The sequence below is a fragment of the Cervus elaphus genome, chromosome 31, assembly GCF_910594005.1.
Source record: "Cervus elaphus chromosome 31, mCerEla1.1, whole genome shotgun sequence".
In the NCBI taxonomy this organism is placed as follows: Eukaryota; Metazoa; Chordata; class Mammalia; order Artiodactyla; family Cervidae; genus Cervus; species Cervus elaphus.
The window spans coordinates 53,344,439-53,416,527 of NC_057845.1; positions in this window are offsets into that span (position 1 = coordinate 53,344,439).

Consider the following 72,089-nt stretch of genomic DNA (forward strand, 5'->3'; position numbering starts at 1 on the left):
GGTTGATAAGTTTTACATCACACAGTGTATTTTGAAAAAGAAAAACGAAATGCTGGGGTGGACTGGTAGTATCTAATGAATAATAATTGTAGGTATTGTAAGTAAAATATGTTTTATTATTCTAAATATGTAAATGTTTTCTGAAATTTCTTAGAATGCCTGTAAAACTTCAAATAGCTAAGTGAGCAAACTAAGATGAAAGAGACTACAATACAGGCAATATCAATAAATATGTGGGGCACTATTCACATGTTAGTTCATGAAACTTAAACTTTAAAATAATTTTGAAATGTTAGAAAACTGTTTATATATATTTATATATGTGTATATACACAAACATGTATGTGTGAGGATATACACACATACACATGTGTGTGTGAGTTTCAAATGTTAGGAATTGCACATTTGTATTGGTGGTGGCATTGTAACCATCCTGCCAGCTCTACTTTGAAAATAAATATGGAACCTGCTCACTTTCTGTAAACATCCCAGCTACCACCATGGTCCAAGTCACCTCCTAACTGATCTCCCTGCTTTTGCTACTGCCCCCTAAGAGTCAACACAGTCCAAGAGTGATTCTGTTAGCAAGTCAATGCATATGGTTTCTCTGCTTGAAGATCTCCCATAGTTCTCTATCTCATCTAGAGTGAAAGGCAAGACGTTACAGACCTCCTCAAGACTATCTAAGATCTAGACTGCATTACTTATCTGACCTCCTCTTCCCTGTTCCAGTCATTGGACTTCCTGATCTTCCAAGGACCAGAATCCATGGACATGTTCTGTCTCCAGGCCAGCTATTCCGTGAGTCTTTCCTCACTTCTTTGAGTCTGCTCAAATGTCACCTTCTCCACAGGTCTCCTAGACCACCCTAGTAAATGACATCCTCCTCCATCTACATTCCCCAGCCCCTTCCTGCTTTATTTTTATCAAATGCATTTATCATCTTCAGAGCTACTATATAATTTGCTCATTTAATTTGTTCCCTATCTTCTTTCCCAGTGGATATAAGGTCCATGAAGGCAGGAATTTTCATTTGTTAACTCCTATGTTTTATTGCTTAGAATGGCATATGGGACATGGTAGGTACTCAATGAATATTTATTCAATGATAAGCTATTTATCTTAGTATTATTTAAAATAGCAAATTACTGGAAAAAAACGTATGTTTAAGGAATGGCTAACTGAATAAGGATGCTTTTCAGCAGAATATTATAAACCTATTAAATTATTAATTATATTTACTGCATCCACTCTATGAAAGTTTAAAATGAAATAACTTTACTTGGTGGAATTAAAAAAAAACTAACATTTTCTGATGACTAAAACTAACAGCTTCATTCTTTGAGATTTGTTCTAGATACATTGATGAAATAAAACTTCTTGTCCTGCAAGAAGTTAAACTACTACAAAATTTAATTTTATTCTGAAACATAAAGTTTCCCAGTTGATACCAAAGTAGAGATAGAGAGGTATCACTATGTTGACAACATATTCCTTGACTTTAGATTGGCTTAGAGAAAGTCTCCCGCATTGCAGGCAGATTCTCTCAGCTGAGCCACTAGGGAAGCCCAAGAATACTGGAGTGGACAGTCTATCCCTTCTCCAGCGGATCTTCCCAACCCAGGAACTGAACTGAGGGTCTCCTGCATTGCAGGTGGATTTTTTACCAGCTGAACTACCAAGGAAGTCCTTAGAGAAATTTAGGATTTTCAAATAACTTGAAGTAGAACCATATGTAGTAAAACTTGAGTATCAACAGGGGAGACCAGGGCTTTAGAAGAAACACTGTTCATGAGAAAAAAAGATCCCTCTGATGGAGAAATGCTGATACAACTTTAGGAAAATTTATGCCTAACAAGACTTAGGTGAAGTTATTGTAGTTTCTGCCATATCCTCAACCTTTTCTAAAAGCCCGTGACACCCAACAGTGCTGTATTTATGGTGCTCTGTAGAACTTGGCGCGTTCTGAGAGGGATACAGGGTGGAAAGCAGATGACAGCCACAGGACTTTGGAGGAAAGCTGGAGCTGGTGCACCCTGCACACTGGAGGAGGGTGAGCCCTGGAAGGGAAGAAGCAGGGGGACATCGGCCCTTCGTGCTTGAGACGACGCAAGTAGGAAGCACTTAGGTCATATGTGGTTCCTTTCTTATCCTCAAGATTGCATCTAATGTTTGACGAAAATCAGTGGAACAGTATACACTGCAGTTAAATTTTACACAAACACAAAATAAGTAAAAAACAAATAAATGAGTGAAAGAATTAATGATAAAGGAAAAGAAAGAGAAAGGAGTGAAAAGAAAGGAAAGGAAGAAATATCATCCTTGAGTATGAAAATCAGGAGAAAGGAAAGCAAAATATATAAATGACTGGAAAATGCTGAAATAAAATAGTTAGATAAAACAATCAGAAAAAGGGAAGAAATTGAACTATGATAGACATCTGAGAAAGGAGACAGAAGGGGACAAAAGAAAAAAACCCAATTGTTGGAAAATACCTAGTTCCCCAAGTAGCAAGTCTAAGCTTCCTTAGAATTCTGTAGGAGTCACTCATATGGAGGGAAGCACGAGGTTGTCTTGGAGGAGACTGAGGAGATGTCAGGGGGGAAATATAATATAAAACATTGGTTTTAAGTTACCTAGTGATACTTGCTCTTTCATCGCTTTGCATGTTTAGAATCAATCATGCTGAAAGTATATCTCACTAATATTATATTGATTCTCACCTTGCAACAAAACTACATATTCCAAAAAGCACATTATATCCCGAGGCAGATATCAAAGAATTCATTAACCCTTTGATGAAAGGCATTACTATTACTGCATTGAAAAGCTAATTAATATTTACGATGACTCATTTTAAATATGTTACATTGCTGATGGAAGTTAAAAGTCCTTAAAAAAAAAAAGTCCTAAGGATTGGTTGCACAGAATTGTGAATGCACTAAACACTACTGAACTGTACACTTGAAAATATCTGAGATGGTAAATTCTATGTTGAGTATATTTTACCACAATTTTTTAAACTCTAAAAAGCAAATGTCTTGCCTTATATCATACAGCAACAATGGTTGGGGAGCAATATGGTTATATTACACTAAGTCTGATATAAATTTAAATTGCAAAATCTAAACACTTATCCTAAAGCAATGTTATTTTTTATAATTTGTAAATACCTTAAAATCAGGCAATGGGGGGAATTATGATTGTAATAAGATAGTCACCTAGGAGATCATATTCTGTAGACTACAACAAAGTCTGCATCTAGAAGCTACCTATTTCTACCAGTTTGATACATAAATGTCCACAAGATTTCAAATCTTAAAAATTCTTGATTTTTGCTTTTTATCTCTCAGCCCCAATACTAGAAATTACATGCATGCATATTTTATATTCCACTATCTAACCATATCCAGATCCTTCTACTTCCTCTTTGTTAAAAGTCAATAACCTCAGATATGCAGATGGCACCACGTTTATGGCAGAAAGCGAAGAAGGACTAAAGAGCCTCTTGATGAAAGTGAAAGAGGAGACTGAAAAAGTTGGCTTAAAACTCAACATTCAGAAAACTAAGATCATGGCATCCGGTCCCATCACTTCATAGTAATAGATAGGGAAACAATGGAAACAGTGACAGACTTTATTTTGGGGGGGGGGGGGGCGGCTCCAAAATCACTGCAGATGGTGACTGCAGCCATGAAATTAAAAGACGCTTACTCCTTGGAGGAAAAGCTATGACTAACCTAGACAGCATACTGAAAAGCAGACACATTACTTTGCCGACAAAGGTCCATCTACTCAAGGCTATGGTTTTTCCAGTGGTCATATATGGATGTGAGAGTTGGACTGTAAAGAAAGCTGAGCACCGAAGAATTGATGCTTTTGAACTGTGGTGTTGGAGAAGACTCTTGAGAGTCCCTTGGACTGCAAGAAGATCCAACCAGTCCATTCTAAAGGAGATCAGTCCTAGGTGTTCATTGGAAGGACTGATGCTGAAGCTGAATCTCCAGTACTTTGGCCACCTGATGTGAAGAGCTGACTCATTGGAAAAGACCCTGATGCTGGGAGGGATTGGGGGCAGGAGGAGAAGGGGATGACAGAGGATGAGATGGTTGGATGGCATCACTGACTCAATGGACATGGGTTTGAGGAAGCTCCGGGAGTTGGTGATGGCCAGGGAGGCCTGGCGTGCTGCGGTCCATGGGGTCGCAAAGAGTTGGACACGACTGAGCGACTGAACTGAACTGACCCTGTACACATTCCTTACTTCTTTTATCAAGGGCCCAGGCAAGTGCCCATAGCTCTTCCATTGTATTTCTGCCTTCACCACCAATAGTTGGTTTTCAGTTAAACTTCTCTGCTGTTTAAGAAAATGTCACCATTCAAACACTTACTTTGGCAAAATGCCTCAGAAGCTTGCCTGTGGAGAAAAAATTACAGGCTGAACTTCAGAGCAAATCAGTATATCATGTGTGGTGAAAAAAAAAGGAATAAAAATTCTTCTTTATGGAGACTCTGTGGGGAAATTGAGATTTCCACGTGACTGATACACACGAGTGTGAGGAAGCTCTGCACCGGTGAGGCAGGCATGAGAGTGGATGTTTGACAGATTTAGACAGGAAGCAGCCAAATGTCAACCGTGCCCCTCTCCCTTTCAAAGATTCCTGCCCGAAACAGGTCAAAGAATACTAATAGGTGTTCACAGCCTCCCCAGACTCAGTGACACCTCACAGCTTCACTACAATAGACACTTTTAAGGGAGGGAGAGATAAGAAAGACAGAGATATAAGTAGCCCTCCTGGGGAGTAGAAATTTGAAGAGAAAGAGATTCTTAAGGGAAAATTTCAGAGATGCGTGCAATATGATGAGTGGTATATCTGAATTTGACCCACTTTACTACAATGGTTACCAATTTGAGTATCCAAGACGCGACTAAAGTGGGGCTGCTAACTGCCTTGAAGCACAGAAAAAAGCATGGGGTCACCAGATCTTCTGGTTTGCACAGGGAAGCCCAAGTAACTGGATTTTAACATGAAATGTTCTAACTTCCAAAGGTTGGCAACTAACTCAAAATTTTCAACACTCTGTAAAGGCCAAACTCCAAATACCCACCGGCTATATTCAGACCGCAGATTGACCTGTGGTGACCCCAGCTTTACATACCAAAGACAGAGCAGCCTGAGGGGGAGCTGGGAGAAAGAGATAAGAAAGACAGAGCTTTAGGTAGCTCTTCTGGGGAGTTGAGATTTGGAGAGAAAGATTCTTAAGGGAAAATTTCAGAGATTGTTCAATATGATGAGTGGTGTAACTGAATTTGTAAATCAAAACACCTTCAGATCTTTCAAAATTGTATTTGTATCATCTTCTTTTGGATGCGGTAACATGCAGTGATTGATTTTATTTTCTTAGGCTCCAAAATCACTGCAGAAAGTGACTACAGCAATGCAATTAAAAGACACTTGCTCCTTGGAAGAAAAGCTATGACAAACCTAGACAATATATTACAAAGCAGACATCACTTTGCCAACAAAGGTCGATATAGTCAAAGCTATGTTTTTTTCAGTAGTCATGTACTGATGTGAGAGGTGGACCTTAAAGACGGCTGAGTGCCAAAGAATTGATGATTTTGAATTGTGATGCTGGAGACTTTTGAGAGTCTCTTGGACTGCAAGGAGATCAAACCAGTCCATCCTAAAGGACATCAACCCTGAATATTCATTGCAAGGACTGATGCTGAAGTTGAAACTCCAATACTTTGGCCACCTGATGCGGAGAGTCCACTCATTGGAAAAGACCCTGATTCTGGGAAAGACCGAGAGCAAAAGAAGAAGAGGGTGACAGAAGACGAGATGGTTAGACAGCATCATGGACTGAGTGGACACGAATGTGAGCAAACTTTGGGAGATAATGAAGAACAGGGAAGCATGGTGTGCTGCAGTCCATGGCGTCTCAAGAATTAGACACGACTTAGTGAGTGAACAACACAATAACAATAACAACATGCTAATACTGGCTTTAAAATAAGAGAGAAACAGTCTGCTATATGTACTTACCCTCACATTTATAAATGATACATACCATCCAGCCAAGTTTTTATTAAAAGCTCATACTGGATTTGAGCTTTTTTTTTTTTTAACATAAACATGTCAGAGTTTATGTTAAAACCATAGCTCTCAGAGATTTAGTAAGTCCTTCAAAGCCATTCAAATACAGAGTAACAGTGTAATGCACTGCCAGGTTATCACCATTTCCAGCCAACAAATCAATTCAATACAGAGGAAAAGTGCTAAAAGATGGACTGAAATGATTCCAAGACACCTGCTTGTTTTCTGGTCTCCATCAGACACACATGCCCACATACATTTGCTTAACCATCTAACAGATACTCTGCATTTTCAGTTCAGTTCAGTTCAGTTCAGTTCCGTCGCTCAGTCGTGTCCAACTCTTTGCGACCCCATGAGCTGCAGCACGCCAGGCCTCCCTGCCTATCTTTTTGCCTTTTCATACTGTTCATGGGGTTCTCAAGGCAAGAAGTGGCTTGCCATTCCTTTCTCCAGTGGACCGCATTCTGTCAGACCTCTCCACCATGACCCATCTGTCTTGGGTGGCCCCACACGACATGGCCTAGTTTCACTGAGTTAGACAAGGCTGATACTCTGTATTTGCAACATACTACTAAAAAAAAAAGTAAAATATTCTTTCACTGAGTCTTCCCTTATACAAGGGCAGAAAGCTCCATCATCCATTCAACCAACTAGAATAAATTTGAACTCATTCCTTAAACAGAGTATCATCATGGAAGGCCTCTTTTAGCAGTTAGCCATTTTACTCATTTAGACGCAGTGTTAAAATTTAGTTCTTGCAGTCTCCATAACACTATGAGTATTACTTGCAAAATCTGCAATCCACATTATGTTAAATGTAAGAATATAGTTTTATTTAAAGAAGACAGGCTTTGAAGTTAGCAAGACCAAGGTTAGGTGACTACCACTTACTGTCTGATATTGCCTACAGTTTTTAACTTATCTGAGAACGTGATTCCAGCTTTCTAAGATGGAGCTATTATTCCCTACCTGACAGGATTGTTAAAAATGTTAAAATAAGATTTGTAAAAAAATAAATAAATAAATAAATTAAAAAAAAAAAGATTTGTAAGGCATCTAAAACTATGGAAACCATGAAATTTACTTTACCATTTCCTCTTAAAAATGAAGCTATTGCTTAAATCCAACTATAGTGATTTTTAGAATTATCCTTGGTTAGTTGTGAGGGGCCAAATTTCCCCTTGAAGCAATTGCCAATTCAGAGAGGGGTAGCTAAAATGTCTTAAAATCTGATCAGAAATAATGGGACCAAAGGGACAAAAATAACATGAAAGATTAGACTCCCAGGTCTACCCGGGTCAAGATCTCTTACAAATGCAAGTTTCAGGTTGGAACCATGAAGGAGTACAACCAGAAACAAGATTGAACCACAAGTAGATCAGGGCTTGGTGTGGTGGTGTTTAGTTGCTAAGTCTTGTCTGACTGCCGCCTCATGGATGATAGCCTCCCAGGCTTTTCTGTGCCTGGGATTTCCCAAGCATGAATACTGGAGTGGGTTGCCATTTCCTTCTCCAGGTGACCTTCCTGACCCAGGCATGGAGCCTGTGTCTCCTGTTTGGCAGGGAGATTCTTTACTACTGTGCCACCTGGTAAGCCCCTTGGTGGAACTAAAGCCCAAAACCAAATAACTCAAACTCTGAAAATAGATCAAGGAAATTTTTGTTTTCCATTATCCCTGAATATGTATCCATTATTTATTTAGATTGTCTATTATTTATCTATTATTCCTGGCAAGGAAAGAAAAAGAAAATATCTACTCCAAGACAGATATTATCATTCTAGCTTGTAAATGATTTGTATAGTTTTTCACATACATCATCCAGCACTCAATGAAAAATAATAATGTCTGTGAAGAATCAAAATAACATGAAAGAAATACAAAAGGAGGCAAGAGCAATAGGTCTACAGATGCTTGAGAGACAAAGTTAGGTTACATGGGAAAAGTTTGACCTTTTCCAGTCTTGCTTTTCAGCAGGGCTGCTTCTTGGGCATGTGGCCTGTTCTCTCACGCAGGGCCCAGTGCTTAGAGAGGTCCTAAGCTTGGCTTTGGAGAAGGCAATGGCACCCCACTCCAGTACTCTTGCCTGGAAAATCCCATGGATGGAGGAGCCTGGTAGGCTGCAGTCCATGGGGTCGTGAAGAGTCGGACACGACTGAGCAACTTCACTTTCACTTTCATGCATTGGAGAAGGAAATGGCAACCCACTCCAGTGTTCTTGCCTGGAGAATCCCAGGGACGGGGGAGCCTGGTGGGCTGCCGTCTGTGGGGTCGCACAGAGTTGGACACAAATGACGTGACTTAGCAACTTAGCGGCAAGCTTGCTTTAGCACTCTTCTCTTGGCAATTTGAACATCTTAATGATTTTGAACAAGGGGCCTGGCAGTTCCATTTTTCATTGTGTTCCACAAATTATGTACTTGTTCTTGCCCTTAAAATCTGTTAAGTGGGACCAGCATCGTACCCCACCCCAGCACCCTGGGAATAATCAGATTTTCCAGTCACACTGCAGGGAATCAGGTACTACTCCCATCCCATCTTGTGTGAGTACTAGTTGTTCCCTCTAAGATTCCCACGGTTCTTTCCCTGCTTCGGGTAGTTTGCTTGCTTGTTTGGGCTGATTTGCTAGCATTCTTTGGATCATAGAGAAAGCAAGGGAATTCCAGGAAAAACGTCTATTTCTCTTCCAGTAACTAGGCAAAAGTCTTTGGCTGTGTGGATCACAGCAAACTGTGGAAAATTCCTAGAGAGATGGGAATACCAGGCCATCCTACCTGTCTCCTAAGAAGCCTCTATGCAGGTCAAGAAGCAATAATTAGAACCAGACATGAAACAACAGACTGGTTCAAAATTAGGAAAAGAGTGCATCAAGGCCGTATATTGTCACCTTGCTTATTAACTTCTATGCAAAGTACATCATGCAAAATGTTGGACTGGATGAATCACAAGCTAGAATCAAGATTGCTGGGGGAAATGCCAGCAACCTCAGATATGCAGATGATACCACTCTAACAGCAGAAAGCGAAGAAGAACTAAAGAGTCTCTTGATAAGGGTGAAAGAGAAGAGTGAAAAAGCTGGCTTGAAATTCTACATTCAGAAAACTAAGATTATGGCATTTGATCCCATCACTTCATGGCAAATAGAAGGGGAAAACGTCAAAACAGTGACAAACTTTTTTTTTCCCTGGGCTCCAAAATAACTGCGGACAGTGACGGCAACCATGAAATTGAAAGACACTGGCTCTTTGGATAAAAGCTATGACAAACGCACGTGCTCAGTCGCTCAGTCGTGTCCAACTCTTAGTGACCCAATGAACTGTAGCCCGCCTGGCTCCTCTGTCCGTGGGATTCTCCAGCAAGAGTACTGGAGTGGGCAGCCATCCCCTTCTTCCGGGGATCTTCCTGACCCAGAAATCCAACCCAGGTCTCCTGAATTGCAGGAATTCTTGACTGTCTAAGCCATCAGGGAAGCCCTGACAAACTTAGTGAATTAAAAACCAAAGACATCGCTTTGCCAAAGGTCTATATAATTAAAGTTGTGGCTTTTCTGGTAGTCATGTACTGTTGTGAAAGTTGGACCATAGAGCAGGCTGAGCGCCAAAGAACTGATACTTTTGAGCTGTGGTGCTGGAGAAGATTCTTGAGAGTCCCTTGGATGCAAGGAGATCAAACCAGCCAGTCCTAAAGGGAATCAACCCTGAATATTCATCAGAAAGACATATGCTAAAGTTGAAGCTCTAAAATTTTGGCTACATGATGCAAAGAGCCAACTCATTGTAGAAGACCCTGATCCTGGGAAGACTGCAGGCAAAAGGAGAAGGGGCGGCAGGGAATGAGATGGTTAGATAGCATCGCCAACTCAGTGAACATGGATCTGAGCAGCTCTGGGAAGCAGTGGAAGACAGGGGAGCCTGGTGTGCTGCAGGGCTGACTAAATCCCTGAGAGCTATGGGTTTAACATGAACTCTGACAAGAAATCCAATATGAGCTTTTAACAAAAACTTGGCTAGACAATATTTATCATCTATAAATGTAAGCATTTATAGCCAGACTGTCTCTCCCTTATTTTAAAGCCAGTATTAGCATGTTGTTATTGCTTTTGTTCAATCACTGTCATGTCTGACACTTGGGATCCCATGGATGCCGGAAGCCATATGATACAGAAAATACAAAAACAGTAACAGAGTCAAAGGAAGCATACATAATAAAACAACAGTATGCATCATTTTCACAAGACTCAAAACTGCAACGAGAACATGTGGAAAACATTTTTGTCAAGAGGTATGTAATGTCTTTGCTGGGAATACGTTAAAATTACTGAGACGCAAGCTGTAAGAAGCAGTGTGGGTTTTGACATTGATATCCATGGTTATGAAGTATGTCATGTGTCAAAAAAATCTTTCTGCCAAAACAAGCCACATCTCACTAAATGGTTTTCTTGTTTATGGGGAATTTTTAAGCTATATTTATTGGTAATAATTTCCATTAAAATATTTAGTAAATGACTAATACCTTATTTCTAGATTATTGAAAGGTGTCTTGACACTCCCTTTGAAGTTCACAGGTACTGCTAAGAATGCAATTCTATAGCCAATTCAGCTCAAATGCCCAGATTCACCCACATCTCCAGCTTACGTGGCAGAGCTAGGGCTAATAGAAAACATCAGCTCTGACTTTGCTTTGTTATCAAATCATATGTGATAATGTCACAACCAGTGAGCTTTGTTTTCAGATATGTGTTTGCAGTGACTTGACAGTGAACCTAAAAAGTGAAATAGATATGAAGAACATGAGAAATTCTAAATTCTCACCCTTCAGGAGTTTTGATACTATCAATTTGCCTGTGTTTTGTTTTGTTTTAAACCATACAAAAATAAATCTCTTCCTTCAACCATTGCCCTCAGGGTTTAGAAAAACAGGACAAACTCTATACTAGCAAATTAATGACAAGACTAAGCCAAGTTATTTTGAAATTGATAAAATATTTGGATTTGTATTATTTGGTATCTGTTCAAAAAGCTAATTGTAATTCACACTGTCTTCCCGCTACAGATAGCAAGGCAGTCTGAGCTGATAGAAAAGGGAGAGTGTTTGAAGGCAGAAGCTCAGACCTGGACTCTCCCCCTAACACTTACGAGATGTGCTGCCTTAATTAAGTCACCAAATGTGTTTAATTTTGTTATCACTATCATCTATGAAATGAAAATATTGATGTGTCCCACCGGGCACTTATGAATATAAATGGAGACGAGGCCAAGGTATTCTACGTCCTTTGTTGTTGCTCAGTCACTCAGTTGTGACCAACTCTTTGTGACCCCATGGACTGCAGCACACCAGGCTTCCCTGTTCTTTACCATCTCCTGGAGCTTGCTCAAACTCATGTTCATTGAATTGGTGAGACCATTCAACCAACTCGTCCTCTGTCGTCCCCTTCTCCTCCTGCCTTCAATCTTTCCCAGCATCAGAGTCTTTTCCAATGAGTCAGCTCTTCACATCAGGTGGCCAAAGTCCTGGAGTTGCAGCTTCAGCATCAGTCCTTCTAATGAATATTCAGGATGATTTCCTTTACGATTGACTGGTTTGATCTCTTTGCAGTCCAAGGGACTCTAAGAGTCTTCTCCAGCACCACAGTTTGAAAGCATCAATTCTTTGGCACTCAGCCTTCTTTATAGTTCAACTATCACATCCATATATGAGTACTGGAAAAACCATAGCTTTGACTATATGGGCCTTTGTAAGCAAAGTAATGTCTCTGCTTTTAATATGCTGTCCAGGTTTGTCATAGCTTTTCTTCCAAGGAGCGGTCTTTTAATTTCATGGCTGCAGTCACCATCTCCAGTGATTTTGGAGCCTGAGAAAATAGTCTGTCACTGTTTCCATTGTTTCCCCATCTATTTGCCATGAAGTGATGGGACAGATGCTATGATCTTCGTTTTTTGAATGTTGAGTTTTAAGCCAGCTTTTTCTTCCAAGGGATCTTCCCAACCCAGGGATTGAACCCAGGTCTCCCACATTGCAGGCCAATTCTTTTCTGTCTAAGCCACCAGGGAAGTCCAAGTATACTGGAGTGGGTAGCCTATCCCTTCTCCGGGGGACCTTCTTGATCCAGGAGTCAATCTGGGTCTCCTGGATTGCAGGCAGATTATTTACCAGCTGAGCTACCAGGGACGCCCTCTTCTATGTCCTAAAAATGTATGAATATCACCTGCATAACAAGTCCCTCATTTTATAGAGGTGTAAACTGAGGCTTAGAGAAGTTAGGCAACCTGACCAAGGTCATAACTGATAAAATTCCTTGCATTCAATGTTCCCTTTCATGAGTAAACCAACATCCTCCTTCACATTCCCATGTTGTGCTGTCCTGGCTGATGCTGTGAGAACCTCAGCCGCCAAACTCAGTCCATCATGGTGTTCTGAGGGCTGCAGATGGAGAAGTCTTTCTGATGCGAACACAAATATCACTATAGCACAGTTTGAATTGTCATTAAATAACGGAGTTGTATCAATACCAGTGATCATTTTAATTTTTCATCACAGACTTTAGTTATAACTGACTTAACATGGACAAACTCTTTTTAACTAGCTTCTATCACTTAACTCATATTTGGTTGATGAGATTGTCAGAAGATTGTGGGACTTTGTCAACTTCTGAATCTCCATTGGGATTCAGATTTACCAAAGGCTCCACTCCAGGTTTTCATCCTCTGATTCCTCCTTTATTCACAATAAACCTCCCTCACACAGGGTTCTGCCAGGAGGCTTCCCCTCATTTCATATTTAGAAAATACTTCTAGATAATGAAGGCCACTCATTTTATTTAATCAACTAGTGTCAATTAAAAATATACATAGATAACCTTTACAAGTTATAAAGTGCTATATAAATTTAAGCAGGTATTGAAATGGAGCGGAAATGTACAGATTCAGATTGTAAAAGATTCTGTTGAGCATTTATTCTGTGCTAATGTCAACCTACTCCAGTATTCTTGCCTGGAAAACCCTATGGACAGAGGAGTCTGGTGGGGAGTCTGTGGGGTCACAAAGAGTTGAACACTACTGAGCCAGTAACTTGATCGCTTTATAGAAATGGGAGTTTAAAAAAGTTAAAATAACATAAAATAGAGTCTCTAACTTCATAGATCATGGCATCTGGTCCCATCACTTCATGGGAAATAGATGGGGAAACAGTGGAAACAGTGTCAGACTTTATTTTTTGGGGCTCCAAAATCGCTGCAGATGGTAATTGCAGCCATGAAATTAAAAGATGCTTACTCCTTAGAAGGAAAGTTATGACCAATCTAGACAGCATATTAAAAAGCAGAGATATTACTTTGCCAACAAAGGTCCGTCTAGTCAAGGCTATGGTTCTTCCAGTGGTCATGTACGGATGTGAGAGTTGGACTGTGAAGAAAGCTTAGCACAGAAGAATTGATGCTTTTGACCTGTGGTGTTGGAGAAGACTCTTGAGATTCCATTCAACTGCAAGGAGATCCAACCAGTCCATCCTAAAAGAGATCAGTCCTGGGTGTTCATTGGAAGGACTGATGTTGAAGTTGAAACTCCAGTACTTTGGCCACCTGATGTGAAGAGCTGACTCATTGGAAAAGACCCTGATGCTGGGAGGGATTGGGGGCAGGAGGAGAAGGGGATGACAGAGGGTGAGATGGCTGGATGGCACCACCAACCCGATGGACATGAGTTTGAGTAAACTCCGGGAGTTGGTGATGGACAGGGAGGCCTGGCGTGCTGCGATTCAGGGGTCGCAAAGAGTCGGACACGACTGAGTGACTGAACTGAACAGAACTGAACTTCATAGAACTCATGATCTCGTTAATGAGGCAATATGGATATCAATAAAATATCAAAAAACAACATAGACATTTTACAACTAAAGGTAGAATTACTTAGAACAGACTGAAGAGATGTTAACTTGAACTCAGCTTTGAATAAGAAGTATTTCCACAGTTGGAAAGAGAGAAGAAATGCCAGGTGCAAAAGTGAGGAAGCAGAAACAAGGGCCACATGTTTGCATAGGCTATGTCAGGAAGCTGTGAAAGAGACATGAAAAACCATACTTTCTTTTCGCTGACCAGACAGGCTCTGGGTAATAGAAAACCATTGAAAGCTGCTCTACCCTTCGGTAGCAACCTAAGCTCCATGTACACTCTGTCCCCGAAGTGCACTTTCAGACTCCTTCATAAGCAAGATAACTTCCCTCCTAGTCTGATTCTGATGCAAACTAAAATTATGGATAGATACATATTCTTTTTTAGCACTAAGCTAGAAACAAAAGACAGGGAACCAATGACTGATCACACTGTCCCCACACCCATTATCACGCATGCTGTCCACAAACGCGGAGGATGGAACTGATGAGGCCTAGCCAGAGTTCACCCCTCATAGAGCGGAAGAGCCTGCCCTACGCATGGTTTAGATCATGTCCCACACTAGGCGAAGGAGAGGCATTTCCTGGTGTCTATCCAAATGAGCCAGCAATAATCCCAGGTGTCCTGCAGAGTAAATGATAGAGAGGAGAGTTCTTCTAAGGACTCAAGTGCTCTCAGGGTTTATTAGTGTGGTAATTTAAGGACAAGATTCTGATGATCACAAACTGCATTTGCCTCAAAATATCTACCAATGCCCAATATCTTGGGGCAATCAAGAAATTTTTTAGAATTATATATACATATCTTTTTGTTTTGTTTTGTGTTGACTCAATCTAAAGGATATGTTATATGATTATAGAAAAAGGAGTAAAATTTACTTTCTCTGTCTCTCTCAACAAAATATACTGAGTGGAAAATACTGCTTATGGCCCAGTAATACAAAATATATTAGAATCAGAAAATGTAGCTTAAAATTAAATATATGCAGTTATCAACAGTGTGAAAGAATTTGAAATTTTCAAAACAAATGAAAGTCTTTATAATCATTAACATCATCATCATTATTATTTTCAATGAGCTACTTGTAATTTAATGAGCAGCTCTTAGTGGTGGCATTGTGATTTGAAGCATTTCTTAAAACATATTTTTTAAAATTCACACAAGGATTATAAAAACATTCATTTAATTACTTGACCTTGTATATTCATTGGTAGAAAAAAGAAAAAGAAGAATATTTTTTTAAAAAGTAAGCATTTACCTGGCTGATTAACTAATATACGGATCCAAAGAAGCCCTAGATTTCCTAAGGCTCAACTTTAGGCTACTAGCTGCATTTTCCTCTGTCTATCTGATAGCCCCAAACTGTAGGGCAATTCATGCTGTTGGAGGAATAAAATAAACATTAACATTTAATAAAATATTTTTGATAATTATTTAGAAAAACTTCAGCATTGTAAGAAAAGTTATATTCCAAGTACTGCCTAGATTCTAAACTGCATAGTTTGAAACACCTAGATTTTCCAAAGACAACAACCTCTAAAGGCTACCAAAGCCACAGCCATTCACACTTTCCTGAAAGCAATCACTGGCCCAGTGCAAAAGCCTAAGAAGTGGTGATAACTCCATAATTGATTGAGGGCCAAGACCCTGATTCACACGTGGCAGTTGGTTTTAATGGACTTTAAAAATCATTTTCTTTAAGACACCTCAGAGACATGAAACGAGATAATAGTGACAGGTAGAAGCCAATTTTTGAAATTTCAAGGCACAGGTGAAAGAAAAATAAAGACCAAAAAAAAGTCATGTGAAGAAGCTTAGAAATTACTCCTTATGCAACATCTCCAAGTGAAAATGTAAGACGTAACTTTGTGTAGCATAATATGGTACTAACTGGAATTTGCAAACAAAAATAAAGCTTATTCCAGATATATTAGTCTATATATACCTCTGAATAATTTGTTGTTATATATGCATAGTTTGTACATGTGTACCTTATTGTTATTTCACGTTATCTTTAGGATATATAGGTGTAGTATGCAGAATTTTGAAATAGGCTTCAAGATTTCCACACCCTAGAGTACATAACCTGTATAATACTGTCCTAGTAAGTATAAGCACCATCTGTGTTTATAATGAAAGTCACTCTGGTGATTAAGTTGTATGGAAAAGATGAAGAGGTTTTGCAGCCACAATTCAAGTCCCAAATGAGTTTGAGTTAATCAAAATGATCATTATTTTAGGTGGGCCTGACCTAATTAAGTGAGCCATTTAAAAGAGCATCCAGGCCTTCTCCTAAAGGAAAATTCACAGTGAGAGCAAGTCTCCTGCTGGCTTTGAAGAAACAAACTGCTATACTTCGGATAGAGCCACATGGTAGAAGGCCTATATTCCCTGAAAATGCCACCTGGCTAACAGCCAGCAAGAAAGCAGAGATCTCAGTCCTACAACCACAAGGAACAGAGCTCGACCAGCAACTGCAGGTACATCTCAACCTCTTATACTCCACAGCTTTTTACAAATTTATGATTTGTGGAAACTCTCAATGCAGCAAATCTATTGGCACTATTTTCCCAATAGCATTTGCTCACTTCATGTCTCTGTGATACATTTTGACAATTCTTGCAATATTTCTAAATTTTTATTATTATTGTCATGTTTGCTATAGCAATCTATAATTAGTGATTTTTGATGTCACTGCTGAAGTTGTCTTGGGGCCCCATGAACCATGACCATATAAGACAGTGACCTTAATAAATGTGTGTGTTGCTCCTGCTCCACTGGCCAGCTTATCCCCTTCGCTCTCCCTCTCCTCAGATTTTCCAAATCCCTGAGATAAAACAATACTGAAATTAAGTCAATTCGTAGACCTACAATTAGCTCTAAGCATTCAAGTAAAAAGAAGAGTTACAGGTCTCTCTCTTTAAGTCAAAAGCTAGAAATGATTAAGCTTAGTGAAGAAGTCATGTTGAAAGCTGAGACAGGCCAAAAGTCAGGCCTCTTGCACCGAACATTTACCAAATTGTAAATGCAAAGGAAAAGTTCTTAAAGGAAATCAAAAGTGCTACTCCAGTGAACACATGAATGATAAGAGAGAGAAACAGACTTATTACTGATACGGTGAAAGTACTGATATTGAGAAAGTTAGTCGTCTGGGTAGATGATCAAAACAGCCGCAACATGTCCTTTAGCCAGAGCCTTGTCCAGAGAAAGGTCGTAATTCTCCTCAATTCTATGAAGGCTGATCAAGGTAAAAAAGTTGCAGAAGAAAAGTTTGAAACAAGGAGATGTTAGCTCATGAGGTTTAAGGAAAGAAACCATCTCCGTAATATCAAATTTCAAGGTGAAGCAGCAAGTGGTAATTAGAAGCTGCATCAAGTCATCTACTGAACAGAAGGTCTAGCTACGGTAGTTCATGAAGGTATCTACCCTAAACAACAGATTTTCCATGTAGATGAAACAGCCTTCTGTAGGAAGAAGATGCCATCTAGAACTTTTAGAGCTAGGGAGAAGTCAATGCTTGGCTTCAAGGCTGCAAAGTACAGGCAGACTCTTGCTACGGGCTAATGCAGCTGGTGATTTTAAGTTGAACCCAATGCTCATTTACCATTCCAGAAATCCTGAGGACCATAAGAATTATGCTAATTTGACTGTGTTCTTTAAATGTAACAACAAAGGCTGGATGGCAGCACATCTGTTTACAACACGGCTTACTGAATACTTAAAGCCCATTATTGAGATCTGCTGCTCAGAAAAAAAAATCATTTTAAAATATTACTTCTCATTGGCAATACACCTGGCCTCCCAAAACGGCAATGAAGATGTATAACAGGATTCATGTTGCTTTCATTCCAGCTAACACATCCATTCTGCAACCTATGATTCAAGGATTAATTACAAACTTGCAGGATCATTAAAAAAATATATTTAGTGAGGCTACCATTGTCAGAGACTGTGACTCCTCTGATGGATCTGGGGAATGTAAGCTGAAAACTTTCTGGAAAAAAGTCACCATTCTAGATATCATTAAGAACATTCATTATTCTTTGGAAGAGATCAAAATGTCAACATTCATAGGAGTCTGGAAGTAGCTGATTCCAACTCTCACGGATGATTCTGATCAAGATTTCCATGGAAAAAGTAACTGCAGATGGGGTGGATACAGAGAACTAGAATTAGAAGTGGAGCCTAAAGATGTGACTGGGTTGCTGCAAGCTCATGATAAAATGTTAAGGGATGAAGGATTGCTTCCTATGAATGAACAAAGAAAGTGTTTTCTTGAGATGGAATCTACTCCTGGTAAAGATGCCATGAAGATTGTTAAAATGACACCGAAAGATTTAGAATATTACATAATCTTAGTTGATAAAGCGGTGACAGGATTTGAGAGAACTGGCTCCAATTTTGAAACAAATTCTACCGTGAGTAAAATCCTTCAAAGAGCATAGCATGTTACAGAGAAATCTTTCATGAAAGGAAAAGTCAGTGGATGTAGCAAACTTCAATGTCTCCTTTCAGGAAATTGCCTCAGCCATCCAACCTTCAGCAATCACCACTCTGATCAGTCAGGAGCCATCAACGGCAAGACAAGACCTTCCACCAGCAAAAGATTATGACTCCCTGAAGGCTCAAATGAAGATTAACATTTTTTATCTATAAATTATTTTAAAATTAAGGAATGAATATTGGGATTTTTTAGACAAAATGATATTGCACACTTAATAGACTATAGTATAGACCTAACTTTTTTATGTACTGGGAAATCAAAAAATTTGTGACTCACTTTATTTCAACATCCACTTCATTGAGGAGGTCTGAAACTGAACATGTATTATCTCCTTTAAGTATGCCTGAGGTGGTTTTGGAAGAAGATTCTGAGCTCCAGATTAGCAGGCAATCATGGCTGACACCCTGACTTCAGACTTGTGAGACCCTGAGCAGAAAAACCTACTATGCCATTTAGACTTCTGACTGAGAGAAGCTGTGAGATTATCATGAATGGGTTTATTTTAAGCTGCTGAGTTTGCAGCAATTATTCAGTGTAGAAATCTAATACAGTAGAATTGTACTGGTAACCATTGTTTTTGCCCCTTCCCTGTCTACATACGTACTCATTACTTTTTGCCCTTGTTCTAAAAGTAAATCTCATTTCCTTTAGCCAACTATTCCTCACAAACTCCAACCATGTGGCTGTTGCAGGAGAGGTTGCTAAACACAATATTATTTGCCTCTGACTTCAGAAAAGGGCCCATGGCCATCAAAATCAGATGTAGAATCCCGTGGTGGTGACTGTCTTGCTGAATGGTCCAAGCGTAAGTGAACGGTATGAGTTAGTCTAAGAGTACGCCTCTACAGGGTGGTTCAGAGAGTACGCAGCAATAGAGAAAGTTCTTTTTAATCACTAACCTGGAATTCTGCCCATAACTCTATTCTTTGACTCTTGGAAAAAGTCTGATTGCAATAAGAGAATATGAGACCAATAACTGAAGGAAAGCAAAGTGGAAAGATAGCAAGAAAGACAGCCCTGGCAGCAGCAAGTTCTAATCCTCGCTATCTTTCTTGTCCGTACTCCATTTTGTTTTTCCCATTACTTATGCTCCCATAGAAGTTTTTGTTGGATGTTAGTAATCAAAAGAGTGCTGAGCTGGGTTTTTGTAACCAATCGAGCTGAACTTTACTTCTCATTTTCTCACTCCAAAATTTCTAACATGACATTTACCATTTTTTCTCTTGCTACAAAAAATTAATCTGGAGGAGTTCAAACCTTTGCTCTTTATTTGTGTGTGTGTGTGTGCCAAAAGTGAAATATACACTCTTTTGTATTATTAAATAGGAGGAGAGTGGACACAACTCTTAAGAAAAAATTCTTAAGAAAAAAATGAAAGGCAGAATAGAGACATATATATGTGTTCATTAATACTTTCTTTTTCATTCTCCACAAAGTTACTCTTGTCAGGAAAACCACTGGTTTTTTAAGTAAGAAGTTTAAATTTCTCAAATTGATTATGTCATCATACCCAAAAACGAAAATGCCACTTCCTCCTGGCTCCTTTCTGGGAATAGAGGTCAATAGAGGCACAGGAAGACCAAGGTATGTATGTATGGGTGAGTACTCAGTTGTGTCCAGCTCTTTGTGAACCCACAGCCCGTAGCCCACCAGGCTCCTCTGTCCATGGGATTTCCCAGGCAAGAACACTGGAGTGGGTTGCCATTTCCTTCTCCAGGGTATCTTCCCAAACCAGAGATCCAACCCATTCTCTTATGTCTCCTGCATCGGCAGATGGGTTCTTTACCACTAGCGCCACCTAGGAAGCCTCAGTTTAGACAACTTCCAATGAAGAAAGTTACAGGATCATTTCAGGGATGTGTACCACCGGATCATCAAAAAAGCAATAGAGTTCCAGCAAAACATCTACTTTTGCTTTATTAACCACACCAAAGCCTTTGACTGTGTGGATAACAACAAACTGTGGAAAATTCTTAAAGAGATGGGAATACTAGGCCACCTGACCTGCCTCCTGAGAAACCTGTATGCAGGTCAGGAAGCAACAGTCAGAACTGGACATGGAACAACAGACTGATTCCAAATCAGGAAAGGAGTACATCAAGGCTATATGTTGTCACCCTGCTTATTTAACCTATATGCAGAATACATCATGCAAAATGCTGGGCTGGATGAAGCACAAGCTGCAATCAAGATTGCCAGGAGAAATATCAATAACCTCAGATATGCAGATGACACCGCCCTATGGCAGAAAGCGAAGAAGAACTAAAGAGCCTCTTGATGAAAGTGAAAGAGGAGAGTGAAAAAGTTGGCTTAAAACTCAACATTCAGAAAACTAAGATCATGGCATCTGGTTCCATCACTTCATGGCAAATAGATGGGGAAACAGTGGAAACAGTGACAGACTTTATTTTAGGCGCTCCAAAATCACTGGAGATGGTGACTGCAACCATGAAATTAAAAGATGCTTGCTCCTTGGAAGAAAAGCTATGACCAACTTAGCATATTAAAAAGCAGAGACATTACTTTACCAACAAAGGTCCATCTAGTCAAAGCTATGTTTTTTCCAGTACTCATGTGTGGATATGAGAGCTGGACTATAAAGAAAGTTGAGCTCTAAAGAATTGATGCTTCTGAACTGTGGTGTTGGAGAAGACTCTTGAGAGTCCCTTGGACTGCAAGGAGATGCAACCAGTCCATCCTAAAGGAAATCAGTCCTGAACATTCATTGGAAGGACTGATGCTGAAGCTGAACCTCCAACTACTTTGGCCACCTGATGCAAAGAACTGACTCATTTGACAAGATCCTGATGCTGGGAAAGATTGAAGGCAGGAGGAAAAGGGGATGGCAGAGGATGAGATCTTTGGATGGCATCACCGATCTGATAGACATGAGTTTGAGTAAACTCTGGGAGTTGGTGAAGGACAGGGAAGCCTGGCGTGCTACAGTCCATGGGGTCACAAAGCGTTGGACATGACTGAGCAACTGAACTGACTGACTGACCAAGCCCTTATCACCACCTACAGTGACACTTAAGAGTTTGAAATCCCATGTCTATCTAGCTCATCTGCAGGGCATACTTATCAGTCATCTCAGCCCTACATCCTCATTAGTCATAGCACCGTGGTCTCAGTTCCTGATGGTCTTAATAGGGTGCTATAAAGTCCCAGGACCTTTTGAAACAGAAGTATTCTTTATGAAAGGACTAAAGTAAATAGAACTAAGATATCCTACCCTTTCTTTTGGACCAGCTTCTACCTTTGATTTCCATCTCAGTGATGTAGTTACTATACTTCAGCATCTGCCCGCTACACACCACGCTAAAATATGAAAAGGAAACTCAAGTTTTTCTCGTACAGAATTGGAAAGAGAAGGCGCTTGCTCAGCAAACATGCCTTAAAAAGAATGAGACGCCTGAGGCATTTCTGTTTAAGAATCCTAACACCACCGCTGTCTGAGTGTGGCGTCTGCAGAGCCCAGGCAGAAGGGACAGTTCTTGCCGCAGTCACGAAACAGAGCTGGCCTTAGATTTGCGTGTATAAAGATACTGTGAGAGAAGAAACCGGAAATGAACTGAGGCGACAATCCAAGTCTGATCATTATCTTAAGCTCAGTCCAGTTCAATCGCTCCGTCGTGTCCGACTCTTTAAGCTCAGTGAAGCAGAACTGAATCACAAGACTGGTATTTGTCATTTTAGGTTTGTCTTTGCAAGATTTTGTTAGTTTTGCAACATTATTTGCAATAACATGATTCTTACCAACTGAGCACTGATCTGAACTACAGATCAAAGATTCAGATCTAAACCACGGATTTCCCTCTCATTATTCTTGTTAAAAATGAATTAGCAACCTTGATTGAAATTGCTAGCAAGATACACAAACCAGTATTATTATACACTATATTTAGGTGAAATAAGATTCAAAAATATGAACCTGGTATTGTTGTATCACATAATCAACAGTTCAGGAGAATGCACCCTTACTTGTACACTTATTTTTACTTTGCTTATAAGCAACCAAAAATAAAAATAAAAAGATAAAGAAGTGAAACAAAATTTTAAATAGTGCAGAAAATTCTGTTGACCATTATATCCACCTTACCTAATACAGACATGTGCATCTTCTGTTGTTGCTTTTAACCTTTTTCATTTCCCTTATGCCTCTGTGTGTGATCACTTTATTTCACTGGATGTGATTCAAATATTTAAAGATTACTATATATGCATAGGCACACACACACACATACATGTTTGCACATGCAGATCTATATTTTTTTCTTATCATAGTTTTTAAACCAATCACTTTTTTCTGCTAAAAAAATTATTACATGCATGTGTACATGTGTGCTAAGTCACTTCAAACGTGTCCAGCTCTTTGCATCCCTGTGGACTGTGGCCCGTCAGGCTCCTCTGTCCGTGGGATTCTCCAGGCAAGAATACTGGGATGGGTTGTCATGCCCTCCTCCAGAGGGATCTTCCAACCCAGGGATCCAACTCACGTCCCTTATGTCTCCTGCATTGGCAGGGGCTTCTTTACCACTAGCACCACCGGGGAAGCCCCCATTATTATATACATTGCATATTTATAAAGCATAGTACTGTACACTATTGCATGTACTCTATGTACATTTTAGAGGGTTTTTTCCCAAGATTCATTTGGAGTCTATGAAGTTTATACACGGTCAGCACTACCTAACCTCTACCAAGGCTGTCTCTATGCCTGTCAGCTTATGTGAGGAATGAGCTTTCTGAGACACTAGAAAACCAAAGGCAGAAATACAGCTCACCACTGACCCTCTGTATTCATAGATGATGAAGTGTCTCAGGAATCTGGGGGACCCTGGATGAGGCTGAAATAACCACAAAAATATCAGTTTTGGGTAAAATCATGTATAGAGAAAGTGAAAAGTGTGATGAGACGTCTTCAGAGAATGCTCACATAGTCATCAAAATCAAATAAGAGAAGGGGAAAAGAAGATTTTTTTAAAGATTGACAGATTAGAAAGAAGAAGACATGAACAGTAGTATGGTCTGCCTTAGAGGAACTTAAAAATGAGAAGAGAAGCGAGGCGAGGAGTAGGGTCGTGAAAACGGTTGTGTGAAAAGTGAAGGAACGTAAAGGAGGAGTGCAATCAGGGCACCAGCCTGGGGTCGGGGTGCCCCCGAGTGAGACACTGCCCATGGAAATGTCTGCGGGTGGGAAGTGAGCACGGCTGCTTGGGGGTCAGGAGGCTGTTCCACACACAGGGCTTCAAGGATGCCTGGGAGGCGGCGGAGACCTGGGCCCACAACTGTTCTTCCTCTCTAGGTGGAGGCCAAAAGAAATACTAGAAGGCGATGATAGGGAGTCTAAGAAAAATAAAATACTATGCTTACTGGTGGCAGAGGTGGGGGTGGTTGCTTTAGAATAAACTAAAACCACAAGCCAAATGCAGAGACTGAGTCTGTGGGCAGAGCAAATGATCTGCCCAGTCCATGGATTAGGCTAAATTAGGCTAAATGTAGAAATGTGTAAATATACAATTCATGCAGAAAACAAAATGAAACAAAATAAAATGAAAACCTGCTAATCTCATTTATTCAATTTGTAGTTCTATATCCCCAGGTTGGTGAAAGGGTGAGGGTTAAAAGATGGCATAGCAAGCAATGGGATCAAGCTAAAATCAGGTCAAGAAAGGGCGTTCTGTAGGTAGCTCAACAAATGGAAGACAGACCTTAGATGTCCACCCTACCACATGCCCTAGATAAGGTCAGAGCTCATCTCTTAAGGGGTTGTCTCAGACATCTTGCTCTCCATTCTCTCTGAACTCAAGTTTCAGCTATTCTCAGCTGACTCCAATTGATAAGTGGCAACAATATTGCCACAGAGAAGGAATACAAAGTCTTATAGAATTACTGTATTTTTTCTTAAAAATATTTTTAATGAAATAACTGACAAATGCTGGAGAAGTTACTAAATTTATCTGTTTTAAAGTCCAGAACATCAATAACCTAATAGATAGAAATATCAAGTTTTAGAATCAAACAAACACAGATTTTGATCCCAGCTTTAACACATGGCAGATAAAAGAAGATGCTTGCACCTTCTGTAAAGTCAATTAGCTGAGTCTCCTCAGCTGTTGATCAGTGATAAAAATAGTTAGCTTGAAGGTTTGTTGAGAGTACAAAATGAGATACTATATGTAAATACTTAGTACATATAGGTATTCAATAGAGGTAACTATAAGGCTATCAAACCAGTCAATCTTAAAGGAAATAAATCCTGAATATTCATTGGAAGGACTGATGCTGAAGCTGAAGCTCCAATACTTTGGTCACCTGAATCGAAGAGCTGACTCACTGGAAAAGACCCTGATGCTGGGAAAGATTGAAGGCAGGAGGAGAAGGGGACGACAGAGGATGAGATGGCTGGATGGCATCACTGATTCAATGGACATGAATTTGAGCAAACTCCAGGAGATAGTGAAAGACAGGGAACCCTGGCATGTAAGAGTCAGACACAAGTGAGTGACTGAACAACAACAACAATAATTATTACTTACACTTTTCTTGAAATGTATGTTTTTAAGCTTTGTTTCTAGATCCCATCTGAGGCTGCTGCTGCTGCTGCTAAGTCACATCAGTCGTGTCCGACTCTGTGCGACCCCATAGACGGCAGCCCACCAGGCTCCCATCCCTGGGATTCTCCAGGCAAGAACACTGGAGTGGGTTGCCATTTCCTTCTCCAGTGCATGAAAGTGAAAAGTGAAAGTGAAGTTGCTCAGTCTGACTCTTAGCGACCCCATGGACTGTAGCCTACCAGGCTCCTCAGTCCATGGGATATTCCAGGCAACAGTACTGGAGTGGGTCGCTATTGCCTTCTCACATCTGAGGCTAGTACAGTTCAAAGCAGATACATGAACCTCCATATCTACAGTTTCATTGACCGTGAAACTTGTTAGTTACTTGAATACCTACTGTGGAAAGCATTTTTACTTACTAGACCCTTACATTTTAAAAATATCAAGTAACTAGAACCAAAAAGACATTGATATCTAACAACTATACTGTAATCACATACTTGGACTGTATATAAACATAAGCAAACATGTAACGTTTTATTATCCTAAAGGGAAAAATAAAAAGTGATAAATTGAATTTTTCATGTCATTTTTTAAATGACAAATGAGTCAAGTAACAATATTTAAATAACTAAGAAAATCTAATCATTCAATTGTTAAATATCACATTGGATACTGTTAGACAAACTCCAAGTACATATTTTCAACTCATAAATATTAATAAGCCAAGTTTGACTTCAAATTTTCATGTGATTGAATCAGCCAGATGTTCTTCCATTTATTTCTGTTATTTCGATTTCTGCACAGGTATTCATTCTTCCATAAAAATGCTTTCAAAGATTGTGAAAATATCACTAGAAATTGAAAGATAAAAATAAATGGAATGTAGTGTGTTTCCTGAATCTCTTATTGGCTCACACTGACTATGGTTGTACTAATAATCCCATCCAGATGTCAACATTTAATTTTGAGGAAGTATGTGAAACAGTAGGTCAAATAAAGGACCCACTGAAGGATTAAATGATATTCGGTCTCCAGTTCTGAACTGTCCTTGTGTCTCTTCAGCAAGCATGGAAAATCAGCAGCTCTTGGCTAAATAGCGTACCTTCCACTCACATCCATACACAATGAAAGGAAAGAATGTCATTATAATATTTTTTAAAATGCAACATGACTCTCAAAACTCTGCTTTAAAAAAATATGGTAATTACCTATGAACCATGTCTATTGTGTCTGTTTCTGCCTCTTTATTTATGGGCAGGGTCTTGACACTCCTAAGTTCTTGGCTGGGAGCCATTTAACAGAAGACAAATTAACAAGAGAAAAACCAACAGAAGTACGGTACCATGTATATCTCATATATACATAAGCCATACCCAGGGAAATGAGTAACTCACAGAGATGGCTTAGAATTCAAGCTTAAATATCATCTTCAACTAAATCAAAGAAAGGAAGGTATGGGTCAATGCCCGTTATGGGAAGGTGACCAGGAAAAAAAAATAAAATGACATACAAGAGTAAAGTTATTTACACAGATTTCAATTAGTGCCTTTTCCACTGACAAGTTTTTCTTATGATTTAGAATCATCCTCTTTCTGGTATAGAGAGGGAAATATTCTTACAAATGGATATCTTTACAAATAGTAGATAGACTTATGAAAAGATAACTATTATTTATTTATTATTCTCCTGTGTCTGCTATTTCTTAAAATAATTAGCTCAAAAGCATCTTCCTACCAAAGGGGTATGTTTTGAGTGGTGAGCTACAGTCGCCTACACTCAGAGTTTGGGGTTGCATATTCTGGTCTCCGGGCTTCGCAGGTGGCTCAGTGGTAAAGAATCCATCTGCCAACGCAGGAGACACTAGAGACCCAGGTTCAGTTCCCCGGTCGGGACGATCCCCTGGAGAAGGAAATGGCAACCCACTCCAGTGTCCTGGCATGGAGAACCCCGTGATCTGAGGGGCCTGGCGGGCTGCAATGCTCGGGGCTGCAAAGCGTCAGACACGACTGAGCGACTGAGCACATCCTGGCCTCCCCCAGTATCCTGAGCTGCGGATCACCGACGTGGCAAGCAGGAAAACGCAGCGAGCATAAGCGAAATGTGGACGAAGGGGTGCGGTAAGGGCCGGAGACACACCGTGACAGCGGAAACCAGTCTGCACGACTGGAAACTCAATGTACAGTTCTAGAATGGATATCTCATTTAACCCCACAAGTTACCCGGTAAATATGTATTTTTATTATTTTTATTCCTCATTAATAAATAGGAAAACTGACGCTGAAATGGATTGGGTACATTGCCCTACAGAAAAAAAAAAAAAGAAAGAAAAAATTGCAAATGGAATGAAAACAAACATGGATTAGGAAGCAAAGCGCACACTCTTACCATAAGACCATCCTTAGCTTCCCACTGGTCTCTACTGGTCTCTGACTGCATATGTAAAGCTGCCTCTATCTCTCTCTTTATTTTGACATTGTTTCCTCTTATCTCCTTTGAATCTTTCTCTCTTAAAACAACCATACTACCAAGAAGAACTTTAGAATGCTGTGATTACTGGGTAAAATTTTACATTTAAAAAGGGATTGGGAACATGAAGGAAAATGTTGAATTTCTTTCATAAAAAAAAAAAAAAAAGAGAAAGAGAGAATAAAGTCACGACCCTACAATGTTTTGTTTTGTTTTTTTCTTTCCTTCCCTGGGAATCAGGTTAATGATACAAAATGACACTAATTTTCTATTTCTCCCTATAACCTAAAACAATATCTTATGTTGTACTGCTACCAAGCAAGTGAGCCAAAATCAAAGCACCTCATATATCTGAATATTTATACTTGAATAACTTACAATAGAAAAGAAAATACAACAGATGTGGGAACAGAAACGATAAAGCCATTTTTAGCTACTTTCAGTTTTTGAAGGGACATTTATTTTTAAGCCCATTCTACTGCATTTATCATGGTCACCCTGAAGTCCAGAGAAATAGGAAGAAAAAGGGCAGTGGGTAAGATCAGTAAAAGGGAGATGGCAGATAAAACACGTTAGGGCAGGTGAGGATTGGAAGAAGAGGGAACAAGAATCTGGGAAGAAAATACTTCATATAACAAGGATTAAGATATTTGTATATATTATTTCTAGAATATAAGGGGAGAAAAGAGAGCTCCAAAGCATCTCAAACCCCTTGGCACCCCAGGAGATCCGCTTGTGTGACTACCCCTGGTGACTAAGGTCTGAGCAGCAGAGCTTGATGGCTTGATGTCAGCTGTGGTCTTCTGCTTCTGCCGCTTCCCACAGACAGCAGATACATGAAAGAATGAAATCATCAAATGGGAGGTTCAGCTCACCTTTAAATCCCAGTTTGTAAAGATTCCCATGACTTCTTCTTTCAAGACTGAATTTGGACTTTGCAGAAGTTGTTGATGAGACACACGCCACTTCTTTACCTCGACTACACAAAATATCCCATTCTTGCCCTTTAATAACAACAGCAATAGCACTTTCTGTGTGCTGCTTGGCACTGAGCTAGTCGTCCCAAGAAAGAAAGAGTAAAACAGTGAGAGAGAGGAGAAGGTGGAGAAAAACGGGTGTAGATTTGTGGATTAGCGGAGAAGATACACGTATAGTCAAGATTTTTCGTGTAACATGGAAGGAGATGGCATTGGGGTGTGTCAGGGTGCCCAAAGGACGCTTGCAGATGGTCAGTGGTAAAGAATCTGCCTGCTAATGCAAGAGATGTGGATTCAGTCTCTAGGTTGGGAAGATCCCCTGGAGAAGGAGATGGTAGCCCACTCCAATATTCTTGCCTGGAAAATTCCGTGGACAAAGGAGCCTGGCAGGCTATAGTCCATGGGGTAGCAAAGAGTCAAACATGACTGAACATGCACACACCAGACTCGAGGGTGCTCACAGTGACACAGATAATTCATTAAGGTGCTTAATCCAATCTGAAGATTCAGGGAAAGTAACATTCCAGGAGCTTTGCACAGGAAAAGTCTTGAAAGGTAAGTCAGAGTTACCAAGAAAAAAAGGACACTTTAGGCCAAGCAAAATCACATAACTAGAAAAATGTGTTTTATGCAGGGAAGCGAAGTGAAAATCACTCAGTCGTGTCTGACTATTTGTGACCCCATGGACAACACAGTCCATGGAATTCTCCAGGCCAGAATACTGGAGTGGGTAGCCTTTCCCTTCTCCAGGGCATCTTCCCAACCCAGGGGTTGAACCCAGGTCTCCCTCATTGCAGGCAGATTCTTTACCAGCTGAGCCATAAGTAATTTGAAGTTACTGAAATATAGTTTGTAATATGAAGAGCTGTGAAAAGAGTTTTGAGAAATAGATATGGCCAAGTTCATAGAAGTCCTTTCCTTTGTTTAAGAGTATTACCCACAGTTGATATGAAGTAGCATGATTGCAAGTCATTTCTCAATTACCTTTCAGTTACTGTAAAATAGACTTGTTTATATTTTACCAGCCTTTTATTACTATAACAAATTTCTTGGTGGCTCAGATGGTAAAGCGTCTGCCTACAATGCGGGAGACCTGAGTATAATCCGGGAGACCTGAGTATAATCCCTGGGTTGGGAAGATCTCCTGGAGAAGGAAATGACAACCCACTCCAGTATTCTTGCCTGGAAAATTCCATGAACAGAGTAGCCTTGTAGGCTACAGTCCATGGGGTCGCAAAGAGTCGGACACGACTGAGTGACTTCACTCACTTCACTTTATTACTATAGCCACCTTTTATAAAAAATTAAAGTGAACGTACATAAGACACAATTCTTCATGGGCTAATCATCTTCAGCATTCTTTCAAAGACTGCCACTGTTAAGATGTATACATTAAATGTTTTTAAAAAGGAGACTTACTGAAAATATGAAAATATAAGTGAATGTTCTTGATAGCTGAGAAGATTATTCATATGCCTCTGACCTAGAGAAATGAACTTCGACTTAGTAAGCAAAATGGTAAATATTCTATTTTTGTCGCTCATAAACGGATAGTAGCAATGCCTTGTGTTTTAGTTACTTTTTAATAAACAAATCACAGACAAAGCTTCTGAAAAGTGTGGATCCACGCAGAAAACTGCAGCCCTGGTACCCTCAGTTCCCACTCCCCTTCCAGGCCTAATGACTATTTTCAGACGTTGCGAAATGTAGGTAAATCAACAAAATCCAAATCAAGCTGCTCCGCAGCAAGCGTCTGACCTCGAGTCATCTATGAGTTCTTTTCACTCGGGTAGGACATGTCCTTTTAAATTCTCTACTCCATTTAACACACGCTATCTCCAGCTACATCATGTGTTCACCTTCTTGGCTCTCCTCCTGAGAAACCTGCCCTGCTCTTGGCATGCTGGGATAACTAAACAAATTTCTCTTCAAAAGGCCAAAGTTTTCTAAGTTCATGGATTTATTCCAATCCACATCCATCAACTTTGGAGTATCTGTGTGTGTTTAGAGCTGTGCTAGGCACAGCTGGAGGTACCAATAAAAGAACAAGTCCCAGCACTTGCTCGCACCGAGTTGATGACCAAGTCTGGGGAGACGAGATGAACATATATGCAACAACGGGGAAACCATTGGGGACAGTATATAATTATGTGTTGAATGTAACACTGTAAGTGAATAATTCTTTACTAATTACCAATAGCTTGAAGGAATTAAAACTTCAGGGATTCCAATCACAATTTCTCTATAAGCATTAATTCTTGTAACCAGCAATTCAATCCATTTCAGAGTTACAAACATACCCTAGTTTTAGCAAATTATCAGCATTGTTCTCAGGAATTTTTTTTTTCCCCATTAAGCAATTAATTTAAGTCCTGATTGTTCTGACCTCCAGGGCCTTTAGAAGGGTGATTGCACATCAGACATAATTTAATTTTTCAGATGAATTTTTCGGCTGGTGCAAGACTCAGAACCCTGAGGGGAAGGAAGCTGCTTTCTCCCTAGGATCTGGGGAGCCGGACACCTCTGGGTTGGAGCACTTCCCTTCTCCCTCTGACAGGAGAGTCCAGGGCTGGACTCCTTTCTTTACCCTGTCTTCTCACTTCTCTTTTACTCCCTTTTATTTCCCTCTTCCTGCCTCCCCTGGTTCTCTCCTTTTTCCTCTTCTCCTATGTTTATTTCAATCTGACCAACAGCATCTGCAGAAAAAATTTCCTTATCTGGAAACCCTCAGGATGGAGGAGGATGCTAACCCTGCCTCCCCTGCCAACAGAGGCCAGTGGGGATCATGGCCCCAGAGAACAAGCTGAGTCCACCTTCTAGATCTTTAGCCAGTTTCTCATCAGTCAGCACATGTGCTGGAAGGATTGCAAACTATTTTCAAAGGTACTTCCGGACAGAAACCTCACTGTCTCTTCACACCTGACTCTCCTGAGCATCTTCATGACCTTGCTTCACCCGGACAGCATGCAGGGCTTTGGCAGACAACCACGGGTGGGCATAACCACATCCAAAACCTGCTTTTTGTTTGCCTTTAGCCAAGACATAGCTGACCACTGATATGCATGAGATGGGGGCTTCTATGGAGGCTCAGCGGTAAATATTCTGCCTGCAGAACAGAACCCACAGGAGACATGGGTTTGATCCCTGGGTCGGGAAGATCCCATGGAGAGGACATGGCAACCCACTCCAGTATTCTTGATTGGAGAATCTCATGGACAGAGGAGCCTGGTGGGCTACCGTCCATGAGGTCGCAAAGAGTCGGACACAGCTGAAGCTACTTAACATGTGTGCAAGTATGAGATGACACGCTTTTATCTAAGCGTGACAGAGTGGGGAGGCAAGTTTACACTGCTTCATTACCTGAGCCTCAGTTTGCCCTCAATGAGACAGTGATATCCACCCAGCAGTTTGCTGTGGGGATTGTATGGTGGTGAAGAGCCAGAATTCCTGGCTTCAAATCTCCATTCTGCTTCTTCCTAGCTGGGTAACCTAAACAAGCTGTCACTTTTGTGTTTCAAGTATTATATCTCATCTGTAAAACAGGAAGAATAAGAGTGTCTACCTCAGAGACTTTATACCCTAGGATTAAATAAGTTGTATTCAATATGATACAAATACAAAATACTCTACAAAGATCAGCTTTTATAAGGTGAAGTAACTTGCGTGGCATGAATACTCTATGCAAACTCTTTCCATTCATTTGCACCAGGTCAGCAGCAGCAGCGGCAGTGAGCGCAAAATGCCCCACAGCCGTCAACCAGGAAATGTCCCTTCTTCTGGCTAATTCTTCTAGATAATTTTCAGACCTGTTCCACCATTCAAAAGCACTATGTTTACCATCAGTAGAAGTAATATTTCCTGTGGTCTGATAAACTTCAGAAATACGCATTGAAGGCATCCTGGATAGAACACCAAAAGCATTAAAGACTAGTCCAAAAGAAGCAAAAATAGGTGCCACCATCAAAAGCATTTTTTAAGTGGAGCATATTCTATGGGCTCTAATATAAACTGTACAGTTAGGGGATTTTGATTTGACAAAAAAGATTTCAAGAATATTTTAATTACCTAGAAGGTGGACGTGGAGCCAAGAGGAGTTTGGAAAGTTCTGTCACTATTTACTTCCTAAAAGTCAATGGAAAATAAAATTTGAGGAAATAGATGAATAAAGACAGCTTTTCTCTTAACATACAGCCCTACCATAGTTAATAGCATTTCTCTCCTTCTACGGAAAGGGAAGTTTCAAGAGTCATTTTGACTGTGAGCACATTTCTAAACTGACCAAACTGATGGCAGGAACCTAAAAGTACCATTTCCAGTAAGTCTCCCCACTCTAATTAGTGAAGTTTGGAGAAACAATTTATTTCCAAGATTAAACTCATCTGAAGCCAAATGACTTCCATGATATTGGTGGTGATGATGATGATGATGGTGGTGATGGTGATGGCTGATATTTATTGAGTGCTTCCTATACATCAGGCACCGTCCAAAACATGTTACAAATATTATGTCACCTAATCCACTTATATGATCTCATTCAGTCCTTTCACAACCTAAAAGGCAGAAACTATACCTATTTCCATTTTACTAGTGAGCAAGTCAGTTCAGAGAGTTAAAGCTCAAGCAGTCAAAAAGGAAGACTTTTTTCTAGTAAGAAGGCAGACAAGGCAACTCCAAAAGCACTTTGCAGTGAAATTTGAAAGCAAATGAATTAGGTCAGGCTTTGTCAATGGCAAGAGTATCATAATATAAAAATCTGAACACTCGTTAATTTTTATGGTAGCAATATTGACTTTAAATACTAACTACCTCCTTATTTGCAAAGTCATATCATTCTGCTGTTAGGAGCCAAAGACTAAGAAAATTCACAAGCCACCACCAACATCCAGTTTTATTTGTTCAGTACCAAATCCTTCCAATCCAGTTTATAAACCAGGAAACCTTTCGCAATAGATAAGATCAGAATACAATTTAATCATTCTTTTCCTTTCACAAAAGAACAACCGACAAGGCTGCTGGCCAGTTTATAGAAGTACCATGGCCTTCAAACTTCTCATTGCCTTCTGGTTATCAAGAAAGTTAATTATTATCAAACCCTCAGCTCTCTAAAGGAAGCCCAAAGTCACCTTGCTCCAGAGCCCTTGCCAGGTAAATAATGTAGGTGAAAACTGCAGTTTCGTTATAAGCCAAATTCTTGATGCTCTAGAATAACACAGGTAAATTTAGAAAACCAAATAAAACTGTTTCAGAAAAGTTGCTACATGGGACTGGGAGTACAGGGGACAGAGGTATGAGAGAGTGAATTACTTAAGAACCACGAAGAGAGATTGCTCTGAATAGATGATCAACTATTTCTAAGGCCAAATAATAGAGCTTGAGTAATGTGCTTGAGCGACTGAACTGAACTGAACTGAATGTGTTTAAGCATTGCTTAATGAAAGAGCTAATCTAATAAGGTCAATTGCTCTTTTAATGTGCCTAGAATCTCAAGTATTTAAAGGAGAAATCCCCATAAGAGGTCTGAATGCTTTGGAATTCATGTCCTGGTTCTGTACTCAGAACCAGTCTGGAGCATAGAAGGCCACAGTCCACATATCTACCTATGCAGAGAGATGCAGAAGGAAAGAAATAGAGGTGAAAAGAGATGACAAAGAATGCATTTCAAAGAAAAGCCAGGAGTCAGAATATTTTTTGGTTTAAAGAAGTATTTGAAGAGTTCAAATTCTTGTTGTACGGATTTTTGAAAAACTGGATTTTTTTTTTCCCTGAAGCCAAATGATGAGTGAAATGTATTTTCACTCAAATCAAAGTAAAAAAAACAATCATAGTAGCCTTTAATATCCTCACAGATGACTATCTTGGCTTTGAACATATGGAGTTATGTGGATTTAATAGATTGTAAGAGAATTCTAATTTATAAACCCAGTTTATTCAGATGAATTAGGAAAAATAATAATAACTAATGCAGGAATATTTTTGAACATAGTTGAGCCAAAGAAGAAACAGTTTTGTGGTGAGGTTGATAGCATATGTGAACATTTGACTAGGCAGTACTGACTCCATAAATCAATACTCAAAAAAAAAAACCACTTTAATTCATGAATTAACCATAATATCATATTATATCATGCTACTGTCCATAGGGTCACAAAGAGTTGGATATGACTGAAGCGACTTAGTACACACGCACCCATAGGAATAGTACACAAAGTAACATCACATATAGTTTACAATTCCAAAAGCATGATTCCTAAATGATTGTTATCTGGCAAAAAGAGCCAAAGTGTCAACTGTGTTTGCAACAAGGTCAATTGCCTGAATAACATGGAAAGAGTATGTATATATCACATACTACACTTCCAGAGAAAAAGGTAATGCTTCTTTCAAATGGGCAGTTTTACAGTTATCTCCTTTTGCAACAGTGATTACATTTGGGTTTTACATTATGGGTGCAATGAAGCTGGAATTTACTGCCTGAATAATAGATCAAAGCAAATCAGAAAGTAATTAGTTGATAGACCAAACGACTGGTTGTCTGAATGGCTTGGTTTATGAAACATAAAGGAACATGAAACCTTTGACTTAAAGCTTTTGAAATAAAAAGAGGAAAAACTATATGCAAGAGCAGTTTATCAGTAGGGAGGAAATCAACTACATCTTTTCTTTTCTCTCGCAAATTAGGTCCCTTTCTTCCCTGGTACTAAACTTCCTAATTTGAGAATCCATTTCCTTTCACTGAATATGTTTCTCAGGAGGCTGCATATTCATTTTCTGGATATTAGATACCCTATTTACCACAGCCTGTAGCCTGGAGACATTTGCTCTGCAGGGCTTTTCCACTTCCCTTTCAACACAGAATTTTATAGTAAAAATGACTGATAAAGGGAGTGAGTGACAGGCCCCTGTTGGGCAGTCAGTGATCACTACCCATTTTGATTTTACGTTATTATTATTTAGCATATTAAGTGCCCACTCTCTCATCATTGTGGGTGACTGCTCAGAGGGAACAGAGCACTCAGCTTTGGGAGGACAGGGTTTAATATCAGGTTGAAAATGGTTAACGACAGGCTGAAGGCCCAACAAAAACACATTTAGAAAGTCAACCAGAGGGATTTTTATTTTAATGAAAAAGAATAATGAAAAGCCCTCTGTAGGGAGAGCAAATTTGACAAGGTTATTTAAACATATATGTAGGCTTTAATGTTTCGAAAGAGTCTTTTTTATTTTAAATAATGGAATTTAATCTAATTTGTGGGTTTGGGCCTGAGTCACGGAGTGGTTGTAAGATGGTCTTAAAAAGCAAGACTCTTTTGCCTAAAGTAAGAGATTAGAATAGATTTTAGGATGTTTGAGCTGGATGAGGACTTAGAGATCATCTAATTTGACCTCTTCACTCATTGGACAAGACACAGAAGTCCAAAGATGTGAAATAAGTTCCCCAAGGCCAAGTCATCAGTCATACAGCTGTACTGAGAGTGCCCTTATGATGAGCGCTTACACAGCTCATGTTGGTTAGTAACCTTGTTCTCACTGTCTGTAATCCTCATAATAGTCTGTGAGCAGGTATTATTATAAGCTGGAAGTGAGATCCCCGGGAGAAATGTCAACAACCTCAAATATGCAGATGATACCACTCTGATGGCAGAAAGTGAAAATGAACTAAAGAGTCTCTTGATGAAGGTGATAGAAGAGAGTGAAAAAGCTGGCTTAAAACTCAACACTCAGAAAACTAAGATCCAGTCCCATCACCTCATGGAAAATAGGTGGGAGAAAAAGTAGACACAACGACAGCCTTTATTTTCTTGTTTTCCAGAGTCACTGTGGGCATGACTGTAGCCACAAAATTAAGACACTTGCTCCTTGGAAGAAAAGCTATGGAAACCCTAAAAGGCATATTGAAAAGCAGAGATAATCACTTTTCCAGCAAAGTTCTGCATAGTCAAAGCTATGGTTTTTCCAGTAGTCATGTACAGATGGAAGAGATATACCTTAAAGAATGCTGAGTACTAAAGAACTGATGCTTTCGAACTATGGTGTTGAGAGTCCCTTGAACTGCAAGGAGATCAATCCAGTCAGTCCTAAAGGAAACCAACCCTGAATATTCATTGGAAGGAATGATGCTGGAGCTGAAGCGCCAGTACTTCGGCCACCTGATGCAAAGGGCTAACTCACTGGAAAAGCTCTTGATACTGGGAAAGATTTAGGACAGAAGGAGAAGGAGTAAACAGAGGATGAGACGGTTGGATGGTATCATGGACTCAACCGACATGAATTTGAGCAAACTCCAGGAGATAGTGAAAGACAGGGAAGCCTGGCATGCTACAGTCCATGGGGTGGCAAAAAGTTGGACGTGAGTAAGTATTACTTGGCTGAACAAGTATAATTACCGCCAGTCTGTAGACAAAAAACCAGAAACTCAGAGGAATTCTGTAATTTACCAAAGGTCTCACAGTTAGAAAAAGGTGCTTGCATGTGTGCTCAGTCTTGTCCGACTCTTTGCGACCAGATGGACTGTAGCCTGCCAGGCTCCTCTGTCCATGGGATTTTTCAGGCAAGAATGCTAGAGTTGGATGTCATTTCCTACTCCAGGGGATCTTCCTGACCCAGGGATTGAACCCTTGTCTCCTAAGTCTCCTGCACTGGCATGTGGATTCTTTACCACTGAGCCACCTGGGAAAAGCTGACACACACATTTAACCCGTACAGTCCTAAGAATCCATTTAATCACTCACTGCAATGGAAGGCAGATGCCTTCCACAGGCAGAGAGGATTTCCCTAAGACCTTCAGCCTCCAAGACACTGCGGTTCTGCAGATCCAGCCAGGCTCTGTCTACTAAAACCATCACTTGTCCTATTTCTTATTACTGATGCTGTAATTCAGACATCCCTGACTTGATATCTTGAACCTGCCCTTGTTTCCACTTCATCCTTAACTCCTCCAGATGTTAGATTCTATTCCTTTTGAATCCTGCCTTGGATGACCCCCATTCCTTCCCTCCTCCAGGGGGTGCTCCTGAGACCTCAGCTCAAGCCAATGCCCCTGATCCAGAATCAACTGAGAGGCAGGTCAGAAGGAAAGAAAAATCTACCCAATTCCAAATACAAGTATAACAGAAAGTGAGACAGAGTCCTAAGCCAAGTCAGGGGTGGTCAGGGCTCCAGCTGGGACATACCTGACAAGTAATTGAAGAATTAAGGAAAGGGTCAAGGCTAGTTTTTCAGACAGTTATCAAAGAAAAGAAAGAAAAGGGAGACATACATATGCAAGGAAGGAAGAGGGGAGAAGGGAGGCTCTGGGACAAATCTGGAAGCCCAGTGGTTCAACTATAGCTGTGCCACCAGATCCTAGGCTTGGTGATAGAACTTAGTCTTTAGTCTGAATAAAGTTCATCTCTTTTGTTACCAGCTACCTTTTCATTTCTTGAAGAAACTGAACAAGTCACAGAAGAGTTACCATGATCTCTGGGCCGCTTTCCTGATCAACTTGGTTGCATCCATCATGGGCCAGGTCAGTTTGGTCACTGCACTGAGCTACTAAAAGATCTTTAGCTCCTGTGGTGTTATGCTCAAAGCTCTCCAGAGTCCCTACTTAGGTTCTTCTTTTTTATTGCAATATTAGGTTTAGTATCATCTATCTCATTACTTGAAAAAGCACCTGGACATCAGGTAGCATGTCAGGTGTAGACCACCTGGTCCAGTGCAGATTCAAACTGATGTGGCTACTTCATCTGGAGAGCCACAGTGACTGCCTCACCTGTCTGCAGGTGAGACCTGTTGCAGATGGTCAGCACTGCTGGGACCAACCAGTCTACCTTTTCCCATATGAATGCCACCTTGGTGGGAGAACTGTGGTTTTTTAATTTTCCTCCATTATATTCTGAACCCACTTTTGACAACCACCATTAGCTTAGAAAAGCCTCTTAACCTCTTTCAACCTCAGTTTTGTTATCTCTTAATCCTTATATACCTCAAAAGCTTTGTATGAAGAGTGGATGAATATTTCTTTACAGCTTGTGGCTCCAACTCTGAGGTTCCCTTTGCTATGTATTAGTCAGGGTTCTACAGAGAAACAGACCAATAGGTTGCATGTTTATTTGAGTGTGGATGGATGAAGGATAGATGGATAGATCGGGAGATAGATTCATCATAAGGAACTGGCTCCTTATGGCAAGCAAGCCCCGTGATCCGCAGAGTGAGTCAGCAAGCTGAGACTCAGGAGCACTGATGGTAGACTTCCGGTCTGAAGGCGGGCAGAACTCAAGACCCAGGAAGAGATGACGCTTCAATTAAAGTCTGAAGGTAGGAAAAAGGCTGCTATTCCAGTTTGAATGCAGTCAGCCAGAAAGAATTTTCACTTAGGATAGTCAGTCAGCCTTTTTATTCTATTTAAATTTTCAACCGATAGGATAAAGCTCACCGGCAGTAGGGAAGGCAGTCTGCTTTACCCAGCCCGTCTAGTTAAGTGTTGATCTGACATAAAGACTTACAGAAACACCCAGAATGATGCTTGACTCAGTATGTGGGTACCCTGTGGCCCAGTCAAGCTGACATGTAAAATTACTCTTCACATCTGGCAAGCTTAAATATGCCAAACCTGAGCCAACTTAGGCCAGAAGATACATGGGGGAAAGTTCATGTATGTATTTCTAATTTTTATGAGAAATTTTTATCTCAGGTAGTTCACATTTTGTTATTTAAACTTACAATCAATGTGCCTGAAAATCACCATTAATATGGCATAAATCATTAAAATTATGGGAACTTACAAAGAAAATTTAAGAAACCATAGCATAATAAAGTTAATTTTCATTCTTGGGTAAGTTGATTGAGAATTTAATTAAGGGCAAACCAGTATGCCTATAATATAAAGTTAACAGAGTCAAAGAAACAACTCAAAAAAAAAAAAAAAAAGGTGTGTTTCTAATTTATTAAATCCCCTCCATGTTAAGTAAGATCTACTTATAGTATACTATAGAAGCAACCCAGGAAATACAGTTTGCTCAGCTTTTTCAAAAAGGTTTCTAATAAGTTTCCTTCGAGCAGATTGCTAAGGGAAGAAGTCCCTGGAGGACAGAGGGCAGAATACTGCCAAGCGTTGCCGTGAAAAGCCGTGGAAGCAGTCTTAGTGAACAGCTGTGCTTGAGAGTGCAGTTAATAATTAGACACCCAGGGCTCTAGCATTGGTGCTGGCACTATTCAATGCAGCGTATTTAATGAGGAGGAGGAGATACTGAGAGGCATATGGGGTCTGACTGCCAAATCTGCAATGATGCTCTAGGTAAGCAGAGGATATCAGTCAAGAATCATGAAAGTGACCACATGGATTCTATGCTCGGTATTTTAGCAAAAAGGAAAGCACCTGAAATTCAACCTGTATCCACTGTCATTACGGCAGAAACTAAACCAAATCTCTCTGAAACCTCTTCTTGGAAGCACCGGTTAAAAGGAGATCTAACACCTACCTGAATAGACAAGAGACAAGACAGGAATGCAGTTATAAGAAAAAAAGCAGTTATACAAATGCTGTTGTACAAATAAGAAATTTAACAAGTTATCTATGAGTTTCTGTAAGATTGTAGTAACAAAGACAACTGCTCACTGATCTTTGGTTTCAGTTTGAAGGATTCATTTTGAAGCTGGATTCGGGAAGAAAGAAAATGATTCCATGATATTGAGAAGAAAAGTCATTGGTGTAAAACCATAGAGGATTAAAGCTACTTTGGGACGGTTGGATTGCTGTTGATTGTTGGATATTCTCATTAGCCTGCATTGCTCTAGGATTAAAGCCTGTGGAACAAATGAATTCACGTGGAATTCACATTTCCATGCCTACTATCCTTCACACATACAGCTCCAAAGTCTTCAGGGTTTCCTGGAGAGCTGAACGGAAGGCTAGCACCAATCCTTTCTTATTTCTTATCAACATGTCCTGTGCTATCTTGTGCCCAAGAGCCAGGACGAGGCACCCTGCACCATGAGCTGGGTGCTCTCGTGAGAAGCCTGCGTGCCTAAAGTTCCCTCAGCACTCCTGGAGCTGCTTGAGCATGGTCATGAGCCTCTGCAACCACAGGAGTTTTATGGAAGCTTCTATTTCTCGAAACTGGTCACAACATTACTTTTGGTCCCATGTGCTTTTCCAGTATTTTGCCACTCTCTCATCGGGAAATAGATGCCCTGTATCCTCCCCTTAAACCTGGGAAGCTTCAGCTGTCGAGAGCAGTCGAGTAAACAGCAATGATGCTATGTGACTTCCAAGACTAGATCACGGAAGGGTTATGGCCTGCTCCTGACTCCCCTTTAGAGCCTGGCTCTCATAACCCAGCCGCCACATCGTGAGGAAACACAGGTCGCACACAGTGGACCCTCGTTTCCACCGGGAGCCCTGGCTGAGGTTCCAGCTTACAACCAGCATGAATTGCCTGATGTGTAAAAAGAGAGCTCTTCAGATCCTTCCAGGCTATACCTTCAGAAAGGCCGTAGCTGACACCTAGTTGAGCAGGATGAGTTATCCCGGCCACACCCTGCACAAAACGCAGAAAAGTGAGCAAAAGAAATGCCGTTAATGCGTTAAGCCTCTGTTTTGGGGTGGTTTGTTATACATCACTACATAGCAAAAACAATTCTCCTTCATCAGAGCCTCACATATTTCAACACAGAACGGAGGGGAATACCAACATCGCCAATTCTGTGCGGACTTTGGAACATAAATTCCAGGCATATGTCTGCCCAAGTCCTAAAGATGCCGTCATGATAGCAAGCCTCTCAGCTTCTGCTTTAGACTCTAAATAAGAAGCAGCTGAAGATCCTTGGCCAAGCAGCATGCTGTCATCTTCATCTCACTATCTCTCCCCAGGGAACATTAACCCTAAATTTCCTCTTGGCAGATTCCTCTCTTGCATGCATTTTGGCTCATGTAAATAAATGCCTAGAGGTAGGAAGAACATTTCAGATGGGATAACCAGACACTGAAAATGAAAACCCCACTTCAAGCCCACTATTTTTTAATTAATTAATTTTAATTGGAGGATAATTAGTTTGCAATATGGTTTTTGCCATATAAACCATCTTTGAGAAAGAAACCTTCTAAATGCCTGTGATTTCATTTTCTGTCATGGTAATGTCATTTTACATGGAATAAAGTGATCAGGAAATACAAATAAGAGTAAACAAGACTTTGGAGAGAGAAGCTTTGTCAGAAGTGCACTTTATGAACATGATGGGGCTACAGTAGAAGAAACTTCAGGAATTTTGGTAGCTTTTAGAAAGATCTTATGCTACCAGTTCAACACCTAGTGAGGTAAGATGGGAGGGTTACAGAAAAAACCTCTTTATGCTTTATACAACTAAGAAAAAGCATCTGCTAAAGGGCTCTACAATGGTCAGTTAGAGAAGCCTTGAAAGAGTATTCAAATAAGAGATCAGAAAGTGAACAGATCTCCTACTAAGAAATGAATGGGATCTAATATTTACTAAAAAACTCTGTGTAACCCTCCCTCCCCCACCCCATAAAACTGTGTACATCTTTTATGGCAGAGGATTTTCCAACACAAAGACTGTATTTCAATAGAGCTAACTGAGATATGCAGAATTTAAAGTCGGTGGTACAGTGATTTTATATTTTTCATTTTGTTAAACTAATCCCACAAAAATTAGAGAAATATAAATTTATATTCAAAATAAATAAACATTTGAAAAGCATACATAAATATAGTGGCCTATAATATCTCATACACCCATTTTAATAGTTTCATTTGGGGCTATGTTTGCTTTATAATTTCTAAAAAAAAATGGGTTTTTAATTTTAATATCTAATTATAGCTAATAATAACTGTAGCTTTAAGCTATTCAGAACTCAATGCAGACAGTTGCTGCTAATTGCTGACAGTATTTCACTTCATACTCACAACAAGGTAGATGTTGTTACTATTATTTATTATCTCTAGAGGGCTTCCCTGGTGGTTCAGACGATAAAGAATCTGCCTGCAATGCAGGAGACCCATGTACTGTCCCTGGGTCATGAAGATCCCCTGGAGAAGGGAATGGAAATCCACTCTAGTATTCATTATCTCTAGACTAAAAGAACTGCCAACAAAGGTCTGTTTAGTCAAGGCTATGGTTTTTCCAGTGGTCATGTATGGATGTGAGAGTTAGACTATAAAGAAAGCTGAGCTCCAAAGAATTGATGCTTTTGAACTGTCGTGTTGGAGAAGACTCTTGAGAGTCCCTTGGACTGCAAGGAGACCAAACCAGTCAATCCCAAAGGAAATCAGTCCTGAATATTCATTGAAGGACTGATGCTGAAGCTGAAGCTCAAATACTTTGGCCACCTGATGCAAAGAACTGATTCACTGGAAAAGACCCTGATGCTGGGAAAGATTGAAGGCAGGAGGAGAAGGGGACGACAGAGAATGAGGTGGTTGGATGGCATCACCGACTCAATGGACATGAGTTTAAGCAAGCTCCAGGAGTTGGTTATGGGCAGGGAATCCTGGCGTGCTGCAGTCCATGGGGTCACAAAGACTTGGACACGACTGAGCGACTGAACTGACTGATCTGAAAAAAAATGAAACAACTTACCCAGCATCTCACAGTGGGGTAGAACCAGTCACCTAAGGCAGGTCTGGCCAATCCCCAGACTTCCCTATGCTCTGAGCTCCTGCAGTAAAATCCCCCTGCAGGCAGTTGTGTAGACTGTGGCATCAAAACGTCTGTGTTTAAGAATGTCTTATACACATCCATTAATAAGACACTACAGCTGAGTCCAGTTCTGATTGTTCCTATCCACTCACGGCCTCCCTCCCAGAAAAGAAGCCAGTTAGCTTCTGTCTCCCCTGTAACAAGCACCTTAGCATTCTGCCTCAGCGGTCTTCATTTTCCTGTATACCACAGGAGTGCAATCCAGGACTCAGAACTTTAGAGGTAACAGGGACAGAAACTTCATTCTGAAAAAAACATCCCATCCATGGCAACTCTACCACACACACTTCAGAACTCTGTCCATCTCCGAATTTATCTTTTACTTTTTAAAATATTCAAAATACATTCAAGCCAGTGCAATGACACTTTCCTCTTATTTAAAAGATCAGATAATTTGGCTTTTAGAAAAGGGAGTAATCATAGGCAATTTCCAAGCATGGAAATTTCTAACTAGTTTGGGCAGAAAGAACATTTCAGTCTGCCAAGTACTAAGCTATAAAATCACCAATAGCTAGCTTTACATGATCCGGAATGTCAGAAACTTAAACTTAATGCAAATGTACATTTTGCACTTTATGAAAAGGTGACTGCTGAATCAATCTTGTCTATTAGCCAGAACAATTTATTTTTAAGATGCCACATATTTTAACAATTGAAAATTTTGTTATTTAATATACATCTTTCAGACAACATTTTTAGGAGGGCTGATTAGGTTCCCTGGTGGCTCAGCCACTAAAGAATCTGCCTACAATGCAGGAAACCTAGGTTGAGAAGATCCCCTGGAGAAGGAAATGGCCACCCACTCCAGTACTCTTGCCTGGAAAATTCCATGGACGGAGGAGCCTGGTGGGCTACAGTCATGGAGCTGCAAAGAGTCAGACATGACTGAGTGATTAACAACAAGAACTAACAATAGAAACTCACGAATAAAAGAATATCATCAAACCAACTTCACAGATATTCCAGAGGATGTGACCGAGGTTGACTGTAGAAAGTGACGATTATCTTTCACATGAACCTTTGCAAAGCAACTTTGCAGCTCTTCCTATGAAGAGGAACCATCCATTTACTCTGTCTTTATATCTGTACTGGACTTGTGGCTTGTTTGATCAATAAAACGTGGCAGAAGTAAAGTTTTGTCAATTCCAAGCCTCTGAAGTAAAAGACTGGCAGGTTCCACTTTAACTCTTGAGACCAAACCCAGCCACCATTAAAAACAACTCAGACTGGGCTAATATAAGAATAATAAAAGACTCTATGGAAAGAAAGGTGCCAGCCTTCAGCCATTTCAGATACATAGATGGGGACACATTAGGACCTCTAGCTCCAACTCAGAAGACCTCTCAGATGAGTGAAAAGCATGAGTGATGTCAAGTAAGAGCAGCATAAGCATTCTACGGCCAGACCACAGAATTGTGAGGCACAGTACAACATTATTTGAAGTCACTAAGTTTGGGGATGGTTTATTATCCACAATGAATAGTCAACACAGTGAATTAAATTAATGCAAAAATAAGTTTGGCTCTTGTTGCCATAGTCCCCAGATACCATTAGTTAAATGTGATTCTCAAAGTTTAATCATGTCAAGGTTAGTCCCCCAAAGTAATATACATGCTTACACTGACAGAAAAATCAGCATTCTTGTTCAGTGTCAGCTATAGACCAGACATTATACCTTACTCTTATCAATAGATAATAAATAATATCGTTACCTGCATTCTGTATTGATTACCTTGCCTGAAAGAACTGGTCTATTGCTTAACCACTTGTTTTGGCTTTGGTTTTTTTTCTCTGAAGCACAAATGTCAGATTTTCCCATATCCCTCCAGTGGATGAAAGGGGGACCCCTCATCCTTCGAAATCCCATCCCAGGTGTAAAAGCTTTGAGTCACACTCCAGGGTTGGTGGGGGGGCGGGGAGGGGGTGGCGTTCAAAATGTAAAGCCTTTAAAATAGCGTCATGTTTCATGAGAAAGGCAATGAATACCGAGGGGGAAAGAACAACCTGCACTGAATCTAATTTAGAACCCAGTCACACGTGAGCCGCCAGTGTCACCTAGTTAAGTACTAAACACAACCTTGAGGGGTCACTGGTTCAGTGTTTTTTAAATGCTGTTTTTAATCCACAGATGTTTTCTTTCTTTCCCTTATGCCTTAATTTTCCCCAAAGCAAAACAATTAAAGAATTCCCCAGCTTAATAATGATTTGGTTAAGAAGTATTTTATTCAAATATTCAAAATTGTAAGTGGAAGGATAATTTTTTTTTTCTTTCAGGTAATCTTTTGCAGTGATGTGTGGTAAATGTTTAATGAGCAGTTCTCAGGGGAAGAATGTGCACACATATACATGAACATAATTTTCTATAAGCTTGTTAAAAGATGCATGGCACAAAATTTATGAAAAATAACTTACAAAATACTGTTATTGTAAATTACACAGCCAATTGATTCTCACAGAATGTTTGCCAAAGTCTTTTCTCATAGCCAACCTATGGGGAAAGTTCACTCATTATTTGACAAAGAGAGTCCAGTCATTCTTTTCTTAAAAAGTTTATCATTAAATGTGATATGTGATGTGAAATTAAACTAATTCTCACTTTTGTACAAATTCTAAGCATAAAATTAAACCCTCTTTCACCTTTAGCACTAGACATGATACACTTTTAAGTTTAATCATCATTATTAACATTTTCTTCCTCTAGGCATTTTCTTAAGCCTAGACAATGAGCAAAACAATAAATCAAACCTTTATCATAGCACTTATCAATTTCCATGATGTAAATACTCTCACCATGGCTGGCTTCTACCAACATGACATCACTGAATTCGGACTTGAAAGGATGTATGCAATAGTACGCCATTAAATAGCTTTTCCACATTCAAAGATGTAAGTAACCTTAAGAAGTCAGTAAAATCCTGAGAAAGGGATGAAGTTAAGACATTTACTACCTTTGCATTTAGTATAACTTTCTTAATTTTAACTCTGTATAATTTAAATAGTGATTATGATTAATGGTTTGTAAAATTTTGTGAGCCTGTATCAACTGGATCCAGTATATACTGTTTATGAGCAGTTGGGTGAAGGTTGTTATTTTTGTTTTAATTTCTAAAGGAGAAAATAATTTCTCATCAAGACTATCTCTAGGCTAAAGTTAGACCCAAGCAGAAAGGAACAGAACAAGGGAAGTAAATTTAGAAATGGAAAATTTACAGCCTTGTATGTGGCTATGAAATTCTTTTGTACCTTAATATCTTATATTCCTATTTTCTTATTCTGTTCTTGGAGGATATGAAAAATAAACGGGTTTTGACATATATACAAATCTGTTCCATCACAAGCTCAATACCTATTTGACTGTGACAACTGTAGTTCTTAAAATATGGTTTTATTTTTCATTATCCAATGACAAAACTTCTAAAATAAGGGATAAAGATAATCTGAATTTAGGATGAAGAGTGATATATAAAAGGAAATCAGAGAAAATGCTTAAAATAATGAATATCAACATTAAAGCATCCTCATTTCAGTCTAATCACAGCATAGGTCCAGACAGTGGTCATGCCTCACAGACAAGCAGCCTCCAGTTTGACAAACCCACACGTCCAGGAAGCCGTGTGCTCTTCTCTCTCCCCTGATCAGATAAAAACCGTCCTGATTCCTAACACCAGGCTCCAGGATGGAATAGGCTGAGATGAATGCCTTTGACACTCTAGCACTGAAGCCATGCTCAGGAGAACTCCCAAAGAACTCATTAACACTTCAGGTTAATATACTATTTGGCTGCTAAAGTATCCAGAGAATGCTCCCCTGTATTTACCAGTTGAACACTCAGAACCTCCACAAAGACAGGACATATTCAAGTTGGAATTTTCGCACTTAACTCTGGCCAAGTTTCTAAGTGAAAAGCTAAGCACTGATTTAGGTAAATTCTTTTATTTCCTCGGCTTTTTTTTTGGCTGCAGACACATGGTTTCTCTGGGACCTCCTTTGAAAGTAAATGCTGTTTCTGCTTTAAAGTCATTTATGGCTTTGCCTTCATTTCCTGTGATTTGGTCTTTGTATGTCTTTCCAACCCTCCTTCCTAAACTGTAATTTCACTGAGAAGAAAGAGGTTGTCTTACTCTTCTTTGTGTCCTTGAAAGGTCTTAGAGAAATGTAGTGCACACATCGGGCTTCCGTGGTGGCTCAGATGGTACAGAATCTGCCTGCAATTCAGAAGACCCAGGTTCAATCCCTGGGTCAGGAAGATCCCCTAGAAAAGGGAATGGCTACCCACTATAGTGTTCTTGCCTAGAGAGTTCCACGGACAGAGGAGCCTGGCAAACTCCACAACTCAGCAAGTAACACACACACACACACACACACACACTGCATAAATCATAATCAGTGTGTTCTGTAAGGTATCTTTGCAGGATTAGGCAAGGCCTGAGCTCTTTGGCTTATATTTTACAGATGCACAAGACTGAAGAGTGTCCACCTCACTAGTTCCTTTTTTTAAGAAGAAACTTTTTTCTTACTTTTTGGCCACACCTCCCAGTATGTGGTGTCTCAATTCAATGACCAGGGATTGAACACATGCTTCCTGCATTGGAAGGTGATGTCTCAGCCACTGGGCCACCAGGAAAGCCCCCCATTCTTCCCTTTTATGTCCAGGTGAAACAAGTACCTTAATCAAGCAAATAAATCTTGTATTTATTTAAAGATGTTTTTCCTGTGTGAATGGAGGGATTTTTATTTGACAAATAGATGAAGCACAGTCTCAGGAAAGAGAAATTTCGAGCAGGTCAATGACAAGTGTCAAAACGAAGGTTAGAAAAAGCATAAACCAACTTCAGTGATGGATTAAAGAGAATGAATTTTTTTTATAATCTTACAGGGTAAATATTGTAGTTGGCGAATTCAAGTCCTGTTAGAGATTTTTGCCTCTTCACCTTCAGTTTGTAGACTGCTTTCTCTATATGCTTGTTTCTTATCAATATATGAAACACTGGGACACAAAGATTAGTAAAATATTGACCCTATGTTTAAGGAGCCGCAGTCAGAAAAGAAACTTCGTTCCTGACCAGGAGGAAACCGCCCGTGTTTCTGCGTCGAGCCGGGAGAACAGCACGGAGACCACACGGGGCGCTTGCCCTGTGCTAGACACGCTGGGTGGTCGGCGCGCGATCTCTGATCTGCGGCCACGCTCCTGTGCGCGGCGTCCCTACTGAGCTGGCGTATTTGGTGCTGGGTCTGATCTCCCCAGTGGGCAAACAAACTCCTGCCTCTAATGCTTCCACAGTATCTTAGCAAAGTAAGTAAGATCCGAATGAAACATTTTCCAAACTGAATTTTATTTTCTAGTAGGCAAAGAATTGCTTCTTTTACCTCCTTTAGATTTTTTTCTTTATTTGTCCTTCTTTATAGCTTCCCTTTCAATTCTATGCCAACTCTCTTTTAAACGTTCTTAATATCCCACTCACCTCCCACATGCTCCTAATACTTGTGTATTATATGCATTCATGTTTCGCCCATCATCACTGGGATAATAGTAGATATGTATTTAGTGATTATATTTATATATTTTCCTTCTATATATTCTTATATTTTAAATTCAAATGATACTAAATGACAAAATATTTAAGAGGCGATATAATGCTGGTGTAAGCCCACTAGGTCAAAGGTATTACATAATAAATTAGCCATCATTGGTACTGTAATAATCTTGCCTCCCAAATTACCCCAAACTCAGTGATTTAAGAGTATTTACTTTTCTTGCCAATGGGTCTGTGAGTTGGCTAAGTCATCTTTGCTTCAGGTTGAAGTTTGGAGTTTCAGGATTTTCCCACCTGTACTCATTATAGATCATTCTAGGTTGAAGGGACAATGAGTTCTTCATTCAGGGAAGGCTATTTTCACGACAGATCGTAAGCGTGAAAGAATAAACTCTAAGGTTTCTCTTAAAGCCTTAGCTTAAAACTGGCACCCTGCCATACCTGCTGCCGTTCCATCCACCAAAATGAGCTGCAGGATGAAGCCCAGATCAGAGGGCAACAAGAGTATGCCGCCCGCTCTCGTGCGTTGCAAGACCACACGGTGGAAGAGAATAAAGACTGGGGAGCAATCCCGTCCACAGCACATGCTTCATCTCAGTTATTCTCCACACGGGGAGGGGCTATACCTCCATTAGAAATACGAGTAAGCTGAGGCTCTGAGAAACTGAATAAACAATTCAAAGTTATAAACCAAATTACAAGGTAAGTAGTAATTGGAATAAGGTATAGTTTTGACTTCATAAACCACATATTATTTTCATGACAACAGTAATCTCTTTTATAATGCTTATATTACTATTTTTGAAAAGAATAGAAAGGTTGAGATTTTTCAAGTGATGAAGATGTTTTTGCTATAAAATGGATAAAGATACAAATAAAAATGAAGGTACTTATAGTCGATAGCATCAATCACTCCTCTGCTCTTAGACCTAGAAAAGAAATGGAATTGGCCTCTCTTTCCATCGTTACATAAATTATCTATTGTGGATGCAGTCAGCTGGAGTCTACACAGCATATACTGTTAATTAGCCATGTGTGGTGCTTAAAACAAAGCCTTTCATGATACTTATAAAGTTAATTTTACTTTCTACATAAAGAAGTACTGTAAAAAAAAGTGACTACAGTAACACTGGGATAGCAATTTTAATGCAGTTCTTCAAAAACAAAGATGAGAACCAATAGAAGGCAAATTTTCATTAATATTCTATAAATTGGGAGATAATTTATTGTGACTTAAAGTTTATGTTCAATTAGAGGATCATCTGGGACCAACACATCCACCTGAAGTGCCTTCTCTACAGAGAAGGGTTTATACTCATGGCTTTGGCTTCTAAGCAATATTCTCTAATGCATTGTTTTCCAAATTTGTCACCTCTTAAAAGTCACCTTGGTTTGCTTGTTAAAATTACAGATTACCAGGTTACTTAGCTGGAGAAACTGATTTAGCAGACAGAGTATACTCTGGAAACTTGAATTTTCACACGTTGTTCCTGATAGTTCTCATGATCAAACAAATATGGTGGTTAATGCATCAAAAAACTCAGTAGCTTTAAGGGAGACATCACACCAATCCTCTAAAATCTCAGGGTGGAAGATGAGAAAGTAGTTCCCAACTCATTCTGTGAGGCTAATCTCACCCTAACACCAAAACCAAACAAAGACATTACAAGAAAAGGAAACTACCAGTTAATACCTCTCATGAATATAAATGGAAAAATTCTTAACAAAACATTAGCAAATGAAATTCAACAATGTATAAATACATACAACCAAGAGGGATTTATATCAGGTATATAAGGCTGATTCAACTTTTGAAAATCAATTAACATAACCCACTACATCAACAGAGCAAAAAACAAAAGAGAAAAAACTCACATGATCACATCAATAAATGCAGAAAAAGCATTTGACAAAACCCATTATCTCTGGGAGACAGTGAAGGACAGGGAAGCCTGGAGTGCTGCAGTCCACAGGGTCACAGAGAGTTGGACACAGCTGAGCAACTGAAAAGCAACAAAAATGATACCAATGCATAATAAAAACTCTCATTAAACTACAAATATGGGGAGAATTTCTCAACTTGATGTAGACTATCTGCAAAACCATATGGCTAGTGATATACTTAATGGTGAGAAACTCAAAGCTTCCTTACTAACATCAGGTACAAGGAAAGGATATCCCTTCTCATCACTCCTTTTCAACATCATGCTGAAGGTCCTTGCTAATTCAATAAAGCAAAAAAAAAAAAAAAAGGAAATAAAATATACACAGATTGAGATGGAACATAAATCTGTCTTTGTTTATACATGGCATGACTGTCTATATAGAAATAAAAAAAAAAATAGTTCCAGAATTGGGACTAATAAATGATTGATTGTACTGAGGTTTCAGGATACAGAGTTAGTATGTTAACATCAATTGATTTTTCTTTACCAATAATGAACCAGTGGAAATTGAAATTAAAAATGCCATTTATATTAGCACCCCCAAAATATTTAAATACAATTCTAACAAAATAAATGCAAGATCTATATGAGGAAAACAACAAAACTCTGATGAAAGAAAGCAAAAATCTAACTGGAGAGATAGTCAGAGTTCCTAGATAGAAAGACGCAATATTATCTAGATGTTAGTTGTTCTCAATTTACTCTATAAATTCAATGTAGTCCTACTCAAAATCCTAGCAAATTATTTTATGGATATTGATAAACTGTTTATATGGTTTGGCAAAAGACCCAGAGTAGCCAACATTACATTGAAGGACAAAATTGAAGAACTAACATTATTTGACTTCAAGGCTTACTATAAAATTATGGCAATCAAGATAGTATGGTATTGCCAAAAGAATAAACAGGTTGATCAGTGGGAAAGAATGAAGAGCATGGGAATAGATTCACATAAATAAAGCCAACTGATCCTTGAAAAAGGGAACAAAGGCAATACAATGGAGCAAAGTTAGCCTCTCACAAGTGGTACTGGAAACACTGGACAAAAAAATGAATTTGGACACAGACTTTACACCTTTTACAAAAATTGACTCAGAATGGATCACAGACCTAAACTCTAAATGGAAAAGTGTAAAACTCCTTAGAAGATAGCATAGGTGAAAACCTGGATAACCTTGGGTATGGTGATGATGTTTTAGATACAACATCAAACACAATTCATGAAAGAAAGAATTCACTAAAATTAAAAACTTCTTCACTGAAAGACAATGAAAGAGAATGAGAAGACAAGCCACAGACCGAAAGAAAATATTTGCAAAAGACAAATTTATAAAAGACTGTTATCCAAATATTTTAGCACTCAACAATATAAGAAAGCAATTAAAAATGGGCCAAAGACCTTAACAGACACCTCACCAAAGAAGACGCAGAACTGACAAGAAAAGTAATTGAAAAGAAGCTCTACATTACATGCCACCAAGGAAATGCAAATCCCACTGCATACCTATTAAAATGGCCAAAATCCAAGGCAACCAAATACTGCTGAGGATGTGGAGAAACAAGAGCTATTATTCATTGCTAACTGGAATGTAAAATGATGCAACCACTATGGAAAACAACTTAGTAGTTTTGCACACAACTGAAAATACTTATCCAGGCTGGATGAATCACAAGCTGGAATCAAGACTGCCAGGAGAAATATCAAAAATCTTCGATATATAGATGATACCAGTCTCATGGCAGAAAGTGAAGAGGAACTAAAGAGCCTCTTAGTGAGAGTGAAAGACAGTGAAAAACCTGACTTAAAACTCAACATTCAGAAAACTAAGACTATGGCTTCTGGTCCCATCACTTCATGGCAAACAGAAGAGGAAGAAGTGGAACAGTGACAGGTTTTATTTTCCTAGGCTCCAAAATTACTGCAGCCATAAAATTAGAAGACACTTCTTCCTTGGAAGAGGAGCTATAACAAACCTAGATAGCTTATTAAAAACAGAGACATCACTTTGCTGACAAAGGTCTATATAGTCAAAACTATGGTTTTTCCAGTCATCATGTACGGAAGTGAGAGAGTTGGACCATAAAGAAGTCTGAGGACCAAAACATTGATGCTTTCAGGTTGTGGTGCTGGAAGAAGACTCTCAAGAGTCCCTTTGACAGCAAGGAGATTAAACCAGTCAATCCTAAAGGAAATCAACCCTGAATATTCGTTGGAAGGACTGATGGAAGCTGAAGCTCTGATCCTTAGGCCACATGATGCAAAAGAGCCGACTCATTGGAAAAGACTCTGATGCTGGGAGAGGTTGAAAGTAGGAGGAGAAGAGCAGCAGAGGATGAGATGGTTCGATAGCATCACCGACTCAGTGGACATGAATCTGAGCAAACTCCAGAAGACAGTGGAGGACAGAGGCTGGCGTGCTGCCCATGGGGTTGCAAAGAGTCAGACACAACTTAGCAAGTGAAAAACAATAATGACAACAAAAACAAGCAACAACAAAAATAAAGTGGGCTCTCTAACTATGAAAAGACATGGAGAAAAGTGCACATTATTAACTGAAAGAAGCCAATAGGAAAAGGTTACATACTATATTATTCCAAACATATGACATTCTGGAAAAGACCACGGAGACAGTAAAAAAGATCAGTGGTTGCCAGGGGTCTGGGCAGGAGGAGAGATGAACAGTCATAAGTTTTTTTAAGGCAGTGAAAATGCTCTGGATGATTTTATAACAATGGATATATGACCTTGTCCACTGTTTGAAACTGTGAGTCCAGAACACTGAGTGAACTCTGAGGTAAACAGTGATTATGATATATCAATGTAGGTTCATTTTTTATAAAACTGTACCATTCTGGTGAGTGATGCTGAGAATAGGGAGACTATGCCTGTATGGGGGTAAGGGGCATATGGGAAATTTCTGTACCTTTGTTTTAATTTCATTGTAAACATAAGACAGCTCTACAAAAATAAAGTGCTTTTTTTAAACTGAAAAATTCAAAACCAAAAAACTGAGCAGTCATGATTTATGTTGTATGATTGTTCTTCGCAGCATTTATATTTTAGAGAAAAGCTGATGTTTTAAGAATTTGTCTCACATTATTCTTAAGCACTTTCTATTTTCTAACTTCAGAATTATATTGTAAATGCATTTTGAATTGCAATTATACTTTTGTAATTCTATTTGGGGGAAGTCGTGAAATTTTTTAAATCTTGAATTTTCTGTGTGTGTATCCAGTTGTTTAAATTCTCTCATACATCATCCTATTTTCCTTTTTTTTTTTTTTTTTGTTTCTTTTCCATTGCTTGATCTTTTACCTCTTGGCCCAGATTCTCCTACAGCATCTTCCTGAGTTCCTCTCCAAACTGCATGGATGCGAGTAACCTCACTTGGTTACCCTCCTCCCTGTCCACAGCATCCCTCCTTCAGATAATAGCAGCAGCCTTTTTCTGCATTCTCTCTCAACAGATTGGGGATGAGCATTGTATGTTAGTTATTAACACAAAATTAATATAGAAACAGGAAAATCTGGTGGGATGACAAGTAATTCAGTATCTGAAAAGGAATATCAGAAAATGCTATAATCATGTCACAGTTGTATTGAGATTAAACTTAAGGTAGGGTTGGGATTGGATTTATTTTTAAACCAAATCTCTTCTTGTGGCCATTTGTAGGCTATGTGCATGATCCACTGAATGCCAGTCTGAAATGGGATTGTGTATCTTCCATCAGCAGCAACTGTGTAGAGTGCTGGAGTTTGGCCTTATTGTTTTATAAAATGCTTATTGAAATGATCCTTTTAGGTATGCATCCAGCTATAACTTGATCCAGCTATAACTTAACATGTATCATCACGAACATATTATGGTGAATGGTAAATTATCCTGAATGACAGATATCTGAAATCTATTTCCTGTCTAGGCTGCTGATTGGCTGCCACTGTGGTCAAGTCTTTCAAATTTTTCTGCCTCAAATTTGGGACTGCAACACAAATGAGCTGATGTATAACACGTTTCCTGTAAAACAGCTGTATTCAAAATTCTAAGCTTAATCATTTGTGATTGTTATCTAGGCAGTTAGAAGCAAATGAAAAAGTCAATCTTTGGCAGAACTAACACAAATTAGCAGTGATATGTCCAAGAAGAGATCTCCATGGTATATCTTTTCTTTTCATGTTTCTTTTTACAATCCAAAAGACTTTTTCTTTCCTTTCATTATACCAAGGATTCATGGGATAGGATATCAGCATGAGAGAGAGATTCTTAAATTGTCGAATCCCACCCCTCGACCACAAAAAAAAGGCATAACTCTAATACCTATATCGTTGTGGTCATGCATATATTGTGTGACAACCAACAATGTCTGTCTCATTACTGAGAAGTTTCTTTTTTTCTTCTCATATTGAGTGAAAAACTGCTTTACTGCAGGTTTCATTCACTAGTTATTTATGTACTTGTTTATTCAATGCTCTGCATCATTATTAGAAAAATGTACACGAACAGGACAAAATAAATTTAAACAAAGGAAGAAATGAGAGAAAATAAAAGGAAAAATAAGGTAATACCAAGAATTATTAACAAATTATTACATAAAAGACTTTACTTGATCTTGTACTTTTGCTAAAAATGGGATATTAATTTAGTCCTGAGATTTCTAACAGGTAACCATTGGTCTGACTTTGGTCAGCTCCCTGAAGCTACACATAGTAAATCAAGTCCTTTTTCCACAAGGAAATCCTTCAGATACCCAAAATAAGTTCTGAGTCCTTTAGGCTAAATCAGAATGAATAATCTTATTCATTGCCCAGAAAACATTATTAATTTACTTCACCTTTGTAAGAAAATTTTAGTCTGTTCTATTGCTTCTATGCAAAAAGACTCTAGGGCATTTGATTCCTAACTTCATTCCATTTAATTTTTATAAATAGAACATTTTTCCGTGGAATTGAGCCATTTGAAGGTGAACAATAGCAAGTCCATGATGGTGGTTTAGTCACTCAGTTGTGTCCGACTCTTTGGGACCCCATGGACTGTAGCCTGCCAGTCTCCTCTGTCCTTGGGATTTCCCAGGTAAGAATACTGGAGTGGGTTGCCATTTCCTTCTCCAGGGGATCTTCCCAATACAGGGATCAAACCCAGGTCTCCTGTGTTGCAGGTGGATTCTTTACCAACTGAGTCACCAAGGAAGCCCAAGATGGTACCAAAGCCTACCCTTAAAACTTTCTATCCATAGATAGAAGAACTTTCTGTCTATGGGTGAAATCAGAACCCATTTCTACATTCCTTCCCACAGATTTACAGTAGCTTGCAAAGTCTGAGAGTCATTTTAACACTAAGGACTCGAGTAGTCATTGGTTTTCCTTCCTGGCTTGATAGAACTACATTAAAACCATTTTAGACCTATTTTTTAAAATTTCTGAACAAAAATGTAATATTTTAAAATTTCTATATAAAAAAGTTAAAATTAAACAAAAAATTAAAATTATGTTCAGGCACTGGGTATTAGCATGATTTGGCTCGGATTATCTGTCATTCCTACAATGTCAGCATTGTAATTCAATCTTTTTGACTGTCAGGTATGCTAAAACTTCCTCTTCCACTTTCTCTGAAATGTGGGAGACCTGAGTTTGATCCCTGGGTTGGGAAGATCCCCTGGAGAAGGGAACAGCTGCCCACTCTAGTATTCTGGCCTGAGAATTCCATGGACTGTATAGTCCATGGGGTTGCAAAGAGCTGGACACGACTGAACGACTTTCAGTTTCACTCTTCTCTTCCATGTATATTTTTTCCCAAAATTAGGCATTTAGTGAAGTAGAGATTGTCAGACAAGGGCTGTCCCTCAGCAGAAGCTTAGGAGTGTCTGAACTCCCATGTTCCAACTTCCAGTGAACATCTCTGAGCATATTTGTGAAAAAGAAACTATAAAATCTTTTAATCTATTGTCAATAGGATCAGATTCTGCCTGAACTTTTGAATTTTGAAAAGTTTTAAAATATATTCAAGCCCATCCACATCCCCACCCACCCACTGCAACTGTAGTCCGGAAACAACCAGTGTCTCTGTCTGCAATGATCCCCCAGCATATCAATCTGAACCAAATACCATCTGGCGGTTTTAATATGTTTAGATGTCCCTCATATTCAAGTGGCAATTATGCATCAGCCAGCTGTGATCTTCATCTAATTCATCACCAGTTTCTTCTCAGAGGTCATTCAATTTGGCAATCTGGAAAGATTCAAGATGAACAAAGACCTCATAGATCAGAGATAAGTATGCTCCCCATGCTTGTGTCCAGAGTAATCAAAGTTCCAAAGGCTCAAGAGACAAAAACATTGGTACAGCTACATCATGAACTAACAGCAAGCCCTCTATGAATCCTGTTATTATTGTAATTGCTCTAGCACCAAAGATTTCACAATGGTGTGTCCTGGAATTTATTTTCACCTTCAACCTCTCAGAAGTAAGTGGCTCAAAGTTATAAAGCCATTTTTGATAGAGTGGTGATGGTACCAACAGCAAGTAATGCACTATTCAGTCGTCTTGGCAACAAGATTCAAGCAGAGTCCAGAATTCAAGCATTGAACAAGACTCCCTATCCTTCCACAGCATTCAGTCACCAGAGCAGTAAAATACAAGTTGTTGTTGTTTTCTTTTTGTGCTTGCATATAGACACAGTGATTTGAAAGATAGCCCCATACTTCTGACCAAAAGCATATTAGACTTTTAATATTCATCCAAGATACTTTGGGAAATCCTACAGCTGCAAAAACTGCTGCTGCTGCTGCTGTCACTTCAGTCGTGTCCGACTCTGTGCGACCCCATAGCCGGCAGCCCACCAGGCTCCCCCGTCCCTGGGATTCTCCAGGCAAGAACACTGGAGTGGGTTGCCATTTCCTTCTCCAATGCATGAAAGTGAAAAGTGAAAGTGAAGTCACTCAGTCGTGCCCAACTCCCACTGGCCCCATGGACTGCAGCCCACCAGGCACCTCCGTCCATGGGATTCTCCAACTGAAAATAAATAAATAAATATAGCAGTCAGAATTCCAGGAAGAGAAATATAACTGCAAAAAAGGCATGGTCCAAATGAAAGGCAAACTATGACACAGCAGCATGAGTTTGAATGATTGGTGAAATATATGTTAAAAAATAACTTGAATTTCATACAAGATTATTTTGTGAGTCATAGGGACTGTGACCCTGGAACTGCAGAAAAGGATATGTTATCATTATAACTATATCACTATATACTTGGGTATATAGTGAACAAAGCATACTTCTCATAATGATGTAAGCACATTTTTTTTTTAATTTTAAGATCAATCTATGGACAAATCACAGAAATCATCAAACTTGACTATGCATAGTTCATTATGAGTTTCCAGATAGATGTGACAGATGAAATATGTCCTCTTCTTCCAAAGTGGAGAACAAAGTATCATATATGATTTATAGAACAAGAAATAAATATTTAAATTATGTGAATAGAAACTGAAGCAAAAAATATGGACAGTGGCAAAAATATATACCAGCAACAAGTTGGAGACAGAAATGGGTGAATGAGAAATTTTGCATTTCATATAGTAGGATATAATTTCAAAAAATTTCTAAATTCAGTATTTTGAGCAGTATAGTAGCATGGTTATAGGATTATAGAGGTATCACCAGATGAACTCAGTAGAGAAATGGGAACTAATAGTTGTTTCTGAGGAGTGGAGCTGGGAATGGAAAGGATGGATTAGGGAATTGTTGCTTTTCCATTATAAAATGTTCTGTATTATCTGCATATAAATAGCCATGTAACTAAATTTTTTTAAAGCTATTCTTGCCTATTTACTCTGTACATTCAACAGAAACCCAGATAAGCATCTACCACTGAAGCAGAAACAAAGGGAGGGACTAAGGCTCTCTTGAGAGCCAAAGAGATGTCATAAAATTTACCTAAAATGCATGGCTAGGTGGGTAGAAATCAACAGAAGAATGAAGAAAAAAAAAAAAAAACAACAACTTTATATTTCTGTTTTTAATCAAAACAAAGCTAACTTTAGTCTTAAGTTAGAAGTGCCACTATATTTAGTAAACAGAAAAACTTTCAAGATCTATAGAATAATTTGTGCTTCTAACCATCCCCACACAGCCTCTCTGCAATGAAATGTGACTCAGCTGTACTGGAACCGTGAGGAAGAAATGTGTTTAGGGAATATAAAAATATGGTACCTATATACAATGGAATATTACTCAGCCATAAAAACGAATGAAATAACGCATTTACGCAGCATAGATTGATCTAGATATTGTCCTACTAAGTCAGACAAAGAAAGACAAACACATTATGATATCACTTACATGTAAAATCTGAAAAAAAGTGGTACAAAGGAACTTATTTATAAAATAGAAATAAAGTCACAGATGTAGAAAACAAACCTATGGTTACTAGGGGCTTGGAAGGATAAATGGGGAGACGAGATTGGGATTAGAATATACACACTACTATATGAAAAACAGGTAACTAATAAGGACCTACTGTATAGTAGAGGATCATCACAGAGTATACTCAATACTCAGCACTCTGTAATGACCTGTACAGAAAAGACTCTAAAAAGGCATGAATATATGTATATGTAGAACTGATTCACTTTGTTGTACACCTGAAACTAACACAATATTGTAAATCAAATATACTCCAATAATTTTTTTTTTAAAAAAAATAGCATAGATAGGAATGACATCACAATTTGTTAGTATAGCACATAAACTTCTAGAGGCTCAGATTTTTTTGATTATGGATACTAATTTATCTTAAGTTGGGGAGTTTGAAAAAAAGTGCAGTTATTTCTCTTAAAATTAAGTGACTTCTTAGAAGGTCACAGAGTCAATGGAGAATGTAGGCCTCAGATACAAATGATGTGATTCGAATTCAGTGTTCAATTTGCTAGACCTGACTCATAATAATAATAGCCACCCTTTATTGAACACTAACTGTGTGCTAGTCTCTGCACATGATTCATTTACTCATCACATTGCCCTATTATCATGCTTATCTACCAGTAATGCTCATTTACTGAGGAACGGAGAAACTAATTTATCCTAGCAGGCTTGAGACAAGTAATAAATCTAGGATTTGAACTCAGAGATCACTTGCATAACATAGGGTTAGATTGGAAGTGACTGCAAAATCATTTTAGCCTAACTTCTTCATTATATAACAGAGAAAAGCCTGGATTATAGAAGAAAATTGACTTGTCCAAAATTACACAGCTGGTTAGTAACAGAGCCAAGACTAGAACCCACATATTCTGGCTTCCAATCCAATTCTTTTTCAACCACAGAAGGTCAGAAAATGTTAAACTTTTTAAGACTCTGCAGCCCATCTGGGTTTTTGAAGTGCCAGTACTGCAAGTCTCAATACTAAGTTAACTTTCAGTCTGAAGATATTGAATACTACCACAACTTTCACATTTGGCAGGCCCATGGGATGTCACGGAAAATCACTGCACCAAATGGTACAGCCTCCCATACTCAATAGCACCACTCACACACAAAAATCAAAATTTCCAACTTGGAAGGGACATTTCAAAAAAAAAATCAGAATATTTGTTGCTCAGATGCCTTTAAATTTTAAAGAAACATTTCTTGGAATTTATTTATGGTTGAAACCTAAAGTGAAATTTGTATAGAGGGAAATTCAGGTACAGGAAAATTAAAATACAAAGTCATGAATTTAATCCAGGGGTATTTTCTACTGATGCTCTTAAACTGATGGTTAATTGAACAATACAGCTCATGCTTGTGGCTTGTGGCTTTATTTACTAAAGTACGATGTTTCCACTCAATAAAGAAATTGTGTGGTGAAGATTTCAATATTATACAAAAGAATTTGAACCATCAAAGGCAACAAACACACACAAGGAAATCACAATGCCCTTTCACAAAAGTCCTCAAATGGCTCTTTATTCGTGATATTAACCCCTGCTGAGTCCATTCAAACTTTCACTGTAAGAAAACATTTGTGAAAAGAAAGTTTGCCATTAATTTCATCGTGACTTAAAATAAGATCCTGGAAAAACCTAATAATAGGAAAAAGATGAAAAAAAAAAAAAAGGAGAATGTAGTGGAATTAAAAGAGATGTCAGGCAATTACCTCTCTATTCTGGGAACCTGACAAATAGATTAGGAGGAGAATAGCTGGGGAAGGACAAAAGAATACCTGAGCTCAGTACTTGGAGTAAAACCGCTTCTCTCTCTGAAAATCTGCGCTAGGTTTTGGATTATGCAGTAAGCATTTACAGCTCTCGGATGTCCATGTATCTGCCATGGATTGCTTGAAGGAAAGAAAGAAAAAGAAGCTGAAAAGGTTTCTTTTCTTGGATGCACCTCCAAGAATGCCAAACAAGTGCATTTCCAGACCTGATTGAAATACAGCCTCATGGAATGTGAACTGTCAGATGGTGCCAAGTTACCTTCTTGAAAAGTCCAGGTACTCCTAATACTTCCCCAAACACCAGTCTTTAATCTTTTACCTTTATTTTTTTTTATAGTATCTTACACTCTTATCTTGTCTAATCAAAAACATCTTTGAGATATCTGACTGTGTGGAAGACTCCATAAATTAAGCTGACTTCAGCAGTAAATCAACAAGAGAAGTCATTTACTGCTTCCTTCTCTAGCCTCCAATATTGTGAATATTGAATTTTACATAGTAGCATGCCCAAGAAGATTTCCCTTCAGCACAGAAGAAATAATCTATATCTGTTATAACTGCATTCTTCCAAAATAAAATAATAATTATTAAAATCAGGCAGTAGGTTGGTGGGAATATAAGTTGGTACAGCCACTATGGAAAATAATATAGAGGTTCCTCAGAAAATTAAAAAATAGAGTTACCATATGATCCAGCAGTCCCACTCCTGGCATATATCCGAACAAAACTATAATTCAAAAAGATACATGCACTCTTATGTTCATAGCAGCATGTTCACAATAGCCAAGGCAAGGAAACAGCCCAAATGTCCCCAGAAGACGAATGGATAAAAAAGATGCGATGCATATATACAGTGGAATACTACCCAGCTGTGAAAAGAATGAGATAATGCCATTTGCAGCAACATGGAGGCATCTAAAAATTATCGTACCAAGTGAAGCAAGTCATAAAGAGAAAGACGAATATCATCTGGTATCACTTTATGTGAAATCTAAAATGTGACACAGATGAACCTATCTATGAAACAGACACAGAATCACGGACTTAAAGAACAGACTGGTGGCTGCCAAGGGGAGGGTGTTGACAGAGGGATGGAGTGGGAGGCTGAGGTTAGCACATGAAATCTATTATAAGTTGGATGGATAAACAGCAGGGTCCTAACTGTACAGCATAAGAAACTATATTCAATATCCCATGATAAACCACAATGGAAAAGAATATTTTAAAAAGAATGTATATATATTATATATATATATGTATGTATGTATGTATAAGTGAATTACTTTGCTGTATGACAGTAATTAACACAACATTGGAAATCAACTCTTCTTCAATTTAAAAAATGAAGCAGGCAGTGGGAAGTGGCTGGTTCACCAGCTAAATTTGGTTATAGAAAAATATTTTATTGGGAATATTTTCTCCAGTTCACCACTGTTCTCACTAAGTCTAATCCACGCATTTATGCTACTTGCAGGTACTTACAGACACGCTAGTTGGTGATTCCTGCTACAGCAGTTGAAGGCTTCTTTCTCCCAGTTCTAAAGCCCTTAGGTAAATATAACTACTAAAGATTTCTTAAACTTGGAGAAAATGGTCAAGTAGAGGAAATCTTAAGCATTTAAGCTTATGTTCCCTTTAGGTATACTTTCCTTTCTGTCTTTTATCTACCTTCTTTACATCCCAATACACCCAGCTCCAAGGGTCCTAGATTTTGGTCTTCACAGGAAGCCTTCCTTAACTCAGAATTTCCATATAAAACTTAACCCACTACATTCTCCATTTTTCCCTTTTGATCCATACAATTTTTTCTATTGAGTGGTAACATCACACTCTAGTAAATAAAGTCACAAGTGAGCTCTGTTGTTGAGTTAACCGTTAAGTTTAGAGCATCAGTGGAAAATGCCCTGGATTAAATTTTTGACCTTGTATTTTAATTTTCCTATACATGAATTTCCCTATATATAAATTTCAGTTTTAGTTTCAATCATAAATAAATTCCCAGAAATGTTTCTTTAAACTGAATGCATCTGAATGACAAATAATCTGATTTTTTTGAGGTGTCCTTTTGATTTTCTTTTTTTTTTTTTATTATTATTATTTTTTTTTTCCAGTGGGTTTGTTATACATTGATATGAATCAGCCATGGATTTACATGTATTCCCCATCCCGATCCCCCCTCCCACCTCCCTCTCCACCCGATTCCTCTGGGTCTTCCCAGTGCACCAGGCCGGAGCACTTGTCTCATGCATCCCACCTGGGCTGGTGATCTGTTTCACCATAGATAGTATACATGCTGTTCTTTTGAAATATCCCACCCTCACCTTCTCCCACAGAGTTCAAAAGTCTGTTCTGTATTTCTGTGTCTCTTTTTCTGTTTTGCATATAGGGTTATCGTTATCACCTTTCTAAATTCCATATATATGTGTTAGTATGTTGTAATATTCTTTATCTTTCTGGCTTACTTCACTCTGTATAATGGGCTCCAGTTTCATCCATCTCATTAGGACTGGTTCAAATGAATTCTTTTTAATGGCTGAGTAATATTCCATGGTGTATATGTACCACAGCTTCCTTATCCATTCATCTGCTGATGGGCATCTAGGTTGCTTCCATGTCCTGGCTATTATAAACAGTGCTGCGATGAACATTGGGGTGCACGTGTCTCTTTCAGATCTGGTTTCCTCAGTGTGTATGCCCAGCAGTGGGATTGCTGGGTCATATGGCAGTTCTATTTCCAGTTTTTTAAGAAATCTCCACACTGTTTTCCATAGTGGCTGTACTAGTTTGCATTCCCACCAACAGTGTAAGAGGGTTCCCTTTTCTCCACACCCTCTCCAGCATTTATTGCTTGTAGACTTTTGGATAGCAGCCATCCTGACTGGCGTGTAATGGTACCTCATTGTGGTTTTGATTTGCATTTCTCTAATAATGAGTGATGTTGAGCATCTTTTCATGTGTTTGTTAGCCATCTGTATGTCTTCTTTGGAGAAATCTCTGTTTAGTTCTTTGGCCCATTTTTTGATTGGGTCATTTATTTTTCTGGAATTGAGCTTCAGGAGTTGCTTGTATATTTTTGAGATTAATCCTTTGTCTGTTTCTTCATTTGCTATTATTTTCTCCCAATCTGAGGGCTGTCTTTTCACCTTACTTATAGTTTCCTTTGTAGTGCAAAAGCTTTTAAGTTTCATTAGGTCCCATTTGTTTAGTTTTGCTTTTATTTCCAATATTCTGTGAGGTGGGTCATAGAGGATCTTGCTGTGATTTATGTCGGAGAGTGTTTTGCCTATGTTCTCCTCTAGGAGTTTTACAGTTTCTGGTCTTACATTTAGATCTTTAATCCATTTTGAGTTTATTTTTGTGTATGGTGTTAGAAAGTGTTCTAGTTTCATTCTTTTACAAGTGGTTGACCAGTTTTCCCAGCACCACTTGTTAAAGAGGTTGTCTTTTTTCCATTGTATATCCTTGCCTCCTTTGTCAAAGATAAGGTGTCCATAGGTTCGTGGATTTATCTCTGGGCTTTCTATTCTGTTCCATTGATCTATATTTCTGTCTTTGTGCCAGTACCATACTGTCTTGATGACTGTGGCTTTGTAGTATAGTCTGAAGTCAGGCAGGTTGATTCCTCCAGTTCCATTCTTCTTTCTCAAGATTACTTTGGCTATTCGAGGTTTTTTGTATTTCCATACAAATTGTGAAATTCTTTGGTCTAGTTCTGTGAAAAATACCATTGGTAGCTTGATAGGGATTGCATTGAATCTATAGACTGCTTTGGGTAGAATAGCCATTTTGACAATATTGATTCTTCCAATCCATGAACATGGTATGTTTCTCCATCTGTTTGTGTCCTCTTTGATTTCTTTCATCAGTGTTTTATAGTTTTCTATGTATAGGTCTTTTGTTTCTTTAGGTAGATATACTCCTAAGTATTTTATTCTTTTTGTTGCAATGGTGAATGGTATTGTTTCCTTAATTTCTCTTTCTGTTTTTTCATTGTTAGTATATAGGAATGCAAGGGATTTCTGTGTGTTAATTTTATATCCTGCAACTTTACTATATTCATTGATTAGCTCTAGTAATTTTCTGGTAGAGTCTTTAGGGTTTTCTATATAGAGGATCATGTCATCTGCAAACAGTGAGAGTTTTACTTCTTCTTTTCCTATCTGGATTCCTTTTACTTCTTTTTCTGCTCTGATTGCTGTGGCCAGAACTTCCAACACTATGTTGAATAGTAGTGGTGAGAGTGGGCACCCTTGTCTTGTTCCTGATTTCAGGGGAAATGCCTTCAATTTTTCACCATTGAGGGTGATGCTTGCTGTGGGTTTGTCATAAATAGCTTTTATTATGTTGAGGTATGTTCCTTCTATTCCTGCTTTTTGGAGAGTTTTAATCATAAATGAGTGTTGAATTTTGTCAAAGGCTTTCTCTGCATCTATTGAGATAATCATATGGTTTTTATCTTTCAATTTGTTAATGTGGTGTATTACATTGATTGATTTACGGATATTAAAGAATCCTTGCATTCCTGGGATAAAGCCCACTTGGTCATGGTGTATGATTTTTTTAATATGTTGTTGGATTCTGTTTGCTAAAATTTTGTTAAGGATTTTTGCATATATGTTCATCAGTGATATTGGCCTGTAGTTTTCTTTTTTTGTTGCATCTTTGTCTGGTTTTGGAATTAGGGTGATGGTGGCCTCATAGAATGAATTTGGAAGCTTACCTTCACCTGCAATTTTCTGGAAGAGTTTGAGTAAGATAGGTGTTAGCTCTTCTCTAAATTTTTGGTAGAATTCAGCTGTGAAGCCATCTGGTCCTGGGCTTTTGTTTGCTGGAAGATTTTTGATGACAGTTTCGATTTCCTTGCTTGTGATGGGTCTGTTAAGATCTTCTATTTCTTCCTGGTTCAGTTTTGGAAAGTTATACTTTTCTAAGAATTTGTCCATTTCATCCAAGTTGTCCATTTTATTGGCATAGAGCTGCTGGTAGTAGTCTCTTATGATCCTTTGTATTTCAGTGTTGTCTGTTGTGATCTCTCCATTTTCATTTCTAATTTAGTTGATTTGGTTCTTCTCCCTTTGTTTCTTAATGAGTCTTGCTAATGGTTTGTCAATTTTGTTTATTTTTTCAAAAAACCAGCTTTTAGCTTTGTTGATTTTTGCTATGGTCTCTTTAGTTTCTTTTGCATTTATTTCTGCCCTGATTTTTAAGATTTCTTTCCTTCTGCTAACTCTGGGGTTCTTCATTTGTTCCTTCTCTAATTGCTTTAGGTGTGGAGTTAGGTTATTTATTTGGTTTTTTTCTTGTTTCTTGATGTAAGCCTGTAATGCTATGAACCTTCCCCTTAGCACTGCTTTTACAGTGTCCCATAGGTTTTGGGTTGTTGTGTTTTCATTTTCATTCATTTCTATGCATATTTTGATTTCTTTTTTGATTTCTTCTATGATTTGTTGGTTATTCAGAAGCGTGTTATTTAGCCTCCATATGTTTGAAGTTTTAACAATTTTTTTCCTGTAATTGAGATCTAATCTTACTGCACTGTGGTCAGAAAAGATGACTGGAATGATTTCAATTTTTTTGAATTTTCCAAGACCAGATTTATGGCCCAGGATGTGATCTATTCTGGAGAATGTTCCGTGTGCACTTGAGAAAAAGGTGAAGTTGATTGTTTTGGGGTGAAATGTCCTATAGATATCAATTAGGTCTAGCTGGTCCATTGTGTCATTTAAAGTTTGTGTTTCCTTGTTAATTTTCTGTTTAGTTGATCTATCCATAGTTGTGAGTGGGGTATTAAAGTCTCCCACTATTATTGTGTTACTATTAATTTCCTCTTTCATACTCGTTAGTGTTTGCCGCACATATTGTGGTGCTCCTATGTTGGGTGCATATATATTTATAATTGTTATATCTTCTTCTTGGATTGATCCTTTGATCATTATGTAGTGTCCTTCTTTGTCTCTTTTCACATCCTTTATTTGAAAGTCTATTTTATCTGATATGAGTATTGCGACTCCTGCTTTCTTTTGGTCTCCGTTTGCATGAAATATTTTTTTCCAGCCCTTCACTTTTAGTCTGTATGTGTCTCTTGTTTTGAGGTGGGTCTCTTGTAGACAGCATATATAGGGGTCTTGTTTTTGTATCCATTCAGCCAATCTTTGTCTTTTGGTTGGGGCATTCAACCCATTTACATTTAGGGTAATTATTGATAGGTGTGGTCCTGTTGCCATTTACCTTGTTGTTTTGGGTTCACGTTTATACAACCTTTCTGCATTTCCTGTCTAGAGAAGATCCTTTAGCATTTGTTGAAGAGCTGGTTTGGTGGTGCTGAATTCTCTCAGCTTTTGCTTATCTGTAAAGCTTTTGAATTCTCCTTCATATCTGAATGAGATCCTTGCTGGATACAGTAATCTAGGTTGTAGGTTATTCTCTTTCATTACTTTCAGGACGTCCTGCCATTCCCTTCTGGCCTGGAGGGTTTCTATTGATAGATCAGCTGTTATCCTTATGGGAATCCCTTTGTGTGTTATTTGTTGTTTTTCCCTTGCTGCTTTTAATATTTGTTCTTTGTGTTTGATCTTTGTTAATTTGATTAATATGTGTCTTGGGGTGTTTCGCCTTGGGTTTATCCTGTTTGGGACTCTCTGGGTTTCTTGGATTTGGGTGGCTATTTCCTTCCCCATTTTAGGGAAGTTTTCAGCTATTATCTCCTCGAGTATTTTCTCATGGCCTTTCTTTTTGTCTTCTTCTTCTGGAATTCCTATGATTCGAATGTTGGGGCGTTTCACAGTGTCCCAGAGGTCCCTGAGGTTGTCCTCATTTCTTTTGATCCTTTTTTCTTTTTTCCTCTCTGCTTCATTTATTTCCACCATTTTATCTTCTACCTCACTTATCCTATCTTCTGCCTCCGTTATTCTACTCTTGGTTCCCTCCAAAGTGTTTTTGATCTCATTCATTGCATTATTCATTTTTAATTGACTCTTTTTTATTTCTTCTAGGTCTTTATTAAACAGCTCTTGAATCTTTTCAATCTTTGTTTCCAGGCTATTTATCTGTAACTCCATTTTGTTTTCAAGATTTTGGATCATTTTTATTATCATTATTCTAAATTCTTTTTCAGGTAGATTCCCTATCTCCTCCTCTTTTGTTTGACTTGGTGGGCATTTTCCATGTTCCTTTACCTGTTGGGTATTTCTCTGCCTTTTCATCTTGTTTAGATTGCTGTGTCTGGAGTGGGCTCTCTGTATTCTGGAGGTCTGTGGTTCCTTTTTGTTGTGGAGGATTAACCCAGTGGGTGGGGTTAGACGATTGGCTTGTCAAGATTTCCTGGTTAGGGAAGCATGTGTCAGTGTTCTGGTGCGTGGAACTTGATTTCTTCTCTTTGGAGAGCAATGGAGTGCCCAGTAATGAGTTTTGAGATGGGTCTATGTGTTAGGTGTGACCTTGGGCAGCCTGTATGTTGATGTTCAGGGCTATGTTCCTGCGTTGCTGGAGAATTTGCGTGGTATATCTTGCTCTAAAACTTATTGGCTCTTGGGTGGTGGTTGGTTTCAGTGTAGGTATGAAGGCTTTTGGACAGTCACTTATTACTTAAAGTTCCATGTAGTCAGGAGTTTTCTGGTGTTCTCAGGTTTTGGGCTTAAGTCTCCTGCCTCCGGATTTCAGTTTTATTCTTCCTGTAGTCTCAGGACTTCTCCAACTATACAGCCCTGATAAGAAAACTTCTAGGTTAATGGCTAAAAGATTTTCCCCCGTTAGGGACACCCAGAGAGGTTCACAGAGTTACATGAAGAAGAGGAGAGGGAGGAGGGAGATAGAGATGAGCAGGATGAGAAAAAGGGGGACTCAAGAGGAGAGAGACAGATCTACGCAGCTGTCTGTTCCCAGAGTGTTCTCCCTAGCCCAGTCACCTACAAAGATTCACAGAATTGGATTGGGAAGAGAAGGGGAAAGGAGGAAATAGAGGTGTTCTGAGGTAGAAAACAGAGAGTCAAGATTGGGAGAGAATAATCTTCGGTTTAAAAATATGGCTTCTCTTCTTTTTTTTTTTTTTTGTAAGGTTATAGTGTATTGAAAATGAAAATTAAGGAGTAGTAGAGGAGTACTAGAGGACTTTAAAAGAAATAAGAGAAAAAGAAAAATAGAAAATAGAAGAGAAAAAGGAAAGAAAAAAAAGAAGAAAAAAGAAAAAAAAGAAAGAAAGAAAAAAAAATTTTTTTTTCCCCCCTAATTAAAAAATCGTAAAAGTATATGGAAATGAAAGTTAAGGAGTAATGGGGGAGTAATAGGGGATTTTAAAGGAAAATAAAAGAGAAAAAATAAAAAATAAAAAAAAGAAAAAAAAAAGAGAAAAAAGTAAAATTATATCTAGGAGTTTCTCTGGAGCTGTTGCGGTCAGTGTGGGTTCGGCTCAGTTTCAGATAGCTCCTTGTTCCAGCTTACGCTTCTCGATATCTACAGGCCCCTTCCGGTATAGTCGGTGTTTTCTACAGGGATTTTAATCTGTTGCACCAGTCCCTTCTGAGGCGGTTCCCTTTGTTTATTTGGCTTCTGTTTGCCGGTCTCTTCAGAGCCTCATTTCCGCCCTGACACAGGCGGGCGGAGGCGGACTCTTATTCAGGTAGCTAGTTCCGTTGCTCTGCTGGGATGGGCTTGCGCCGCGGGGTTGGACTGGCGATGCCGGGAGGGGCTGACGCTGCGGGGAGGGGCTGGCGCTGCTTTCTCCGTCTGAGCTGCTCAGGCTCCCGGCTGTTCTCTATGGAGCGCGCCCCGCGCTGCGCGAGGTTCCAGCCCTCGGGTGTTACACAAAAGCGCGGAAGGAAAAGCTGCGCCTGCTCTCTGTGCCTTCCCCGTCAGAGCGGTCCAGGCAGCCAGGGGCTTGATGGGCGCGCTATCCCCAGGTGTGGCGCACCCACTCCCTTCCGCGGACCCAGTCTCAGTTTCCGCTGGCGCCAGGCGGGTGCGCGCGCCTTCCGCCCTCTGCGTCCCCAGCCCCAGTCCCCGCCCGCGCCGGTCGGGTGCCTGCGCCCTGTGTCTCGCCGCGACCTTCCCCTCCCCCCTGCCTCCTGCCTCCGGCGGGGCTGGGCCGGTCCGCAGCCTGCGAGCTCCTCTCTGGACCCTCTCGGTCTCTTTGTTCTGCGAACGGCCGGCAGTGTGTTTGGCTGGTTAATTTTCTCTCTCTCTTTTGCTCTCCCGCAGTTCAAGTTGGCACCTCACAGAAGCTCCCTCCGATTGTCCTCAGGGCACTCGGGCCCGGACCCCACCCCAAGTAATGCCGCCTAAGACTCCCTTCCCAGGACGGGTCTCTGTCCTTAGCTCTTTTGTCTCACTTTTTATCTTTTATATTTTGTCCTACCTCCTTTCGAAGACAATGGGCTGCTTTTCTGGGCGCCTGATGACCTCAGCTAGCGATCAGAAGTTGTTTCGCGAAGTTTGCTCTGCGTTCAGTTATTTTGATGAATTTGTAGGAGAGAAAGTGGTCTCCCCGTCCTACTCCTCCGCCATCTTGGCTCCTCTCACCCTTTTGATTTTCTTATTTCATTCCTGGGTATATGTCCCATAGCAATTCAAAAATATGTTTATAAAAGCATGTACCCAAATGTTCCTATCAGTGTTATTCTTAGTAATACCTAACTGTGTGACATCATAAATTTCTGTTAAAATTATAATAGATAAACAAATGGTGGCCTGTTTACATAAGGAATACTGCACAACAAGACAAATAAATGAGCTTTAGCTATACACAGTCACATGGATGAACCAAATACACGTAAGACTGATCAAAATAAGACAGTCAAAAATGAGAACATATTGTATGATTCTATCTATACAAAGTTCAAAAACATGCAAACCTAATTGTGGGATTAGAATTAGTGAAAACGTTTCAGAGATTTCCTTTGGAGAGTGGTGAATAGTGACTGGGTAGTGGACCAATATGAATTTCTGCTGTGATAGCAATGCTGTATTTCCTGATGAGAATAGTAGTCTAGTTGAAATGCTCTTTTTGTATATATTAAGATGCATACTTAAGCACTTTCCTGAATGTATGTTATCCTTCAGTTCAGTCCAGTTCAGTCGCTCAGTCGTATCCGACTCTTTGCAACCCCATGAACCGCAGCACGCCAGGCCTCCCTGTCCATCACCAACTTTCAGAGTCCACCCAAACCCATTTTCATCGAGTCGGTGATGCCATCCAGTCATCTCATCCTCTGTCGTCCCCTTCTCCTACTGCCCTCAATCTTTCCCAGCATCAGGGTCTTTTCCAATGAATCAGCTCTTTGCATCAGGTGGCCAGAGTACTGGAGTTTCAACTTCAACATCAGTCCTTCCAGTGAACACCCAGGACTGATCTTTAGCGTAGACTGGTTGGATCTCCTTGCAGTCCAAGGGACTCTCAAGAGCCTTCTCCAACACCACAGTTCAAAAGCATCAATTCTTCGGTGCTCAGCTTTCTTCACAGTCCAACTGTCACATCCATACATGACCACTTGAAAAACCATAGTCTTGACTAGACGGACCTTTATTGGCAAAGTAATGTCTCTGCTTTTTAATATGCTATCCAGGTTGGTCATAATTTTCCTTCCAAGGAGTAAGCGTCTTTTAATTTCATGGCTGCAATCACCATCTGCATTGATTTTGGAGCCCCCCCAAAATAAAGTCTGACACTGTTTCCATTGTTTCTCCATCTATTTCCAATGAAGTGATGGGACCAGATGCCATGATCTTAGTTTTCTGAATGTTGAGCTTTAAGCCAACTTTTTCACTCTCCTCTTTCACTTTCATCAAGAGGCTCTTTAGTTCTTCTTCACTTTCTGCCATAAGGGTGGTGTCATCTGCATATCTGAGGTTATTGATATTTCTCCTGGTAATCTTGATTCCAGCTTGTGCTTCTTCCAGCCCAGCGTTTCTCATGATGTACCCTGCATATAAGCTAAATAAGCAGGGTGACAATGTATAGCCTTGACAGTACTCCTTTTCCTATTTGAAACCAGTCTGTTGTTCCGTGTCCAGTTCTAACTGTTGCTTCCTGACCTGCATACAGGTTTCTCAAGAGGCAGGTCAGGTGGTCTGGTATTCCCTTCTCTTTCAGAATTTTCCACAAAAGCCAAATAAGGGACACAATATGAAATTTCTCCTCTTTAGCTCTGGAACCATACAATAACCCCATCATGAGTGGTAGAGATAAGAAGACAGGTTGAAGAGAGAAGAAATGATGAAAAGTGGAGTTAAAGATA